General features: G+C 35.6%; 7 protein-coding genes and 1 pseudogene across 10 annotated transcripts; 3 read left to right on the forward strand and 5 right to left on the reverse strand.

Annotated features, from left to right (window-relative positions):
* Nucleotides 1-7803: 7803 nt before the first annotated feature.
* LOC148194983 (G-type lectin S-receptor-like serine/threonine-protein kinase At4g27290) lies at nt 7804-13704 on the reverse strand. 2 transcript variants are annotated; one of them, XM_088094973.1, is made up of 8 exons: nt 11864-13704; nt 11613-11747; nt 10682-10839; nt 10380-10590; nt 9997-10234; nt 9701-9851; nt 9578-9616; nt 7804-9496 (listed from the first exon to the last, which is right to left on the reverse strand). In XM_088094973.1, the coding sequence occupies exons 1-8, from the start codon at nt 13164-13166 to the stop codon at nt 9314-9316; spliced, it is 2418 nt and encodes an 805-aa protein (XP_087951099.1). In that variant the 5' UTR covers nt 13167-13704; the 3' UTR covers nt 7804-9313. The 2 variants fall into 2 exon arrangements, with proteins under 2 accessions (XP_087951099.1, XP_087951098.1); XM_088094972.1 differs by having other exon boundaries at nt 7804-9616; nt 11864-13701.
* On the forward strand, nt 13328-17764 carry LOC148194984 (uncharacterized). Its single transcript, XM_088095046.1, has 8 exons — nt 13328-13363; nt 14236-14923; nt 15077-15156; nt 15400-15486; nt 16136-16243; nt 17061-17114; nt 17316-17354; nt 17481-17764. The coding sequence occupies exons 1-8, from the start codon at nt 13328-13330 to the stop codon at nt 17703-17705; spliced, it is 1317 nt and encodes a 438-aa protein (XP_087951172.1). The 3' UTR covers nt 17706-17764.
* A 16724-nt stretch (nt 17765-34488) lies between these two features.
* LOC148194985 (embryonic abundant protein USP92 pseudogene) lies at nt 34489-35084 on the forward strand (annotated as a pseudogene).
* A 766-nt stretch (nt 35085-35850) lies between these two features.
* Nucleotides 35851-39880, reverse strand: LOC124842960 (G-type lectin S-receptor-like serine/threonine-protein kinase At4g27290). Of its 2 annotated transcripts, none has more exons than XM_047319581.2 (7): nt 38165-39880; nt 37915-38028; nt 37390-37544; nt 37084-37294; nt 36690-36927; nt 36444-36594; nt 35851-36357 (listed from the first exon to the last, which is right to left on the reverse strand). In XM_047319581.2, exons 1-7 carry the CDS (start codon nt 39444-39446, stop codon nt 36049-36051), a joined length of 2460 nt encoding a protein of 819 aa, XP_047175537.1. In that variant the 5' UTR covers nt 39447-39880; the 3' UTR covers nt 35851-36048. The 2 variants fall into 2 exon arrangements, with proteins under 2 accessions (XP_047175537.1, XP_087951100.1); XM_088094974.1 differs by having other exon boundaries at nt 37915-38067.
* A 929-nt stretch (nt 39881-40809) lies between these two features.
* Nucleotides 40810-41503, reverse strand: LOC124842961 (calcium-binding protein KRP1-like). Its single transcript, XM_047319583.2, has one exon. It carries the CDS (start codon nt 41266-41268, stop codon nt 40912-40914), a length of 357 nt encoding a protein of 118 aa, XP_047175539.1. The 5' UTR covers nt 41269-41503; the 3' UTR covers nt 40810-40911.
* A 9225-nt stretch (nt 41504-50728) lies between these two features.
* Nucleotides 50729-55009, forward strand: LOC124842964 (G-type lectin S-receptor-like serine/threonine-protein kinase At4g27290). The gene is made up of 7 exons (XM_088095561.1): nt 50729-52042; nt 52142-52285; nt 52741-52904; nt 53577-53787; nt 54071-54308; nt 54392-54533; nt 54609-55009. Exons 1-7 carry the CDS (start codon nt 50791-50793, stop codon nt 54912-54914), a joined length of 2457 nt encoding a protein of 818 aa, XP_087951687.1. The 5' UTR covers nt 50729-50790; the 3' UTR covers nt 54915-55009.
* Nucleotides 55010-58016: 3007 nt separating this feature from the next.
* LOC148194986 (G-type lectin S-receptor-like serine/threonine-protein kinase At4g27290) lies at nt 58017-61721 on the reverse strand. The gene is made up of 7 exons (XM_088094611.1): nt 60306-61721; nt 59834-59956; nt 59523-59680; nt 59238-59448; nt 58911-59148; nt 58669-58816; nt 58017-58447 (listed from the first exon to the last, which is right to left on the reverse strand). The coding sequence occupies exons 1-7, from the start codon at nt 61567-61569 to the stop codon at nt 58148-58150; spliced, it is 2442 nt and encodes an 813-aa protein (XP_087950737.1). The 5' UTR covers nt 61570-61721; the 3' UTR covers nt 58017-58147.
* Nucleotides 61722-65231: 3510 nt separating this feature from the next.
* Nucleotides 65232-68965, reverse strand: LOC124842963 (G-type lectin S-receptor-like serine/threonine-protein kinase At4g27290). 2 transcript variants are annotated; one of them, XM_088094609.1, is made up of 7 exons: nt 67471-68965; nt 67219-67344; nt 66648-66799; nt 66367-66577; nt 66048-66285; nt 65805-65955; nt 65232-65721 (listed from the first exon to the last, which is right to left on the reverse strand). In XM_088094609.1, the coding sequence occupies exons 1-7, from the start codon at nt 68741-68743 to the stop codon at nt 65431-65433; spliced, it is 2442 nt and encodes an 813-aa protein (XP_087950735.1). In that variant the 5' UTR covers nt 68744-68965; the 3' UTR covers nt 65232-65430. The 2 variants fall into 2 exon arrangements, with proteins under 2 accessions (XP_087950735.1, XP_087950734.1); XM_088094608.1 differs by having other exon boundaries at nt 65241-65721; nt 66648-66804; nt 67471-68936.
* Between the last annotated feature and the right edge of the window lie 1000 nt (nt 68966-69965).

The following is a 69965-nucleotide window of genomic DNA, read 5'->3' on the forward strand; positions in this document are numbered from 1 at the left end:
CAAAATTTCACGCTACTTTCTACATGCACCCTTCTTCCCCAGATTTCTGAAAATTCCATTCTCCCCTCCTTCTCTCTAAAAAGCTCTTACTTCTCTCTAAGGATTCTCATCGTTTCTTCCTCTGATGATCACTTAGGCACCATTTCCACTCTTCCGGTGTCAAGGGCTGTCGATTGAACCGATCGGTTTGTGAAGCTGAGCTCGTAAGTTCTTCTCTTCACTCAGCCGTGCGGTTTTCTGGACATGCAAACCAAGTTCTAGTTTCATGTGTTGACCACTCTTCTAAAAATGAGTAGTTCTGATAGTGTTTTGGTTTTTACTTGGTTTAGTTTTGGAGATTGTTGAGCGTTGAGGGTAGAAGGATTTGTAGAGGAGAACCAGTAATCATACCTGTGAGAGTTCGGTCACGTTAGAGGTAAGGAAAGCTTATATAATTTGATTTTATTTCTCGTTTTTGAATGTTGGCATGCTTGTTGATTGTTGGATGAAATATGAAGTATGAGTGTTACTATGTTTTGGTTGTATGAATGTATGAAGATAAATGCTGAGGAATGTATGAAGATAAATGCTGAGGAATGTATTCATAAGAGTATGAATTCTAAGTCTGTATTACTATGTGGAAATTGATGTTCGTCAGTGAAGGTCATTGACCGTTTGGTTTTTCTCGTGGACTCGGTTGGAACTGGATTCTTTCATTAGGATGGAATTCCCGTTGAGGACCGAGCGTATTCGTTTAATATTATTTATATAAAAGCGTTCAATCAAGGATATTCGTTCTTTAGTATTATGTTATAAATTTAAGTATATTAATATGAAATTGTATAATTCGTTCGTTCTTGAAGATTAGTTAAATGATATCTTATATTTATCAAGCCTTTATTCTATAAGCGTTCGTACTATGTAGAGCTAGGTCTTTCACCAAGCGCTCGTACTATGTAGTGCTAGGTCTTTCACCAAGCGCTCGTACTATTTAGTGCTAGGTCTTACACCAAGTGCTCGTTCTCCATGTGAACTAGTAATTAGGAGTAGGCTTTCTTCATCGAGACATCGGGTTTAACGTAAATTAGAAAGTGACATTAACATTAATGAAGAAGATGAATTCATATATGCATGAGAGTAAATTATGTGAAATCTAAAACCAACAACAATATCATCAACTTCATCCATTCATTCTTGCTTTTAGCCTCAATTGATCAAATTGCATTCATGTTTATTTTATTGCATTTGCATTCAAAAACCCCAAAATTTGTTCTTTAGAGTCTTAATTAGTTGAGTAATCACATAACTGTTTAGTGTCGTTAGTCTCTTGGGAAACGATACTTGGTCTTATCATTTATTATTACTTGATACGATTCGATACACTTGCCGAGGTCTTAACAAGTTTTTGACTCCGTTTTGGGGATTAAAAATTTGTTTATCAGTCATCATCATCATCCTCATCATCATCCATAGCTGGAGCTTCAACTGCTCTAGCTCCACTAGCCTAAGCTTGCTCCTCTGGCCATGCCACCCCATTGTTGAATTCATCCATGGTTCATTGATGTCCTGGGGGTGTATCATACATCCCAATGATCATCTCTATTGTGGCCACCTGCCCTTTGTGGATAGACTGCATCCTAGCATCATAAGAGTACATATATCTCATCTGAAACGGCTCTGCATCATGAGGTTGTGCAAGTGTCTGTGGTGGTCTTCTCCTTCTAGGAGGCTGGGTGGTGGTACTGCTTGAGCTGCCTCATCTCCGCCACAATACTACCTATAGTAGGTCTCATCAATTGCCTTCCTAGGCCTCTCAAACGGCGGTGTAGAAATATTCACTCCAGGTAGCTCACAGAGGTGTGTGATCAGAGAAGGATGCCCCAAAGGTGCCTTGTTGTTCATAGTATTTGCACACACCTGTATCTCATTGGCTATGACCTAGATAATGTTAATGCTCATCCCTCTCAGCATACAGTACAGAAAAAGAGCCTTGCTGACAATAATATGAGAGACATGCGAGCAAGGCTGGATGTTGGCATGAGAGAATGCCATCCAGCACTTTGCTAAAGGGGTCAGATCAACTCTCTTGATATTCACAACAACACCATTCATATTTCTCTGAACGTGCCCTCCAGGCACACAAAGCACGCTCTCCACTTCAACAAAGTTTGCTACTTCTTCCATTCTCAAAGAAAACTGAAACTGCTTACCAACCCATTCTTTATTTAAGAACCTGTTAATGGCATTAGGATCATACCGAATGATGTGTCCTCTAACATAGCTCATATATTCCTTAGTGGTATAATCACCCAACTGCCTTGCATTAGTGTAGAACTCTTTTACCACTACTATGTTAGCTGGTGTAGGATAAGTGGCTAGTCTTTCCCAATTCCTGTTCTCCAATTGCTGTCCAAACTGTGGAGCAAAATCAAGTATCAACCCAGCCTTCCTTTCCATCAATAGTCTTCTATCTTGGACAATAATGAAATGGCGCACATGTTTGCGGGAAAGGAACTTGCTGGAATAGGGCCACTTTGGTTCCTTCTCCTTCCTCTTTGATCCCAAGGTCTTGATTCTCTTGCCCGATGAGGAGGCCATCCCTACATCAAACACAATTCACAAAACCATAAGAAACATCATTAAGCATTAGTAAACCACAAGCAACTCCTTAAAATCATTCTTATCACCGCTGAGGGCAAACAGAACCCCTCAGCGCAACCTGTGCAGAGAACCAGCAAGCAAAACAAGCTCAAACACCATTCTGCAGGAATCGCGCTCAGGGGAAATTTCTGCTGAGCGATAATTCTGCAGATTTTTCAAAATTACCCAAAAATGCTTCTAATCTCCACCCACATGCATTCTTCCTAGTTCCAAACCCAAATCAAGCAATTTAATCGGTCCAAATAGTGATTAATTCATCTAATCATACATAAAAATCAAAATCCCTCAAGAATCATGCTTAGACAACCATATTCATACCAATTCATGCTTTCAAAAAACCTAGAATGTAAAATGCTTGTACTTACTTGGGTGAAGATGTTGAATATGTGTAGAATGCTCTAGGAATGTGCACAAATCAACGCCTAACAACAATGCTCTCACCAACCCCCAAACTTGGATGGAAACTTGATGCAAAAGTGGTTTAAAGAGGGATTTTATGAAGGGGAAGAAGGAAAAAGTGTAGAGAACTCTTTGGAGAGTGCTTAAGAGTGTGTGGGAAGAGGGAGATCTGAAAAGTGGCGGCCAAGACGCACCCTAGGGCATAAAAGAGACCTAATGGGCCAAATCCCGCTGAGCCCAATTAAAACAAGACCAGTCAGCAAAACTGCTGCATTCGCACTCAGCGATACGCGGCACAAAGTCTCCTTCTTCCTAGCTTGCCTTAGGTGTCCTTTACCAATGTCTCTCACTTACCCAATGCATTTAGTCTCTCACATAACTAAAACATTCAATCCCTATAATGCAAATAAATTAGAATGAAAACAAACAAACAAAGATAAATTCAATCAACTGGGTTGCCTCCCAGGTAGCGCTTGTTTAACGTCACGAGCCTGACTCAAAATCCTCCAACACTCATTAGTAGGTGGAAATCTTACCATCACCCTTCAGTAAGTGTACCTTCTGAGTATCCTTCAGTAAATACTCACCAACCTAGCATCCATCAGTAGATGCTAAACCCAAATATAACAATGTTCCAAAGTTTCAAATTACATCACCAAGATAAATAAATTCAAAGAAATTAATGTTCTCAAATCACTAGGATGCCTCCCAACAAGCGCTCTTTTAGCGTCACTAGTTTGACCCAATAAAGCTCATGTTTCTTCTTTAATGTTGGTGTTCCTCTTGCTTTCATCACACCAACTCATCAATTGCTTTCGGTCCACCTTTTTGACTCTCCTTGAATATGGAGCTTCAATCTCTATCACTCCATTCTCTTTGAAATCTTTCACAACCCACAACTTGTTCTTAAATCTTACCGGTGTACCAAGTTTGAATTGTGCATCCATCAAGTCATCATGAATCGTCCTTCCTTTGTCATCTTTTTCTTCTTCCCTAACCTGTGAAAAGAAACAATTTTTACCTTTGATGACCGGCTTTGCAGCTTTAGAGCTAGTCATGGTTGCATCCTTACATGCAGCTTTATGACTAGCCTCCTTCTCTTGAATCTGCTGCTCCACTTTGAAGACATTAAAGATCACATTTTCTTCTCGGTCTTGAAGCACTATCAACCCATCATCCACATTGATTATTACCTTTTCCGTTTTCATAAACGGTCTTCCAAGAATAATTGGGATCTTCTCATCTTCCTCCATCTCCATCACCACAAAATCCACTAGGAATTTAAGTTTGTCTATGCAAACCACCACATCTTCCACTACACCATAGGGTTTCTTGGAACATTCATCCGCCATGAGCAAAGTCACCTTGGTTGGATTGACTTCAAGATCACGAATCCTTTCAAGCATAGATAAGGGTATCAAATTAATGCTTGACCCTAAATCAATTAAGGCCTTCCTTATATTCTCCCTGTTTATCACTAGTTTCCTCCTCTAGATATCTCTTCTTTGCGAGGATTTGCTTCATGTGTTTTGTATAAGCATGAATTTGTTGCAGTGCTTCAGTCAAAGGTATCTTAATCTCCAATTGCTTGAAGATCTCTTTAAAATGCTTATATTGTCTCTCTTTATCAAATTTTTCACTCCCCTTAGGATAAGGAAGAACTCTCTCATTTTTCTCACAATTTTTCACTCCCCTCTTCTTTTCTTTCTCTTTTTTCTCATCCTCACCTTTTCTCTCTTCTTTTTCGTCTCTCTTTTCTAACTCAACTCTCTCTTTTTCATCCACCCTCTCATCACATATACTCACAATAGCTTTACACTTTTCCTTAGGGTTAACCTCAATATTAGCCCCAAAACTCCTGTCAGGCATATCCTCCAACTTCTTAGCCATTTGGCCAATCTGGATCTCCAGATTTCTAATTGCAGCTTCAGTGCTCTTGTGATTGGAGATAGTCACCTGAATAAATTGTTGAAGAGTTTCTTCAAGCTTTGTTGATCTCTCATTTAGTGTAGATACTTGTTGCCATAGTGATGGTTGCTGTTGTGGTCTATTAACTTGTCCTGCTTGTCCAGCTTGTCCATTTTGACCTTGACCCATGCTTGGGTGAGGTTTCCACCCTTGGTTGAAGTTCCCTTGGCGGTATTGGAATTGATTTTGAAATTGATTGGCCATAAAATTGACATCTTCTAGGGCCTCCACTAGAAAAGCACATTGACCATTGATATGGTCACCACCACACAATTCATAGGGTTGTTGTTTAACTTGTGAAATGTTCTTCAACTCCTTTAGCAACTAAGCGAGTGCCTTTGTCAAATTCTTCAATTGTTGAGTTATGATTTTATTTTGTGCAAGCAAGGCATCTTGAGATTGCAACTGTTGCATTGGAGTTCCTCTTTCACTATGCATCTTGTTGTCATTAGTAGCCATGTTGTCTATCAATTCAAAAGCTTTCTCTAGAGTCTTGCATTTAATATTACCTCCAACTAAGGCATATAGCATCAATTTGGTTTGTGAACCAAGACCTCCAAGGAATAGAATGACTATTGTTGCTTCGTCAAAGCCATGAGTGATCGTCTTTCTCAACAAGCTCTTGTATCTATCCCATGCTCGACCTAGTGTCTCCTCCTTGCCTTATCTAAAAGAAGAAATTTCTTGCTTCCCTTTGTTGATTTTGGACTGTGGAAAGTACTTGTTTAGAAACTTTGAAACCACGGCTTCCCATTCAGTAAAGCTATCCTCCGGGAACAAATTCAACCATAGCTTTGCATTGCCTCCCAATGAGAAAGGAAACAAACTAAGCTTTATAGTGTCATCTAACACACCATTGATCTTCACAGCGTGGCAAATCTCGTTGAATGTGGTCAGATGCTCATATGGACTTTCATGTGATAGTCCATTAAATTGGTTGCTCTTTACCAATTGTATCAACGCCGGTTTCACCTCCACGTTTGCAGCATTGACCCTCGTCCAATCCTTCAAGAAGAGGTTTCGTTGTTTTCTTGCTTCAGTCTGAATTGTATCTTGCATACACAAGAAAACAAAACCCCTAAAAACAATTGTTAGCACAAAAAGATAGAAAAGATAAAAAGATAAAAACATAAAAACATAAAAAATCAAGTCAAAGTTAATAATTAATCACACAAATAGAACAATTAAACCACAAGTTCCCAGCAACGACGCCAAAAACTTGTTAACACTCAACAAGTGTATCGAATTGTATCAGGTAATAATAAAGTGGTAAGACCAAATATCGTTTCCCAAAAGACTCACGGCCTAGACAGTTATGTGATTTCTTGATTAAATTAGACTTGTAAACAAAATCATTGTGTTTGAATTGCGGAAAATAAACATGAATGCAAGTTTTGATCAATTGGATTGAAAGAAGCAAAAAAGATTGATATAAAATATGAATGATTATGTTTTTGGGGTTTCCGACTTATCCTATCCACTCTATTATTCATGAATTCAACTTTCTTCATTAATGTTAATGTCACTTTCTAATTTACATTAAACCTGATGTCTTGGTGAAGAAAGCCTACTCCTAATCACTTGTTTACAATGTCTTGTCTCCTTAGCAATTATTCATGGATACATTCGCATAGAAGCTTAAAGGTAACCGATCCTCCTATTCCTATGTCTAGGTAATATTGCTTCCGGGAGAATTTCCCCAATTCTAGATTTACCTATATGTGTCCATATAGATAACATCAATGATCATGCAATTGAATGAGTTAAACAAAGCATGCATAGAGTAAAGAGGAAAAACCCTAACAATTAATGAAGCAAAGCATATAAAATATAGAACCAATTCAATACATGAGAGTTTCAAAGGATTACATCGGTTCCCCAACAACAATGGACGTTTAGTTCACCATAGACATGGTGAAACTAGATGAAAAACAATGAAAGAATGAAAGATAGAACCCTAGAATTTGAAGAAAGGAGCTTCCGCATCCAAAACCCGCCTCCAAGGGGTGAAGAAAGTGTGATTTGCCTCTTTCTGTCCAAAGATACCAACCCTAGGTCGACTAAACCCTTATATAGTTTATTAAAAATTACCGAAAATAGGCCCAAGCCCAATTAAATGGCGCTCAGCGACACTTTTGGCGCTCAGCGGTAAGTGCGACTCTTCAAGATGACGCTCAACTGAAGTTTTGGCCCTCAACGGTGACTACGGTACTTCAGAATGTCGCACAGCGGCAAAAGTTACGCTTAGCGGTGATTGCGACTCTTTTTTGTGCACTTTTACTTCCTTTCCTGAGTCCAACTCCTTACTACTTCAACTTCTTTCATCTAATTCATCTTAATTCCTGCCAAAACAAGGAAAACAAAGCATAAAACTCATCCAACTCTCTTATTTCCAAAACTTAAGTAAAAACATGATTCCAAGCTAGTTTCTAAGTCATAAAGGTTGTTTTTAATATCAAAATTAAGTATAAAAATAACGATTTTTCAACCGTTATCATTTATGCATTAATGTCAACGTCACTCACTAAATAACTTAAACTCGATCCCTCGGCGAAATAAGCATGTCCCTAATCACTAGTTCATGCAATTCCTAGCATTCCTAGCAATTAGATGTGAAGATCAAGAGCTTTAAAACGACCAAGACTCATACCCTCATCCTTGAGAAGTATTATTCTTGGAAGAATTCAACAAGAACCTGAATTGTAAGGAACCTCCTGGCACTCATGCAATTCATACATCATGCTATGAATGAGTTAAATAAAGCATGTAATAAGCACAGGTGAATTACTCTAACAATTAATGAAAAAACATGTGTTATTAAGAATCAATTCTAATACATGAGAGTTCACAAGGTTACATCATCCCCCAACAACAAATAGAGTTTAGTTCACCATAGACATGATGAAACTAGATGAATAATGGAAAACCATGAGATAGAAAAACCCTAAAAGTAGAGGATGGACGCTCCCGCATCCAAATCCGCCTTCAGAGAGTGGAAGAGTTTGTTGTTGTGCTGCTCCAGCCAGAGATACAAAACCTAGAACGTCTACGTTCTTTAAATAGAGCAAAGACAGAACATAAACAAAGCCTAAGCCCGTGTCTTTGACGCTCAAGCGCCCCACTTAGGGTTCCCGGGCGGTGAGCAGTGGTCCTTCACGCTTAAGCCTTCTAGATGACGCCCAAGCTTCATGCTTTCGGCGCTTAAGCGCCCAAAAAGGGGCGCCCGGGCGGTGAGCGACACTCTTCTGCGCCCAAGCCTCAGAGATGACGCCCAAGCATCGTGCATCTGGCGCTCAAGCGCCCAAAAAGGTCGCTCGGGCGATGAGCGGTACTCTTCTACACCCAAGCCTCAGAGATGACGCCCAAGCTTCGTGCTTCTAGCACTCAAGCGCCTAAAAAGGGGCGTCCGGGCGGTGAACGACACTCTTCTGCGCTCAAGCCTTCAAAGAAGGCGCCCAAGCTTCGAGCATCCCTCCCTTCTAGTGTTTTTCCAGTCCTTTCTAAGCTCCATCTCCTTTTCACTTAATCCCTGTTTTCCATATTATCTCATTTTCAACCAAAATAAGGAGAATTAGTCATAAAATCATTAAATTGAACCTCAACTCTCTTATTCACACAACTTAATAGGAAAACATGATTTCAAGCAAGTTTCTAAGCAGAAAAGGGTGCATTTAGTATCAAAATTACATCACAATAACGGTATTTTCAACCGTTATCATAACCACAAAATTAGAACTTTGCTTGTCCTCAAGCGAAACAGATTGTAACTCAGCTTTTCATAATAATGACTACAATGACTCAACATTTTTCAAAACTTTTTTTCTTCCAGGACAAGATATCACTTTTATCAGCTCAGCATACAAATGTCAGTCAAGATGTACAGATGCCTTAATTCAATCAAACTCAATGTGATGCTCATATACTTCAATAGATGATATCCTTAAGGATGATCAATCAACCAAGCAAAGATGCAGTCAGAAATTCAAAGAACTACTCCTTACCAAGGGAAGTGTTTCACTCAAGCACTCAAAAGTGTATCACTCAACTCACAAACCATGATTTGATTTCTTGGTTACTTTTGTGACCTTTTTATTGTTTTCTTGTGATGTCATATTTTCAGCTCATTAAGGGCTACCAAGCTTTCAGTGTTCCCATTCAATATTAGTATGTTTAGAAGAGAACTTCACTCAGAAGGAAGAAGGGAGAGAAAGAGTGAATATAGTCCATGACCTAGAGTTAATTTCTAATGATACAAAATGTTATGTATCTATACAAGTTAGATGATGAATGTGACAAGCAAATATTATCAACGGGCTTCTAATAAGGTAATGGTTATTTCGTTTGTTGAACTTTGTTGCTGCTTGCTTGTAGAGGAGTCTCCTTCACCTGAATATTTACCAAAGAATCCTGGTTGCTTTGGCTCAGGCAATTCAACCTCACTCACTAACATCAAGAGCACACTAGACATTCCAGGCCTATCATCTGGATTCTGTTGAACACACAAGAGACTAACATGAATGCAACGCAATATCTGTGATTGAAAAATGGACTTTTCTATGCTTTTATCAACCAGTTCTAGTGGTCTTCCTTTTTTCCAGAGTTCCCATGCCTGAAAGACATTAAAATTACTTGTCATAAAGGATACAGGCCTGTTTGATGCATGTGAGTTTGCAATTTGTCTCTAATTACTTACATGGCCTATGAGATTTTGGGTGTGGTTCTGATTGTAATACCCTCTGCTTCTCTTCCCAGATATAATCTCCATCAATAAAACTCCAAAGCTGAAAACATCAGATTTCACTGAAAATAGCCCATCAGTTGCATATTCTGGTGCCATGTAGCCACTGCAGAACATGTTTTACATGAAAACTGTTAATTCGTTACTCGAATGGAAACTCTTAACATTTATTCTGATGCAGTGAATCTCTTAACTAGGATAAAGTAGATGTCATGAATTCAGCTTGACTGGAAGAACATTTATTCACTTACTAAGTACCAACTATTCTCCCAGTGTTTCCTTCTTTCTGATCTCCACCAAATATTCTAGCCATGCCAAAATCTGAAATTTTGGGGTTCAACTCATTATCAAGTAAAACATTACTTGCTTTGAGATCTCTATGAATAATCCTTAGCCTGGAATCCTGATGAAGGTAGAGAAGGCCCTTGGTAATTCCACATATAATGTTGAAGCGCTTTGACCAGTCTAGTAACTCACTCTTTTCCTGATCTGCCAGATTTTTCCATCAGACAACAAAATCAATTTGATTATATGCTGTTAAAAGATATTCTAGTGTGAAAATTGTTTAGGGGATAATCTATCATGATATTAATCTGAACTACTTAAATATACAATTCCTTCCTTGGATCCATACCAAAAATAAATGAGTTCAGGCTGCCATTTATCATGTACTCATAAACCAACATTTTTTCCTCTTCTTCAAGGCAACATCCAAGAAGCTTTACAAGATTGCGGTGTTGGAGTTTTGCAATCAATTTTACTTCGTTCTTAAATTCAGTCAATCCTTGTCCTGAACTTTGTGAAAGTCTCTTCACAGCAATTTCCAGTCCATCTGCTAGTGTTCCCTGAAAATTTTAATTTTCAAATGATCATGAGATAGAAAATTTCATTCTATCTTCCAATTCTTTAGGTCATGATAATCTATAAGCAAATTACCCTGTATACAGATCCAAATCCACCTTCTCCAATTTTGTTCTTGAGTGTAAAGTTGTTAGTGGCTTTGGCTATAGTTGACAAGTCAAAAACTGGTAGGTCCATATCACCCACTTCCATTGCACTGTTTTGATATGATTTGATACTGAAGTCTGATCTCTCTGACAAAGTATAAGTGGGTGGTTTTAGATTGTGATAACTGACAAGCATTTCAGAAAGTGTCTTTCAATTTTTGAAAGAAATGAAATTTCATCTTTTCATACAATGAAGAAATTCTACATCCTAGTTTGAGTAATCCCACTTAATCCCCACTCTCCCCCCAAATGCCAAGAAATAAAAAGGAAATGAGAGAGCTAGTAACTCCAAGTGGGTGCAAGGAATTAGGAAAGCATGCGCAGAAAAGTGTTTCAATTTTAACTTAATTTGCAGAAGTTGGCATAAGTATTAGGAACACAACATATTCACAACATATTAGGCAGACAAAATTTAGAAAAAGGTCAGCGTAAATATGATGACAAAATTGAAAATCATATAAAAAAATATTTATACATTTATTGTCTTAATGTTTTACATTAAAAGTGACATCAATCTCGAATTGGACTTAAGTCATGTTATGTAATCTCTCCCTCATAAAACATTTCTGAAAAAAAAATCATTCCATGACTTCTCAACATTCGTATGTCTTTTTTACCTCTTATTTCAAATTGAATTCCTCAAACTTCTCGTTTAGCAAGAAAATATTGACCAAGGAAGGTGAACCAAATTGGTAATAGTGGAACCTGTACACTGTTTACTTTCTACGGCTTTTGATGTGGATCACTGCATGGCTGGGAAATAATATGTGCATACATCTAATGCAATACTACAACATTACTAGGAAATTCAGATACCGTTTTTCCCCTCATGAGAAGAGGAGCAGAAATGTGAATTTTACCTTTCACATTGGCGCGCGATTTCTTTCTATAACACAAGCCAAGTATTACTAGAATACCAGAAACTGTTGCCACGGCTAAAGAAACTGTCACTGCAGCCAAGACTCTTCCCTTCTTGTGGCTCTTACTGGTGTGTTCTAATTGAATGTGATCACAAATTTACAGAAGTTGGTATAAGTATTCCCAGATGAAAATCTAGCCTAGCTAAGAAATTTAGTTGAAGGACTAAAAGGTGGCAAAGTTTAGTTCCTACCTAATTCTGAAGCATCCACTCGAACATATACTTCCTGGCCTCCATCTGAAAACTGTCTCATATCAAGGAGATCACCAAACCACATGGCACAACCACTTCCTTGTCCACTGATATCTGAATTTGCATAAGCCATACAGGAACAGTTATCCAAGCACTTAGCTCTGCATTCCTCTAGCCCAATTGTCTGATCTAGCCAACTATGTGTAGTGTCAGGCGTTTTCATCTCAGGCAGTTTGATAAATTCATCCTTGTGTTTGTTCTCACAGCTTAATTCCTTATTGCGGACACATCCATGAGACCAATCCATTGAGTTCCATGCTTGAGGGTACTTAGGTTTGAACCCTTCCAAACATTGGCACACAGGTGAATCTGATATAACACAATTTGCATTAGCTCCACAAAGGGAATAACTGTCACATAAGTCCAGTGGCACTGAAGTGTAGACCTCCCATATTTGCTTTGATTCAATCCAGACATACCGTCTGCGAACATAGCTTGTTGCATTCAGCACCAACCTCGAGATCACAGAGGAGTTCTTGAGGCTATATGTGTAGTAAACTTCAGCTTCGTTGAAAACAAACCTGAAGTCATAAATGGGGTTGGCCCTAACATGTGGTGAACCACTTGAATGCAAGCCATTCCATGGTCCACTTCGGTAGAACTTTTCGTTACCCTTCATCATGTATGCTTCGGGATAGCTGTTGAGCACCATACCAAAAGAGAAGTCACTGGGAGATGGATCATCAGGACTCTTCCAAGCTGTTATCTTCCTATTGAGACCAGTTCTCAAGTCCCAACCAAACTTCATTTCTGGTAAGAAGGTATCAGTAGGGTAGTCAAAGCTCTGCCACAAGTAGGCCTCAATGTTTGCATCTTTCTCATCTCTTATCACAAGATTGCCAGAATCCAAGAGAAGGGCTACTGGGCTTTCTGCTTTTTTCAAAGAGGTTGTAGTCCAAACAACTTTGTCATCCTGTGTGAGGACAAGGTTCCCACTGCTGGTGTTCATCCTCAAGATGCCAGATGAATCATTGATCGGATTGAGCCTGTTTGCAACCCAAACCACAGTTTGAATAGGGATTTTCCTGTACCAAACCCCCAGGTAACGTTTCTGGGAATTTCCTGGGGTGAAGAATCCAAGTTCGAAGGTTCCATCTTTCGAAACCAAGGTGGTGTTATCAACATCATCACTTAGAGACAGGTCTTGAGAAATGGAGTCAAGTGCCAAGGAAATTTCACAAAGACAGAGAAGCATATGATAACACAGAAAAATGATTCTCATTAAAGACATTAGGTTCTTCATGTTTATAACATCTCAAGAACTATGCTCTTCAGCTACATAAATATACAGTGATTGATAAACCAAAGGAATAAAAAACCTGGATTGTAAATTGCTTAGGCTTTTGCAACGATGTTATTGGCACCCTATGAAAAAACTGAATTGAGTGAAATGTGAACACAGGAATGAACATGATGCATCACGGTATCTGGATGGAAAATGTTACTTCTTTATGTGATTTTCATTCCACAAATAAATAGAATTGATTGAGTAATAATAAATGCGACCTTAGAGGTTGGTTGTGGAAAAAGTTTACATTATGTTACTTTCATAGTGAAATCACGAAGTGGTGGTTTGTTAAGGGTGGTTGGGAAAAATTATAGAAGTAGGAAGCAGTAGACTTGAAGAAGCCGGTGCAATTTCTTTGAAACAACGTTGAACACTAACAGACACATTATTGGAGAACAGAAGAGTAAGAAATTCTGAATGAACAATTTGCAAAGGGCAGCTTCCGTTGAAACACTGCTTTAAGGAAAAGTCTACAAACTTAAGACTCCATAGCCAAAGTCCCTATCTCAAAGAGAAGACTTTTCTTCTGTGGCCCAAAACTTATAAGAAATATTTCTATCTGTATCTGTTAAAATGCTTTGTTGGGGCCTCTGTCTCACTTATTTGTTTTCTGTATACAAGTCAGTATCAGTCAATTGTATTTATATTTTTTTAATACATGAAAAGAAAAATAAAATAAAATAACTATTTGTACACTAGTGGAAAAATACCTTTCTATAACGAAGCTATTATAACGTATAAAAATTATCCGTCATACTAGGTTGACCGGTGGCAAGATGGTAATAAAAATAGGACATATTATAACGTAGTTTTGTAAATCAGTTATAATATGAAACGCGGTGACAAACTTGTAAATAAGTGTCAAACATATTATAACGTAGTTTTAAAAATCAGTTATAATATAAAATGCGGTGGTAAACTTGTAAATAAATTCAAAACCTATTATTGATGTATTATAACGGAGTTTTAGAAATCAATTATAATATCTCTTCCTCTTTAATTTTTCACATTTCCCTCTCGCTAGATTTCGTTCAAGTTCACTCTCATTCTTTTCTTCCGCTATTCGTCTCATCCCTCTCACTTGCATTTCTCGGCATCTCCGTCATCAGCCACATCATTTTCAGAACTTCAGCCACGTTGTGGAGCGTATTCCTTCGCTCGCTGTCACGCTTGGAGGTCTCATTTCATTTCCTCTCGCGCATTCGAGAGAGCACTTTCATTTCTCACATCAGAGAGCCTCACTCTCATTTCTCTCCATTTCGGTTTCCTGGCGTCTTCCTTCTCGAGAGACATCTCCTCGTCGCACGTCGTTCATCATCACGGCAAGGCTTCTTCACTCACAGAATCATCTCTATTTCCTCTATCCTTCATTTTTCACCGAATCATTCATAGAGCTAAACCCTCTGTTGGGGTTTCTTCTCCTTTTCACCATTTCCCTTCGATTCCACCGATTAAAACCTTGTTTTCACCATTAGAAACATTTTCCATCGATTCAACTTTGATTTACACCGATCAATCGGTCCAAAATAGGTTTCCTTCTTCTTCTAGGGTTTCTATCAAGTTTAATCCTTTGTTTCATGTTCTTCTTCGAGTTTTTGTCATATTTTCGCTACGTCTTCTCTTTGGAAGAAGCTTCGAGGATTCGCGTCGCACCTACAGTCATCTTCTCAGAGCTGCTCTTCCAACCGTAGTTATAGTTCACATTCTTCTCTGTAACACTTTTCCCCTCTTTACCCTGTTAATTTAGTTTTCATATTTATAGAAATTTTAATAAAACATGTTTGCTTTTATTATCATATTATGTAAAGTAATGAATGCTATTTTCACTGTTTTTATCTTTGTTTTAATTTTTCCATCATTTGCAGACCCCTACTTGAACACTGATGCGGGGACAATGTCTCCTTTCGAGCATGCGGAGGTTTTCGTCTTAGATGATAGCGGAGAGGTAAGCAAATGAAAATTTTCTACAACAAGATGACAGTCATTAGATTTTTTATTTCCTTCTAAATTCAATGGAAGGTTGAGGTTGTATGTTATGTTATACTTTCCCCTGCTCTTTTCATTTTCTCATTTTACTTCATAAGTGCAAGCTAAAACTTTTTGAGTCGTAGTAAAAGAGGATATCTGCAGTTTGTTTTCCTCTGAAGTTTTAGATTGCCATTTTCATTATTTTTTTTGTTTGTGGAAGCTTGAACTTGATCTTGGGAACTACGAACGATTTTTGGACATTAAATTAACTGGCGACAATAACATCACTACTAGAAAAATGTATCAGGTGAGCCAGATGTTTCTAATTGTTTTGTTTTGGATGTTTATAGTTTGTTATTGAGAAGGAGAGAAGAGGAGATTATGAAAGAGGAGAGGTCAAGCTCGGGCAGCCTTGGGGGAGTTTGTTGAGGTGGGGTGGCTTACTCGATCTTAGTATTTGTAAATTTTTTTGAAGTTTACCCAATTCGCATTGCTGATTGGAATTTATTTATTTATTTTTTAACCTGGGTATTTTAGTTAATCAATGCTTCATGTTAGGTATGTCCCATTGACACCCACCCTTAATGAAATGGATCTCTTCTGGTACAGAAAATGAAATGATCTTGAAATCTGGTTTTTACTTATGTTTGATTTGACTTATAAGGAGTAGAAACTTGATTTGGTTTAGGCATTAACACTTGGGTCAAATATGTATTGTTTAAGCAAAACTAGTGCAGTTGTCAAGACTTATGTAGAGCCATGTTAAGGAACTGTTTGACTAGTGATCTTATTATATATATAGTTGAAAAGAAGGTGATTGAAATTTTCAGTTACTTAAGTAAGATCTCACTTGAATCACTTTTTATTATAAATGATTTTCTTGCACACATAACACTTAAGTAAGATCTCACTTGAATCGCTTTATTATTTTTCTGAGTAAACACTTTCTTTTACAGGGTTTAGCATTATCTTCAATTGGTGAATATAAGAAAGCTGAGGATGCACATCTAAAATCACTTCAAATTGATAGAAATTTTCTTGAAGCATGGGCACACCTGACTCAGGTATCTATCAACCTTATTGTACTGATAGATTGTTGGAACATTTAGTTATTAACTTAGCTGAAAGCTTTTTCTGAAAATCCTGAGTCATCTGTGTGCATATTATTTTATGGTTTGAAATGTAATCTATTGTATCAATGGATTCTCTTTGGTCTCTAATAGTATCTTTCCTCACTTCTTTCATTCATAACATTTCTTTCCCGTATACTACTAACTCATTCTACTTGAATTAAAGTTTTCATTTAATGTCAGCCAAGTAACTTAGTTTACATTTGCATTTTTCCTTTAGTAACTTGTAGGTTTAACTCTACAAAACAGGTTTCGTCTTTCATGCCTTTTAATGGTGGCTTTTCTGTTTGATGACTTTGTTACTAACCCTGTTCTGAATGTGTGATGGTAGTTGATCAGGATCTATCAGTGTGTGATTTATAAAATTATCTATTAACTATGGGACAAAGTTTTTGGCCTTTCATTTTATGTTATAGGAAAAGCTTTTTTTAAATTATTTTGGCTGCTAGATTTAATATTATATTTCGATATCCATTCAATTATTCTAAATTAAGATATAACTTTTTCAATATTATATTTCTATATCCATTCAATTTTTTCCCATATTTAATTCTAAAGATTATGGGTTAGATGGAAATTGAAAACTAAAAATTAAAATGAATTATACTTAGCAAACAGTGGGAGAAAATAATATTCATATCCATATTTTTAATACTATATTCTAAGGCAACCACCAAGTTTCTTCTCACTTGGTGGTGGGATCGGCTATATTTTAAAGCAACTAATTTACAATGACTTTTCTTTCATGCAGGGGATATTGAGTCCATGCCTTTTATTGAAGCACTGCAGCTGGAACCGTATTTATGTAGTTTAATTTGTTAATTTCATGGTTTTGATGGTTTTCTTTTTTTCTTTTTTCTTTTAAAATTGAATTTCATACTTTTGCATTTTAAGTGGTTTAAGTTCATGCAATATCCTAAACCTTTTGCTTTGAATTTATCCTAAAGTGTTTGGATATAAAATATATTGCAACCCTCTGACGATTGATTAAAATATATTGCTGCAGGATCCTGAGGCATATAAAGTTGCATGGAATCTTTTAAAGGTATTCCTACTATTTAGACTAAACATATTTATTCCATTTTCAGATCTTTAATATTGATATATATGTTAAAATCTCATATAGTGATATATTATTTATTGGTTTTCTGTAATTGGACTTATTTTGCAGGGCGTTGATGGTGTTCTAGTTCCAAGAGGTTTTGGTGATGGAGGAATGCAAGGGAAAATTCTTGCGACTAAGTATGCCCGAGAACATAGTGTTCCATTTCTGGGCATTTGTTTGGGATGCAAATTGTTGTCAATGAGTAGAGATTTGTTCATGGGTAGACGATGTGAATCAACTACTACTGAATCATTTAACACAAGTGTATATGAATCATTTAAATATGTATAATATAAATGATGTATTAAATATTACACTATTTAATGTTTGAAATGAATTTTATTTTGTTAGTTTCATTAAATATTTTTATTTGAAGCTATATTAACTATAAATTGATGGAATAAGATGATAATACAAGTATATTATTATAATTTTTAAATGTAATAATTAATTTTTTTTTTTAAAAAAAACATATATTATAACGTACTAAACCATGTACGTCATGATACGTTGATCACATATTATAACGTACAAAAATATATACGTAATAATAAATCACATATTATAACGTACAAAAATTTTTACGTCATGTTACCTTCCACTTATTATAACGGACAAACGAAAATTTGTCATAATAAACTACGCATATTATGACGGATTTTAGAAACTACGTTATAATATGTTCAACATATTATAACGTAAATTTCTGCTACGTTATAAAATGCGCAGACTTACTATATCGCCCAGAACTATGTCCCCAGTAACTACGTTATAAAAGATCATTTTTGTACGTTATAAAATGTCATTTTTCCACTAGTGGTAAGAACATTTTTAAGCTTTTAAAATTGATTTTACAATTAAAAATTGATGAAGAAAATTTCATTGCATTAATTGTGTGAAGGACCAATGAACAGAAACCGTTGCAGTAAGTACGGTCATTGTTTTGGAAAAGTTCAACCTTTCTGTGTACTCTATAGTCAGTAGCAGAGAGATTTAAATCTATCTATTGCTTACTTCAGAGAGTGGACAAAAGAAGCATTGAAGGAACTCACAAGTCAAAAAAAAAAAAAAAAAAAAAAAAAGCATTAAAAAAAAAAAAATATTGCATATATCAAGATCAAAGGAGCACTTATACAAAATGAATAATTAAAAAAAAATATTCTTTAAAAAGGGTTTCTGGTTTTTATATTTTTTTCTTAAACCAAATTATTAAAATAATTAAATACTGTAAAAATGAAAAGTGAGTACATTGAATTACTCCTAAAGTAATGTAACTCGTAAAGTAATGTAATCCTACTTCATAATTTTATATTTTTCTTTTCTAAAAACATTGAGATATTTTCATTTTAATTATTGAGCATGAAAAGTTAATTTAAAATATATCGAAATTGTTACGAAACAATCAAGAGTAAAGACATGATGTCAGTGTAATGACTCGACCGTATAGAATTGTGAGATAAACGATGTTTTTTTGAAGCAAGGCAAAGCGACAAGTTGAGGGATTCGTAGAGTTTCAACGCAATTTGTTGATTTGAAGCGATTTAAAAAAAAGTTAAACTCCTTCTAAAATTCATGCGAGTTTTTCACTTAAATCCTCGTCTTATAATTTTATAAGTTTTGTCAAATTGATTTCACGAGATTAAGTTTTTTATCACATGTGAGATTGACGTGGATAAATTTTTGAGACGTGGGGATACTTTATACATGGCTTTTTATTAAATAATCATTTACGTGGTATTTTATAAAAGAAACATTTTAAACCTTTCTCCACATGCATCATCTGACTCCACCACGACCTCATCCACAAATCCCATCTCTCCCACATCGTTTCCTCCACCGCCAAGATCCTCGCCTCCTACAACGGCCTCCTCTACCTCTGCCACAACACCGCCCTATCCATCCTCAACCCGGCCACCCGTCAAATCAGACAAGGTCCCATCACAAACATTTTGGCCTTCAACTACGTCGGATTCGAGTTCAGCCCCCTCGTTGACGATTACAAGATCGTCTGAATCTCCATTGCGTCTTCCCCCGGACGACCAGGTGGTCATTCTCGAAAACGTTAGGGTTGATCGGGTCGAGGTCTATTCGTTAGCCTCCAGCTCTTGGAGGGAAATTGACGCCGCCAAGTTGCAACCTTTTTTGTGTATTGTCTCCGTGGCCATCACTGGAACTATATTGTGGCTTGCCACCATGACGTCTGCTTTTAACATCGATTCTGAATTTGTGGTTTCATTTGACATCGGAAGGGATTTGCTTACTTTGGTCATTCATGGTCATTATCATAATAATACATGCGATATTTCTGGAGGAGAGTTGGGTGAAGATGTACAGTGTGGGGCCATTTTCCAGGATTGTGTATCCTTTAAGCCTTTGGGGAAATTGTGTGCCGGGAAGAGTTGTCTGGACAGGAGAATGATTTGAGAACAGTTGAAACTGTTTTGGCTCTCTTCAATCCTCTTAGTCAAGAAACTCAAGAAACTCCCACGGATTGTAAAAACAAAATATGAGGAGGAGGAGGTTCTGGGAAACAGAAAACAAAATTGAAATTAAAAAAGGTTATCAAGATTGTGAGGAGGAGGAGGTTCTGGGATGTCATCTTGGGGTGCTGCTGTTGGGGTTGGTGTTTTAATCGAAGGCGTTAGTGCAGGTGATGGTTTTGGCGCTTTCTTTTTGTGTGCAGGTGATGATGCCTTTTTGGCTAATGCTGGTGTTGTTGGTGCTTCCGCAGGTGTTGGGGATACTTTTGGGGTAGGCAATAATGGCAGTGGTGGTAGCGAAATAGGGGCTATTTTTGGTGGTTTTGGTGGAGGGATTTTGGGGGGTTGAGGGTTTCGGACTTGATGCTGGTGTAATCTTTGGAATAGGTGGTTTCAATGGTGCTATTTTCGAGGGTATTATTTTTGGAACGGTGCCAATAACGTAACCAATCAAAAAAAAATTCCAAGTTTCTTTTCCTTCCATCACAATGGGTCCTGCTGGATCTGAACTACAAGGAGGCGCGATCTTGCAGAGGTGCTTACGATGGCGTCAATGGTTGCCACGGGGGTTCGTTGTTTCCTGATTGCAGGTTGTGCAATGACGACAGAGAAGAATCCCGGTGACGATGCGACAGGGGAGCAATAGCGTTGTGGCGATCTCGGTTGTGAGCAGCGACGATGCTAATGGAAGATGAACATGAATGCTACAAGCCACGTCTCCACGTCTCAAAAAAAATGTCCACGTCACCCTCACAGTCATAAAAAACTTAATCTCGTTAAGTTGATTTAACAGTAGGGGCCCAATTGAGTTAATTTTTCAATATAAATTACCAAATTGGTAAAACTTAAAAGACGAGGTTGTAACTAGTAAAACCCCACATTAATAGGGACCTACAAAGGGGTTTTAACCTAAAAAAAATGTTAAATTAATCCTTGTACAATTATCATTTTTACCTTACATAAAAGTGGAAATAAATAATTACAATAAGATAGAATCAATTCCAACCTTCATATGAAAGCCTTGTAACCGATTCCAACTAAGGATAAATCGATTAGGAAATCTATAATAATAATATTTGAAATGTCTTTGTTGCCCTATCACGAGTTGTTGAGCTATCTGAATTGTGTGTTGATTTTCTTTAGCACGCATAAGGATTCCTTACTCACAATTATTCCTCCGGTTACATAGAAGAGGACAAGATTTATGATTTGCATAGTGCCTAATTTGAAAACTTTTCACTTTTTGGTAGGTATGGTTGGTAGCATTTACTGGTTTATAATAAGTGTCATGCTTCATATATAAGGTTGTGAAAAGAGTGGTGTTGGAGTATGAATTGCCTATCGAGAGTGTTGAAAGAGAAACTTTGGAATATTCACCAGAGTTTTGAAGTACAACCTAGAGACTCTTGTTGTGACTTCTTTGATATGAGTGTTCATGATTCGGTGTTGTTGTTGTTGTGTGATTATTCTTTGATATAAGTTAGACAATTTCTAGTTGAAGACGAAACAAGGTTAATAACATCCATTCCATACACATGAAATTTTAACTTGTGCAGCTTGGGGTTTTAGTTTTGATGTTTAAGGTGAAGAGGTTGAAGATGAAAACTTTGAACATGGAGGTTGCAGGATTGTGGAGGTTGAAGAAGAAGTTGGAATCGATTCCAGTGCAAGGTAATCGATTCCACTTGCACCTGGAATTGATTCTAGAGAGCATGTATCCGATTTCAGGCCACAAGGATGCACATCGTAATCGATTCCAGCAGAGGAGTAATCAATTCCAACTCCTTGTATTCGATTCCAACTTCTTGTATTTGGTTCCAAGCTCCTTGTATTCAGTTCCAAGACCTTCAAAAGGTTACATGTAGCAGCGATGAACCTTGTAATGGTAGGTTTAACCAATTTTTGTGTATTGTAGATGTTACAAAAGGAAGGTAGAGGTGAACGTGGTTGTTTTGGTGGTGAACGTGTGAAGCAAACATTAGTGGTGAATCTATAGCTCTAATGGATGTGTTTCTCAAGGGTAGTGGACGTTCTGAACCTGGTGGAGGAGGAGGATTTGTTTTGAATCTGGAGGAGGAGGAGGATTTGAGGTTAGAGTTAGTGTTTGTCAATGAGGTGGAGGTTAGGTCTTAGTTTGTTTTGGTGAAGTTTATTTGTGATTATTTCTTGTATGATATGTTGTAATTTATGTAGGTCTTAAAGTTGTGTTTGTGGTTGGTGGAAGTTAATTGGTTCTGTATTTGGTTATGGGTGGTAATTTGACAGTTTGGTGTGGTGGTTCTAGCCAAAGATTTGGTGGTTGGTTGGTATCACCTCGTGGTTGTTTGTTGGCTTCGTTAGTCCCTTGTTGGAGGATATTTCGCGGATGGGAGGTTATGTATGACTTTCATTGTAGTTCTCTGAATTTGTGGTGCTTCTGGTGTGGTAGATCCTTGGTATTATGTTATATTCCTTGCTTCAAAAGTCTTCAAGAGGTATGTGTATTGCAGATCGGGTATATTGCAGCTAGACAACCCATGCATATAATAATATGGTCGACAATCTTCATCAATTTAGGTATATTGCAGTTACAAAAAATAACGTCAAAAATAGGTAGAAAGTATTGAAGGATAAGTGGCGCGAGGTTCATGACTTGTTGTGCTCACTTAGTGGATTTGCATGGAATGCAACATCTAGAAAATTTGAAGCGAAGGATGAAGTTTGTGATGACCCAATAGAATTTGATTTATTATTCAAATGTTAAGCAATTGGTTATTTATGACTTGGTTCTATCTTGCATTTCAAGAAAATCCTATTGCGGCTAGGTGGAGGGTTACTACCATTAGACATTACGATCTAATGGTCAAGCTTTAGGCCGTTAATTAGGCTATTGGGATTGAAGTGCAGACAGCTTGTCAAGCACGTCGTCTTTGGCAAGAAGTTTGTTTACAGGTTGATCTCAACGAGCAAATGAAATACATGCTCGAAGAACTTGTGTTTCAAGGGTACAATGGCCCAACTCCACCATCCCCTCCGCTTATGAACAAGTATAGTCTAGAGGCTACTCGGTTTGTGCCTTCCGTCCCATCTAGGGGCACATCATCTTCACGTGGTTCAAAGCACAAGGCACCTATGATTGACTTAATCGAGTCACAATTTGATAAGTTAACTACAAGGCTCGATGGATTCATGGATTTCATAGGATCCAATAACTCTCATTTTGAGAAAATATCATCCATGGTCAAGCATTAAGTGGTTGTCATTAAGAAAATGTCATTTTTGTTATGACATTTGTTGTTTTGATTTTTTTTTTTGAAGTTATTGTTCAATGGCGTCATCGTTGTAAAAAGGACCCATTGAAGTCGTAAGGGACAAAAAACAATGATTAAGACAAACACTCCTGCATAGAGAAGGCCATATATCGAAAAAATATTAGATCAACAACGTTTCTCTAGCGATAGTCATCAGATGGAGCACTATGCAACTGATTTTTATACAAGAAATCTTGTAGTGCCAAAGATTATGAATTTTTATTCATTTATTTGGTTGGAATCAAATTTTATAAATCTTTTTTTCTATAAACCTAACAATAATGTATCTAACAATCATTGTTTGGATTAATCTAGGTATCATGTTCATCGATCTTTTATTCAAGACTATGTGAACACATTGGTTTTGTTTGCAGAAATTGGTGGCAATCCATCAATTGTGAATTTTCAAACCGTTGTTGTTGGGTCGGCTTGTGGAAACACTCATGAGAACAAGAGTTTGGAATTATCCTATCATGGACATCCCATTTTAAATATAAAGTTTTCAAGTTTTGGCAATCCACAAGGTGAATGTGGAACATTTAAACAAGGTACTTGCGAAAGCATAAGTGATGCTTTGCCCATTGTAAAAGAGGTAAGTTTTTTATTCATTTTAATTTGTTTCTTTTTTGTTATGGTGTGCAAAAAATGATGATGCTTTAACTTGATATTCGTTCTGCAATTTTATAGGCATGTCTAGATGTTTCAGAAAGAACTTACGAACCTACAAATTGTGGAAATATGGTGAAGAGACTTGCTATGGAGGCAATTTGTTAAGATTTTTTATTTTGAATATTAGTTGTTAATAGTAGTTAAATATATTAGAATGAAACAATTTAGGTTTAAACCCTCCTTTGGTCCTCATATTTGTGTGCCAATCTCCAGTGGGTCATCATGTTTTTTCGGTCTCAATCGGGTCCTTAAACTTGTTAAAATGAGTCAATTAAGCTCTCTCCGTTAATTTTTCAGTAACGTCGTTTGCCTTTGCTGAGGTGTAATCTGTTTTAGTTGACGAGGCATTGTCTATTAAATTTCATTGGTGTTATGTTGTGTTAATAAATTGCCATGTGTGATGTGTTAGCCGTAAAAGTTAATATTTAGAGAGAACCCTGATTTCGAAAGTGTTTAACATCTCCGTTTTCGTTAGGAAGAGTTGTGGAAGCAGTGTTGAAGTGATGAAATGTCTGGTTGTTCTTCGTCTTGCAAATGCATGGGTTGGGGTTTTCAAAATAGCTCTAGTAATGGGAGCAGGTTGGGTGTAAAACCCAATGGCTTTTGTGGGCGGCCTGCAGTCTTCTGCGTTGCCAGAACCCCTAAAAACAAGGGCAAAAGATTTTGGGGTTGCCCTAACTTCAAGGTGAGTTTAATGGAAGCAGTTTTGTGAGTTATTGTATGGTTTTGATTTTCCAAAGGGTGAGAGTTTTGATTTCGGGGACGAGGGAGTGTGTTTTGTTATTCCACAGGTTGAGAGTGAAGATTTCGTTGGATGCAACTTTTTTGAGTGGTGCACTGAAGAAGTAATTGATTCTCAAAATGTGGTGAATTTAGAAGACAGTAGTGCAAGGAATGAAGAAGTGGGTAGAAGTTTGATGAAAAGATGGAACAAAGTGTGATGAAGATGGAAGAAAAAGATGGTGAAAAGCTGAGAATTGGGTGTTTGGAGAAAAGTGTAGTTATTTTGGAGAAAAGGATGAAGGTTTTAATGGGCATGGTGTTTGTTACATGTGTTTGTAATGTAATTGTGATATCAATGTTGATGAAACTTGGTTGATGAAAGTAGATGAAAGTAGGTTTATATGAATGTAATTTGATCTTTGGAAGGATGTTTGGAATGGAATGTTGTTGTCTGCCTGTTTTAAATATAAAGTTGACTTCTTAATACTGTCTTATTTGATTAATGTAATTTCATATGGGTTGTTGTTGTTAAAGGAAGTGCAAAGGTAACATCAGAAAGCAACTTTGTTAAACATCATGAATAAAAAGTGGATTTCATTATCATTTAACAAAAAAACCTTATATGAACTTTGTCTTACTTAGTGCATAAGATAACAAAACAAACCTGATATTAACATAACAAAAGAAACCTGATATCATTACTTCATCAATCTTACTCAGTCAATAACATGTGAAAATAAACCTGATATTACTTCATCAATCTTACTCAGTCAATAACATAAGAAAATAAACCTGATATTACTTCTTCAATAGAAATTACACCAAATTTGTCTTCATGAAGTACACATAGACCAAAACTAAATTTATACTAGATTGTCTTTGGTCTACCCCAGGTAGAAGATCTTGAATTGCTGGCAAAAGTCCCTACAATTTCAAATACTCATGTCAGCTGACTTATTTGTGATGTAGGTTGTAATTAACATTTGTTATGAGTGACTGACCTTTTGTTGGTCTGAAATAAATGTACATGCTCCACAAACAGCTTCCCCACCAAGGTCTGCAATGAGAAGCTCCAAGAACCAAGTCCAGGAGTCTTTGTTTTCTACCTCAACAACAGCATATGCAATGGGAAGAATTTGTTCATTTCCAACTCTTCCAACTGCTGTTAGTAACTCCCCTCCATACTTTCCATTCAAAAAGCATCCATCTAATCCAATGATGGGTCTACAACTAACGAAGCTATCTTTGCATGCTTTCAAGCATACATAAATGCTATTGAATATACAGTCTTCATTACTATTTTCAACCTTTATTTTGACTGTTGAACCTGGATTTGCTCTCAGAAGTTCATGACCATAATCATAGATTCTTCTATATTATTCCTTGAATGACCCCTCAACATTATCTTTTTCCATGGCTCTTGCCCTAAAAGCCATATTTCTAGAGATTCCTACATTCCATTTCCTACTTACTTTGTCCCTAAGTCCATCACCTTCATATTAGGGTTCTCTCTGACAGATTTTGCCATCCTTTGACTCAACCACTTAGAAGTCATCAACTTCACATTACAAACTGTACTACAGCTATGATCATCAATAACTTTTCTTAGTTGCCATGACTTGGCAGCTGACCTATAGGCACAATAAGCATACCATTTGCATTTACCCTGGCTCCCCAAACATTTTACAGCAACCCTCTTTTTTGTCATTCTTCATGAATTTCAAATTTCTTCCATTACTCAGTGCATAAGTCCTAATGGCCTCTGTAAATTCCTTTTCTCAGTGAAATAGGTTCCCACTTCCCATTTATAATCCGTCAAACTTTTAGGCATGCTAAATGTGGGAAACAAAGTTCTCCGAATGGAATCATCATCGTCCTCATTGTCTGGACCACTATCCAACTCATCTGACACCCACTCAGTGTTAGACAAGCCACGAACATCATGCATGGAATCATTATCAGTTGTCCTTGATGACTCACCTATTGGACTGTCAGGTTGTTCTTCCCTCACATTTCGTTTCAAACTACTAATGTCACACTCAATGGTGACATCAACTAGACTTTCTTCACTCACAGACTCATCTACATCTTCATCCTCACCATGTTCACTCACAGACTCATCCTCACCATCATCTCCAACCTCTTCATGCTCATCATCATCCTCACCCTCATCATCACCCACATGATCATCCTCAATCTCATCCTCTTTTACATCTTGTAGCTCAAAATCATTTACATCATGTACCTCAACCTCCTCTACATCATGTACTTCACCATCCTCCACATGTTCAATTTGTTTTGCAACTTCACAGTCACCCTCCTCCAATTTTGTTCCAACTTGAGCCTCAACCTCACCCTCATAGTGACCCTCCTCCATTTTTGTTCCAACTTCAGGTTGAACATCAGCCTGGCCCTCACCCTCAACCTCATCCTCACAGTGACCCTCCTCCATTTCTATTCCAACTTCAGGCTGAACATCAGCCTCACCCTCACCCTCAACCTCATCCTCACAGTGACCCTTAACATCACCATGAACCTCACCCTCAGGCTCACCCTCCACTTCTCTTGCAACACAACTTCATCAGGCTCACCCTTCACCTCTCTTGCAACATCAACTTCATCATTAACATCACCATCAATCCAATCAATCATTTCTATTATCTCTGGTTCCATGGTATTATGAACCACGTACAAATGAACTTCATCATTTAACCTTGCTATATTTAGCATATGCATAGCACCCCTATCATCAGTCAATAATTCTAACCTATTTGGCACCACTGACTGACCTCCTAAACTGTACCAAAGTTCTTTTATGTCTATATAACCTAAGTCTTTCACTGAAGCTAATATTCCAAAATAGCACCATAGGTCTGGATCACAAGACCATTCTGTTATCTCGCCATCAAATTTAAAATTTCCATTCTCATCACTAACAAAATGGCCACAATGATGGACCACAACTTTAATATGTTCAGCCATGCAATATTATAATTCAACCACAAGCTTTTAACACATGTACATTGGGGGGGAAATATTATTATTTCTCACTATTTACTAACTCAGCAAATAGTCAGACATCAACGACATAGGGGAACAAACTAACATCCCTACAAAGAAAACAATCAGACAGAAAAGGTCGCCACAACTTCTAAACAATTCATAAAGACACTTTTGGGACCACAACACTCTATGCATTTCAACAAACAGTGACATACCAATCTCGGGACCCATCACAGAATAACAGTACCAAATCAACTATAACCTAAACGCACAAACATACCACTATCGGGACCACAGCGAAACAAATTCGGGACCACAACAAACCATAAACAAAGCAACATAACTACATATTCGTAAAGGCCAAAAGCGGAAAACATAGGATACTAACCTTAACTGGCATCCACTTTCAATTCCGTTCCTCCACCACAACGTGATTCTCTTCGTCTTTGCAAATATTTTACAAAGTCCTAATTCTCACACTCACTCACTGCAGCAAAATCTCTAACTCATGAAATCCCTAATTCCCATTTCAGTTTTTCTGTTTAACTTAAAAAAAAAAGCCAATCAACAACAAAATCCCTCATTCCCTGCCACATATATTTATTTTTTTTCATTTTTTTCAAATAACTATTATCCACGTATTTAAATATTTTAAACTGAGTTCATTATCTATGCACCACGTAATCAAAGGCAAACGGCGTTACTGAAAAATTAACGGAGAGGGCTTAATTGACTCATTTTAACATGTTTAAGGACCCGATTAAGACCGAAAAAACATGATGACCCACTTGAGATTGACACACAAATATGAAGACCAAATGAAGGTTTAAACCAACCATTTATTATGTCTATGTTTAAATTTGAAGCTTTCAAGATTTGCTTAATATTAATGAAATCCCCTTTTATATATATTTACTCATTTTAGTACGATGATGGTTGATTTCAAATTATGGCTACATGAATGATTTATCATTAAAAAAATGGTCGAGGGAAATTATACATTCTCTAAAAGGTTATTATTTAAAAAAAAGTGAGTAATTTTACTAATTGATTTAATTAATTTTTCCATTTTATGAAGTGTTTTGTTTGGTTTCACTTTTTTAAAATGTTGGCCGTATACAACCTATTCCTATACAGGTAGAGATAGGGACAGAGGAAGTTACATGGCCCAAATTTATGGTTTAAAGTGTTTTTTATTAAATATGTTAGATTAAATGTTTTATGTTTTAGATAATCCAATAGCTTTTGTCTTTTAAAAAAAAATCAAATACTTAATATTAATGAAATAATTAAATTACTTAATCTTTATTCCTATAAAATTAGTAGTTAATATTAAGGTTTAATCATTTTCGATATCCCTATTTTTGTAGGATCGTCTCAAACAGGTCCTCATATTTTAAAGTCTCTTGGTTAGGTCCTTAATTGTTAAAATTTGAATCAAATTAAACCTTGCCGTTAAATTAGGTAGACGGCGTCAAAAAAATTGCTTCGTGGCTTAGTGACTTGACTGAGTGTTGTTGATGTGGCACATATTGGTTATCTAAGTTGGCTTTTTTTTATTTATTCATTTAAAAAAATTAACTTTAATCAAAACGCAACGTTTTGTGTACAAAAATGTATTTTTTAATTGAGTGAAGAACGTTTTAATTATTTGGGGGAATTTGGAAAATTAAAAGGTGATGGACGAGCACCCGAGGAGATGACGAATGAGCGTGTCGCGAGCTCCTTCGAAGCTTCCTCCAGAGATGAACGCAGCGGAAAGTAGACGAAGCTCTAGATTGAGAGCTTACTCGAAGGAAACCGAGAGAATCGAAATCGATTACAGAAAACCCTAAAATCTTGAACAAACCCTAGAAAAGAGGGAAAACTCAAATTGGACCGATTAAACGGTTCAAACGCAAGATTGATCGGTTCAAAAGCGTTTAAACGGTGCAAATGGAGGTTTAATCGGTAGAAATCAAAGAACAAATGGTAAAAAGGGTTTCAATCGGCTAAATGGAGAGAAATGGTTTGAGAAGGAAGAAACCCTAATGTGTGGTTGGAGATTGAAAAAGAAGAACGAAGATGTGATTCTGTGATGAAAAAGAAGTGAGAAAATATGAGAGGATGAAACTTACAGAGAAGATGAAAATCTGAAGACGTGGCTTGCGAGATGGAGAAATGCTCTCGCGAGAGAGAATCAGTGAGAAATGAAATGTTCCTCGTGGCAGTGAAATGAAGAGGTGGTGATGTTGTGTGCGAGACAAAGGAGGACGCGTGGCGAAGAGATGTTGACGCCACTATGCTGAAGCCGATGGGAGTAACGGTGATGGTGTGTGATGAGAGAGAAGCACGATGGAATGGAAAATGAAAGTGAGAGAGGTGCTTGGAAGGTGGCTAGAGGGAGTCTTTGGACTCTCTAGTCTATGACTTTCAAGAGAGAATAGTTTTTGATTCAGAAAACTTAATTCTCATTAATCTCAAAAGTGCATGATACAGTGGTGGAGACAGGTATTTATAGTAACCCATGCTCCTTACAAGCTAACCTATAAAAAAGGTAAAAATACTAAAGAAGGACTACGTCGGGAAGGATTACATCATACCCTCCCTCTTAAAAAAAGATTTGTCCTCAAATCTGGCATCGCCTTATGAAGAAGCTTCACACAGTTTTGGGAGCAAAGCCATGAAGTGGCCTTATTACTTTAGATCTACTTTTCTTCCTCCTGGATCAAACACGAATCTGCAATACACATCAAATATATCTTTGGTTAATATTAATCCAAGAAAAGAATTTTCTTTAAAAACAAGAGAATAAGAACTTTAATACTTTGATTTGTAATCTTTGAAAATTTTAGAAGTCCAAATTCAATTTTGTCTTTAGTTAATTGTTTTCTTAAAGATAACAATAACTCAAGATTTGAATTGTCATATTTTGAAAATGTTTTCATAGAATATATAATGACAATTGGTTTGAAAGAGAAGTCAATATTTAAAGAATTAACCATGATTGGAAAAGAAGTAAAGATTTGAAAACCTTCCCTTTTAGGTTCCATAGTCTTGGAAAGAATAGAATTTGTCATCAGCAACAATTTCTCCTTTTCTGTCTTCTCTCTTTCTTGCCTTTCTCTCTTTTCTTCTTTTCTCTCTTTTCTTTTCTTTCTTCTTCTTTTCTTTTCTCTTCTTCTCTTCTTCTCTCTTCTTCTCTTCTTAATTCCTCTCTTCTTCTCTCTTCTTTTTTCTCGTTTTCTTTTCTCTCTCTCTTCTCTTCTTCTTTCCTTTCTTCCTCTTCCTTTCTCTCAATCTCTCTTTCTCTTTTCTTATTCTTGAGCTCTTTAAGTCTTGCCCCAAATTCTAATTCTCTACGAAGAAACCCATGATCATTTAAATGCTCAAGAAATAATTTTCCAGCATCAATGCAATCCCTAATTAGTTCTAGGTTTCTTTTAATGCTTGAAGGCACAAACTTTCTTCTCATACAAGCTTTTAAATCATGCCAATCACGTATGGAGGATTTTCTACCTTTCCTAACATGATATTGTCTTTCATCCCACCACTCACTTGCATGCTCTTCTAACTTAGAGAGATATATGCTAAGGACATAATATTCACTCTCTCCATAAAACCAAGGATTTATTTTATCAATTTCTTTTTCCCAAGCTAGGTATGTTAATGCACCTATGTCTTTACCAAAGGATGGAAGATTCCTAGCTTGTTTAAACATTTCATCAACATTATCTAACCTAGAAGACCTAAATGAACTATAAGAAGACATCTTTGTTTTTAAAAGTTTTATTTGTGTGAAAGGTGTACAAGATTCACACTTAGACAAGTCCCAAGTAAGAGAGGTGAGTCATGAAGACTGCTTAAGTACCAAGTCTTACCTTGCCAGAAATGTCTTAGGTTACTACTAGTTACCCTTTAAACAAAAATCACCTTTAAAATCAAAAAACACAACTCACAAACAATCACAAACAAATAAGCACAAATTAAAAGACTAGACTCTCGGACTCTAATGTGATAAGGCTTAGAGTTTAATCCCTTTTAGCCTAAATCACCCCTAAACGTGAAACACAAAGCAAATCAATATTTAAAGTCTACTCCTATGGTGAGGCTTGTTGCTTTGGCTAACAAGACACACTCACCTGTCTAGCTATGCTAAAATTAAAGCAAGTAAAGTTGCCAAGAGTTTGAAAGAGCACCAAGGACTCTTCCAAAGAACTTGGACTTTATAAAAGGCCCTTTTACAAAACAAAAGCTAATGCTAAGAGTGGCTAACACGAGCCTATTACAAACAAAATTGAAACTAAAAGAAAACTATAGCCTATCAGCCTATTACACATCAAATGGAACAAACTATGCACGCTGCTACGGTCTGGTCCTAGTTCAGCTACAATCCACTTTTGATGCCAAGGCCTTGTGCTAAAATACGTACACTGATGTTGCTGTTTCAAGCAGCTTTGGCCCCCTTTTCTAGCTTCTGGATTCCACTCTCTTTGGATCTTATTCACCATTCCTGCAAAACAGTATATAACATGTGGATTAGGGAACCTGATGCAAACAAATTACAAGAAGAGATACACAACAATTTAAAGTCTTCCCTTTAGTTCAGAAGACAGCTGCTAGCCTGCTCCAACTACACTTTTGCTCAATTTTGTTGCTTCTTGACAGCTTCTGGAATCGACGCTTTTGAATCTCCTGGCCAGTCTCATCTTCCCTTTCTTTTGGCTGCACAAACTTTCCAATCTTTCTAGTGAAATTCTGCTGCTTCTCAATTAAACTCGTACACAAATTGAATTCCAATGAAAGCAACTCTGCACAAATAATTCACACCAATTCAACAGATCATGAAATCCAACAATGAACAATTTAAATCCAAAACAGTTTAAACAGTCAGAAGCAATTAAACTAGATAACTCCCTTTAGTTCAAAGCTTCCACATTAAGTGCTTAGGTTGTTGTTTTCTCAGTAAATTTCTGCTCAAGCTAAACTCTCAAGTATCAGCTCTGCACACATCAAAATCAAACCAGATTCTATTAGACACATGCAAATGGTCATTATACCAGATTCAAAGGGATGTAATTCTAAGCTGAAACCAAACTGATTAAATAACCATCCAGACTAATCAAAACCTGACCAATCCAATGCAATGCAGAAACAATTCCAATTCAAAATGGCTAATCCTAGTCTACAAAAACTATCATACCAGATCAACCTTCAAATAATGCTAAGCAATAACAAGCTATAACAGGAATAGTTCAGCCAAAACAGAAGCAATTTAAGGTGAAAGAAACTCCCTTCAGTTCAGATGGCTGCTACTGGTTGCTCAAGCTATACTCATGCTCATTCTAAACTAATCTCAACTTCTATTGGACACCCTGCACTGGTTCATTTCTGCATACAAAATCAAACCCAAATCCAGCAAATACAAATAGGAATGGACATTAACCAGATGCAATGGGTGTAATTCAAAGTTGAACTAAACTGATTTAAACAACCATTCAATTCTAATTTAAAATCTGATAAATCCAATGGGTAAAAAGAATGATGTGCTTAATTCAACCAGGAAGTTAGAATTGGAAATTAAGTGCTTTAGTCACTTCTTAAAAAATGTAATGATGCTTTGGCAGTTAAAACAAGTTCATGCACAAGCCTAATTACTCCAAGCAAATCAATTCATGCATAAATCTGTCCATGAAATCCTAACTAGGTGGCATGCAAGGGTATGCAATCAATCAATTTGACAAAAACTGAAAGTTGCATGTGATTAATACCAGGAAACTATTTTCTATATGCATTTGGAAAAATGATCTCAACAAAGAAAGAGTGGTGGTGCTAATAAGGACTCAACATATTTCAACAATTGTAAGCAAACCATGAAATCAGTAATCACATTCAAACATATAATATCTCAATGATTTCAGCAAACAGTTTATAAGCCAAAATGAATGCAATGTCAGTTTAAGCAAATCACAACTGCTCCAATCTAATTGATCCAATTTCTTTTCCTGCACAATGAACAATCACAAAAACAGTTAGATTAACAATGAATTCTCTATTTCAAAGTGCCAAGGAATTAGGCCAAGTCAGCCTTACAAAGCTCACAACACTCAGGCTTCTCCTTTGAAATTTAAAACACATAAATGAAAAGGTTTGGAAAGGAGATTCTCCCTTGGCAGTTCAAGGCTTGAGAATCTTTCAGACTACCACCACCTAAGATGCTACCAAGGACACAAACCTTCTTTCAAATTCCAGAAACCAAAGTGTAAAAACTTCTCAATCAAGAATGGCTAGGCTAAGGCAAAGTGATATGCAGAACAGAGTAGGACAGCCACAAGACAATGACAGCAGATCTATTGCTTAAGACAACTCTAGATCAGATGAATAAAGCAATTAAAGCTCAAATTAAAGATTGGCATAATAGATATCACATGCATTGCAGACAAAACTAGATAACCAACAAAGACAAGCAAGAAACAAAGCTATCAAGAAGGGAAGCACTCAAAAATGAACCTAAGAATTGCTCTAGAGGGAATTAAGAAAGCAAGAAAAACAAGCAAGTTAGAACAAAAACAATTAAGTGACTCCAGTACTTAATTTTACAAAAGCATTTGATAAAATGCCCCAACAAAATTAGTTCATAACTAATAATGTTTTCAGTTTCTGATTTGGAGCTTGTCTTAGTTGGATTGCACAAGGTCTGAACGCTTTTTAAACTTGTATAGATATTCTTTTTCACTTGTTTTGATTTCATGCAACAGACCCTAGCTCTTACTACAATCCAACTGAATCATAAATGCACAAATCAAAATGTCAGTACTGCACTATACTTGCTTCATAAAAAAAATTGACTTAAAATGGTGGTTTCAAAAGGTGAAAAACGCACAAAGGCCTGATATAACTCGAATTAAACTATCTCAACATATTTAAAATAAAGAAGGATATACTTTTGATGAGCTATGCATCAAGAGAGAATCTATAGAGGGAGAACACAAGTTTTTTGCAAAATCTTTGGGAACATTAATCGTTTTTGCCATTTCAAAGGGAAAAAACAAGTACTGTCAAGTTCCTTTGTGAATAAGCAAGAGAAATACACTGTGGAAGGAGTGCAAAATCTTGGAGACAAAGCAGTGATGTGTCATGGGCTCAATTTCCAAACGGTGGTGTTTTACTGTCATGAAGTCTGCGGAACATCAGCTTTCATGGTTTCACTTGTGGCTGCTGATGGAACCCAAACTCAGGCACTTGCTATTTGCCACTCAGATACTTCAGGCATGAATCATCAAATGCTTCATCAAATTATGGGAGTTGATCCTGGAACTAACCCTGTTTGCCATTTCCTTGGCACCAAAGAAATTTTATGGGTACCCAATTTAGCTGTGGACACTGCCTATCAGAAAGAAGTTGTTCTTTAGTCCATCTTCGATCCGCACCAGGAGTTTGAGTTTGTCTTTGTCTGTAAAGTTTAGTATTGTGTGTATGTTTGTTCTACCTATGTGTACCTTAAACCTCGTCATTATGCTATCAATGCAGCTGTTGATGATGATGGTTGGATGCAATAAATATGGTGTTCTATGAATTTCATTAGTATGCCATTTAATGTCTAGTTAATTATAACTTCCTGTACTATGTCCATTAATGATAAGATGCCACAGGTACATACATAAGATTTGGTTAAGAATATGCATATTGGAGGGCACATAACCATTGGAAGAAAAATATTTAATTTTCCATTTAATCAATGTGTAATATTTAATAAACTTCACACGACCGATAAAATACTTACTGCGAACCATGTATTCTACTTTTAATTCAATTTCACCATTAAATATTGATGAAGCTTAAGTCTTTTAATTCAATTCATTAAAACGTTATCTGTTTTATGATCTTTATGCATAATTCCCATTGTTGCATATTGTGAAGATAGAATCTTTAGAGTAACTCCACTTGTAATTTAAAAGATTTAGAAATCTACTTTGACTAAAAATCTGTCAAATTCATCAAATGTTGTTATTTTCACCAAGTTTCTTGTCATTTAAGTTTTCAGTGACGCCAAACAAATTACTTTTACAAGCCGGTTTTATAGGAAGTGTTAATTAGTCATTTGAATCCACGTTCTTATCCATTCTTACTAGTTTTTCTTACATTTTTTTTCTTTAAAAAGGTTATGCTAGCCATCATTATATACTTTGGCATCTTAGATACGTTGATATTCCAATATACATCTATCATTTACTATCAGATGAAAAAGATTATTAAAAGAACAAAATAAACCAGAAGGTCAAACCAAACCCATGAACAAAAATTACAACCAAACTTCCTAAAAAGGCTAAAATTTTCTAGAGATAGGAAGTTGATATCTGTCATGAAAAAAATATCTGAATTGATAACAGATTAAGTGTTCCATTAAAAATATTTCCTATTATCCAAGTATAAATTAGTCAATTTATTAGCATAATTACTGTCTTCCCTAAAAATGAGGCAAATAGTGCACTAGCGAGGCTCTAACATGGTAAGACTTATATCATTGGTAGAAGAAAACAGGTGCTTGGTAGAGGACTCTGCTCCAAGAAAAATTTTCTCCTTCTCCATAAGGAAACCAGGCTCCTTAGGTTGAGGTAGGGAACTCTCACTGCTCAGCATCACTACCACAGTGGACATACTTGGCCTATCCTCAGGAAACTGTTGAACACATAAAAGACTGATATGGATACAACGCAATGCTCCTGACAGAACAGATGAATTCTCCATGCATGAATCAAGTAAGTCCAGAGGTCTTCTTTCTTTCCAAAATCTCCATGCCTAAACAGTGTAACAGACATGTCATTACCAATATTTATTGCTTGTAAAGAAAAAAAGAAACATGTCCTTTTTAGTTTCACACTTACTTGTCCAATAAGGTTAATACTATTATTTGAATGTGAAAAACCTCTGTTCTTCTTTCCACTTACTATCTCTAGCATTAGTACACCAAAGCTGAAGACATCAGATTTCACCGAGAATAGACCATAAATGGCATATTCGGGTGCCATGTAACCACTGAACAAAATCATTAAAAGTATGGTTTAGAAGTTCAGAACAACACTGTGTAGTGGTAGATGCAGATTGCAAATTATGTTGAGATATTGACTTACTATGTTCCAACCACCCTTTTTGTATTTCCTTCAATCTGATCTCCCCCAAAAGTTCTAGCCATGCCAAAATCAGATATTTTTGGGTTGAACTCATGATCAAGTAGAACATTACTTGCTTTGAGATCTCTGTGTATAATTCTCAATCTGGAATCTTGATGAAGATACAGAAGTCCTCGCGCAACTCCACAAATAATATTGAAGCGTTTAGACCAATCTAAAATTTTAGCCTTTGCCTGATCTGCCAGATTAATAACATTGCTAACTCATTCACTGGAAACTTAAAGAAATATTTGAAAATATAACAGGAAAGAGTTTTGTGAAAGAGAAACTGGAGGAGGAAAAATTCTAGAAGAAAATGAAAATTAAATTGAAAAAGAAGTCGAGAGATTAGAACCAAATATAAAGGAGTCAAGGCTTTTGTTGGGCATGTATTCATAGATAAGCATCTTCTCCTCTCCTTCAATGCAACAACCAACAAGCTTAACTAGGTTCCGATGCTGCAGTTTGGCTATCAATATGACCTCATTCTTAAATTCATTAAACCCTTGTCCAGAACTTTGTGAGAGTCTTTTCACAGCAATTTCCTGCCCATCTGCTAGGGTACCCTATAGTGTCACACACATAGGCCACATATTAATATAGTTAATAAGATGAATTCTGGGATTTTATGTTGAATCAGGGAAGTATACTGCATAATTACCATATATACTGTCCCAAATCCACCTTCTCCAAGCTTATTGTTAATTGAGAAGCCATTAGTTGCTTTGGTGATTGCAGCTTGATCAAAGAAAGGAAGCTCAAGCTCTTCCTCATCTTTATTATTATCTACTATCAAGGAATTACTTGATTCACAAGCTGTAAAGATAATATTCCGTTAAATTCAGAACCGGCAAATTATCCATATTTTTTTACTCCACTGATAGAATTGAAAATATATGTTTCTTTCTGTGTTGTGAGGGGATGTTTAAACTCTTGTAGGCTCTTGCATATGAAGGTTTAGTAGAGTTTGACTAGCCAAACCTGTTGTGCATTGTGATTTGGTTGTAAATATAATCAAAGAGGTGAAGAAAATGTCATGCATGGCTTTAATACCCGGGCCACCAAATAATAATAATAGTATATAAAATTTTAAATGCATTAATTAAAATATATAAGAAAAATTGATATTCTTGTTGTGTATATGACTGGCAAGTCCTTGAAATAAATACAAGAGTAAGGAAGCTACCTCTGAACTTTTTCATTCTCTTTCCAAATTGGTACAAAAGCAGAATGGCTGCAACGACTGCGACTGTTGTGAGGACTACTGCCACCACCTTCATGCTATAGTTTTTTTTCTCACCTTCATGATTTATATAGAATTGAGAGACCAGAGTAAATTCTGAATCATTGAAAACTATTAAAATTGTGACAAAAGCAGAGCAAGTTCAGTAAAGTAAATATACTATATCCTGTGAGAGATTGAGTCAAGACCTTACCTGATTCTAAAATTTTAGTTCTAATATATAAATCCCAACCACCAGCAGAAAATTCTCTGATATCCCTGAGATCACCAAACCACATCAAACAGCCCTTACCTCCTTCTCTAACATCTGTATTTGCATAAGCTTTACAGGAACAATTCTCCAAGCATTTATCCCTGCACTCAGTGAGACTCATACTCTCATTGACCCAAGAATTTGAAGTATCTGGAGCTTTCAGCTGACTGACTTTAACAAACCCATGTTTCCTCCTTTGCTCACAGTTCCATTCTTCAGAGAGAAAACATCCTTGAGTCCAGTCCATCATGTCCCACTGCCTCGGAAATCTTGGTTTAAATCCACTTAAACACTGGCACACTGGAGAATCACCAATTACGCAATTCCCATTTTGTCCACAGATATTGTAGGAATCACAGTTATCTCTCGGTACAGATGCATAAATCCTCCAAGCTTGAGCATCTTCAATCCATATGTACCTTTGGCGAGTGGAAATAGATTGGTTCATAACAATCCTTGAAATGATAGACTCATTCGTGAGGCTGTAGGTGTAGTACACCTCATTTTCGTTGGAAACAAACTTGAACTTAAAAACTGGATTTGCCTTCAATTCTGGGGCACCACTGAATCCAAGACCATTCCAATGACCACCACGGTAAAACACCTTTGACCCCTTCCACATCATCACTTGAGGAAATCCTTCGAGAGAGATACCCCAACTGAAATCACCTGGTGATGGATCATCCCAATTCTTCCAAGCAGATACACGCCGCTCAAGGCCGGTTCTTAAGTCCCATCCCAGCTTCATTCCTGGTAAAAGTGTATCAGAAGGGTAATCAAAGCTTTGCCACAAGTAGCTTTCAGGATCTTGGTCTCCTTCATCTCTCACTACCAAATTTCCAGAATTTAACAGCTGGACAATGGGATTCTGAACCTTCTTTGTGGAGTTTGCTGACCAAGCCACAACCCCATTATGGTTGACAAGCTCAAGATTTCCCTCACTGTTAATATGCAACACACTTGAGTTGCCTTTTACTGGCTTGGCTCTGTTGGCAACCCACACAACAGTCTTCACAGGTATTGACTTGTACCATATCCCCAAGTAAAGATCTGCAGCACGTCCTGGACGGAAGAAACCCAATTCAAAAGTACCCTCTTCAGAAACCAATGTATTGCCTACAGAAAGTGATTTAAATTGGGATATAGAGTCATTTGCAGTGGAGGTGCAGAAAAAGAACAGTAGAATCATAGTAAGAACAAACATTAGAACAACTTTTTTCATCGCTTGACACTCTCGAAGCTCTGTGCTTTCACTGAACCAGAGTTTTTCTGTGTCCGGACAGCAAAGAGGAGAATAAGAGTTACACCATGAAGCTCACGGTTTTAACGTTGGATTTCTGTAACTGCTGGCGTTGAGTGAAAAAAAAAAGAACATGAAATCGGTAACGGCTGATACTAAATTCCTCAATTTCTGGCATGGCCAAACTTCTTTTTTTCCTATTAGTGATTAGGTTTATAAGTTTCTTAGCTGGAGAAAACGTCTCTCAAAAATATAGTATTACGTTGAAACCGAAACAAACGTGAATACAAACACATTTTCTGAAGTTTGTGTCAAATTTTTCTTTGGACAAGTTTGACCTGTATTAGGTAGACATGAATATAAGGTTACCTCTTTTGTTGGTCCTCGTGTCTCATCAATGTCGAATGTCTAAGGTTGTTTTATGCTGATATTAGATATTACAATGAATGAACAAACGTTTTGTATTCAACTCTCTTTTTTGTATTTGAGTTATAATAATTGATAGCTTTTTGAAGAGTTGAATTAGGAGAAAAGTTACTTATAGACTGATTAAGTTGTAGTTGGAACGAAAACTTAAAATATGTGGGACTGATACCATTAAGTACCAGGTAATGAATTAGTCTTTTGGGTAAAAGAGCTCCTAAAATTGTAGCGAAGCAGTAGTGGATGTTCCTTAAAACCTTGCAAGTCGGTAACCTTGTAGTGTAACTAGCTTAAGGTGAAAATCAGTATCCATGACACAGAAATTTGACACTTTTTCCTCTTTCCTAGATTCGTGATATTGTCTCTATGCTTCCTTGCATTCATGCTTGAAGGCGAAAGCAATAGTTCCTTCAAGAAAGCAACGGCTTATCAGGTAAACACATCTGTGCAACTTCCAGAAGCTAATGCATGAAACATGCTCCAAAAACTTGTCAAGTCTATGCCCTCAAACTTGTGGTCAAGCAAGGGTCTATTTGATTAGCTAGAGTTCACACACTCTCTTTTGATTCCTCTGCACCATACATAGTTTTGAAAACGATATTTCACCTAAAGTTGAATATTGAGTAATGACGAGTGGAAAAAGACTTGCATCTTGGTGCTTTAATTCATCCAAGTCTTCACGACTTTATTATCTTTTCTAAGCCAATTAAGTTTAACCCTTTTTAGGCAGCCGACAATTTGGACTAATTCACAACTCGTTCAGAATTAGAGTCTGTTCAAGGCAGGGATAAGACGGCAGAATTCAATCATCAATTTTTCAGAACAAAAAATAAAAAAAAGATTGATTTTTTTTAAAGAAGCATAAGAGAGGTTAACCAGCATCTGTGCATAATAATTGAAAAACTGATAAATATACGGGAAGTATCAAATGAAGCACTTCTGCCATTTCATTTTCCTTTCATTTCCTTACAAAAGTATATGGGAAATTGCCCAAAATGAAAAATGAATTAAAAGGGGAAAAAAATTAGAAGTAATCTTTGAGTTCTTGTTGAAGGACCTGCTCCAACCACAACTTTGAGCCTTCCATGAGTTCAGGACTGAGTCTGAACATCAAAACACAGAACTCCAACTGATTGAGCGCCCCATCACCGTCAAAGTCACCTTCTACAAGCATCGAGCGAAGATCCTCATCACTGAGGCCCTGAAGGCCAAGAAGGGCAGAATTTCTCTTGAGGCTGTCAAAGGTGATAACCCCTTTTTCTGAATCCTTCAAAAGATTGAAGCCATTGCATAGTTCATCGATTAGGCCGTCCCCACCAAGCTTGTTGGCCATCACAGGCAAACAATCTTGGAACTGGGTTTGGGAGTTTTGTGCTGCCATAGCGGTGAATTGGAGTTGGGTGAGTAAAAAGAGAGAACAAAGATCAATGATGAAAGAGAGAAACAATGGAAATTGATGAATTGATGAGATAATGAGGATGATGAAGGGAACATGATAGTATATAAAGATGAAGAAGGGAAGAGAGAGGAATGTGGAATGGGATCTTCCGAGAAGGAGAAGGCATAGATAGATACATCGAAGACAACTAAGCAACAGAGAGGAACAAACTCGGTCAGACACACACAAACACACACGGTTTACTTTGGAGTGGACTTTCGTGGAAGTTAATAGAAGGATAGAACCGTCCACTACAAATAGTACTTCTACTATTATTATAGAAAAATAATGCACTTTCATAATTTCATGGTCTCACTTTTTTTTGCATATAAATGTTATCAAGACTTAATTGATTAATAGAAAATCTTTCATTTGAATACATTTTTTAAATTACAAAATAATTATTAAATAACAGTTTATATTTATTAAAATTAGGAGGTTTTAATAAACTTTATAACTGTTTTAAACTTAAATGTAAATGAATTTTCTAATTCATTTTTATTAAGATTGTTAGTTAATTTAATTTTTTTATTTTAAGAAATATATTCTTCAAATTGGGAAATTATTTTATACTAGATATGTTTAAATTCGAGTTTAAATTTATTTTTAAATAATAATATTAAATAAAATTGAGCTAGCTATTTTTTTTATATTAACTTTAGCATGAGTATTTTTATATATTGGTGTCTAGAAGAAAGAAACCACTCAAGTAATAGAAAGAGTTTTCTAAGTTTTTTTTTCTTGTTAACCAGTGATTTTAGGTAGCTAGCTAAGAAATTAAAAATTAAATAGAAACACACTAAAAATCATAAAAAAAAATTCATTCTATATACTTTAATGGTTTAACAAAAATGATTTTAAAAGTTTTAACTCATATTCTGGCAGTGGCTCTTGTTAGCATTTACTTCTTTTTCTCCTTTTAAGTTCTGGTCTCCTTTGACTGTTGACTGCGGCTGCGTCAACGAAGGAAATTTTTACGATATACGAGTTTAAGGTCTACGTCATGTCATACGATATATTTGTTTTAATTATTTAATGTTTTTTAAATTAAATATGTAATAAATTATAAGATTTTGATGGAAGTATTTAAAATATACGTATTTTTATTACGTCACTGTGATCCATAATATTTTTATATTTTTTCTGATATTTTAATTTATTTTTCATAAAATGACAATGCATTATGTTAGATTGATAAGACAAAACTAATAAATATTCCAGTTTATATGGAACTCTTTAAACTTAATATATATAGATTTTTTTTATTCAGTATAAATTAAAAGTAAATATATATATATATATATATATATATATATATATATATATATTAAGTAATAAAAAAAACCAATTATGTATAAAATATTTAAATTTTATTTAATTTTAAATTATCATTTATCCAAGTATAATGTATTTCATACAATATTGGATAACAAATATATTAAGCCTGAGCCCAAATGGTGTGCAAATAGAAAAGGCCCAGTGGGCGGCCCATGTCACTGCTGAAGGTGTAATATTCAGACAAACTGTGCAGACGTGTCATAATCATCTCCCACGCGAATGAATAGAGAGAGAACGGAGCATCTCCAGAAGCTTCTCTCTGTGGTCGAAGCAGATCAACAATGGCGCGGTGAAAGTGGCCTTTGGAGGCCTCGGATGGAGACGCCAGAGAAGAGAAAAGAGGAGGGCTCAAGGAGACAAGTAAGTAAAACGTGAACTTTATTTCTTCTGATTTGTTTCTTACAATTGCAAATGTATCTCTCTTTTTCTCTTCTGTAAAACACAAAGCAGAACTCTATTTATAGAGTTCTGATCTAACAGAAAACAGAAACAATAATGAAAGCAATAAATCCCTAAACTAAAACCATTGAACAGAGACCAAAAAGGGTTTTGGTCCATTCTGTAGTGATGAAACTACAGATTTCTTAATAGCCTCCCCTCAAACTGGATGGTGTATGGTTTCCAATCCAAGTTTGGGAACAATAGATCTGTATTTGACGCGGTGAGGAAACTTCGTGAAGATGTCTGCAAGCTGCTCGTCGGATCGCACTGGAAGAAGAGTGAGAAGACCTTCCTGAAGTTTTTCACGAACAACATGGCAGTCAAGCTCAATGTGTTTGGTGCGTTCGTGAAAGCTCTGATTGTGAGCTATGTGTCTCGCAGATTTATTGTCACAATATAGAGCAGGAGTCCCTGATTCCTTGATTTGAAAGTCACGTAGCAAATAGCAGAGCCACTGTATTTCACATACAGTGGCTGCTAATGCTCTGTATTCTGCCTCTGTAGATGATCGGGAAACGGTCTTCTGCTTCTTAGACTTCCATGAAACAAGAGATGATCCTAGGAAAATACAGAATCCCGTTGTGGATCTTCTAGTTTTGGGACAAGTGGCCCAATCAGAGTCACTAAAAGCTTTGAGCTGCATAGGAGAGTTAGATGAGAAAAACAGTCCTTCAGATGGCTTGGTTTTAATGTACCTTAGTATGTGTTGGATGGCACGGTAGTGGTGATCAGTGGGTGACTGCATAAATTGGCTGAGTAGGTTGACAGAGAAACATAGATCAGGTCTAGTGTTGGTGAGATAGAGGAGTTTTCCTATTAGTCTTCTATATGGTCCTGGATCTTCCAAATAGCTGTCCTCCTTGTATAATGAGGTTGTATCACTGAGAAAAGGAGTAGAGGATGGCTTGCACCCTAACATCCCTGTCTCTTCTAGTATGTCCAAAGCATATTTTCTTTGGCACAAATGAATGCCTTTCTTTGACCTGGCAACTTCCAAACCCAGAAAATATTTGAGCTCACCAAGGTTCTTTATTCGAAACTCTTTGTGTAAGAGTTCTTTCATGCAGTTAATTTCTGCCATAGAGTTCCCTGTCAAAACAATATCATCTACATATACAAGTAGGGCAGTAAAACTGGTAGGTGTTGTTCTAATGAATAAAGAATGGTCAGATTTGGATTGTACATAATCAACTTTTATTAAGAAAGATGACAGTTTTTCAAACCACTGTCTACTGGCCTGCTTCAAGCCATATAAAGACTTTCTCAGTCTACAAACCTGTCCTTTACCGTGAGTCATCAAACCTGGAGGAAGCTCCATGTATACCTCTTCATTGAGGTCTCCATGTAGGAAAGCATTGTCAACATCAAGTTGGTGTAGGAACCAGTTGTTTGAAGCTGCTAGGGCAATGAGCAATCTTACTGTGGTTAGTTTGGCAACAGGGGAAAAAGTATCAAGATAGTCTATCCCTTCCTGTTGTGTGTAGCCTTTTGCTACAAGTCTAGCCTTGAACCTCTCAATGCTTCCATCAGCTTTGTATTTTGTTTTATACACCCATTTGCAGCCTATGGCAATCTTCCCTGGAGGGAGTTGAGTGAGGACCCACGTATCATTATCCTGTAGGGCTTTAATTTCTCTCTGCATTGCTTCTACCCATTCATTCATACCTCTTGCCTCACTGTAGGATTTAGGTTCCTTGCTAGCAGTGACAGCCATGGTATACTTTGTGTGTTTCCCTGAAAGGTTATCACAGCATAGTAGGTTGGATATCGGATAAGGTGTTTTGAGATTATTTTTCAGAGATAGGGATTGATTGACCTGATGGACATAATCCTTAAGATAGTCAGGAGCTTTTCTGGGTCTGTTTGACCTTCTTTGCAGCTGGGCATTTTGATTGTCTCCTGCACTGTCACTGTTATCCTCACTAACAGTGGACTGCTCTGCATTTTCTCCTCCAGAATTATCAGGCTCGACATGTATGTCAGTGTCCTGGTGATATTGATCCCTTGGGAGATCATTAAGTGTGCTGGTGTGATCCCTTCCAGTGGGTGAATCAGTACTCTTGTCTTGCAGATTCGTATAAGGGAAAACATTCTCATGGAAAACCACATTTCTACTTATAAAAAGCTCTTTGGAGTTGATGTCAAGAACAAGGTATCCCTTGATACCAGGTTTATAGCCTAGAAAGATAGCTTTTCTAGCTCTTGGGTCAAGTTTGTTTCTGTTCTGTTCAAGAGTAGAGACAAAACACAAGCATCCAAAGATTTTGAGATTTAAGTAGGAAGGGGACAAGTTATAAAGAAGTTCATAGGGAGTTTTGTTGTTCAGAATGGGAGTGGGTAACCTATTTATAATGTAGACAGCGTGACTGACAGCATATGACCAGTAGGAATTAGGTATATTAGATTGAAAAAGGAGGCCACGGGTAACATTTAATATGTGTTGATGTTTCCTCTCAACAACAGAGTTTTGTTCAGGGGTCTCAACACAACTCTTTTGATGATTAATACCATGCAGCTTATAGAAATCAACACAATTAAATTCTGGGCCGTTATCAGATCTAATGGTTTTAATTCCCTTGTTGAACTGAGTTTTAATCTTGATTACAAAATCCTGAAGCAAACCCCTAGTTTGGCCTTTATTATTCATTAAAAAAATCCATGTGTGCCTACTATAGTCATCAACTATGGTGAGGAAATACCTATGGCCGTGAATAGAAGCAGTACCAAAAGGGCCCCATATATCACAGTGAACAATATCAAAACAGTTTGCAGTAACAGTAGTACTTTGCAGAAAAGGTAACTTTCGTTGTTTTGCATAATGACAAGTGTCACAAACAGTATTAGCACCCAGTTTGACATAAGGAAAAACATCACATATCTGTTTTAGAACTTTGTCCCCTGGGTGACCCAGTCTACAGTGCCACAGTTTTACATTAGTACTATTAAACGAAAAAGCAGTCTTGGTTGTACATTTATGATCAGGTTTAGAGATGTCTTGCAGATAATAGAGCCCTCCCCAACAACTAGCATATCCAATCATCCTCAATGTATGGTTCTCCTTTATCTGGCAAGTCTTGGATGAAAAAGTTAGACTACAATTCAGGTCTTTAATAAGACTTTGAACTGAGATTAAATTGAAATGAAATTCAGGAATATATAGAACATTGTAAATGACAAGATCCTTAGATAATTGTATGGTACCAGCATGTTTAGCAGTTAAGACAGTGTTATTAGGTAATCTAACAGATATGGGTTTAATTTTGTAGAAAGTAATAAAATTCATTTTGTCATGTGTCACGTGGTCAGTGGCACCAGTATCAATAATCCATGAGGTATTACCTTGTTTATCTGCACTGTCAGCCCTCTGAATTTGATTAATCTTGTGGGCTGGCTCGTCATCTCTGTCTATCAGTTTAAGCAACCTCTGCATCTGTTCTGCAGTGAGTGAGTTAAAAATGTTGTGGTTATTGTTGGGCTGTGCTCTCTGATTTCCATCTGGTTCAGTGGTGCTCTGGCAAGCATTGGCTGAGCTCCACTCATTCTTTTTGTCTTGATTGCCCTCTGCTTTCTTGTACCAAGGTGGGTACCCATGTTTAGAGTAGCATTCATCAACTGTATGGTTCATCTTGTTGCAGTAGGAGCATTGTTTGCCATGGTTAGGATTTCTACCTCTTCCTCTTCCTTGACCACGCTGTCCTGGTCCCCTTCCTTGCCCTTTCCACTGGCTGTTTCTGTCAGCAGTGTTAATCAGGACCTTAGCATCAGTTGTCCCATGTTTCTCTTGTCTTTCCTGTTGCATGATAAGTGAGAAGACTCGGTTGATGTTTGGAAGGGGGTCCATTAGTAGAATTTGCGTTCTAACAGTGTTGTAAGAGTCATTCAATCCTTTTAGAAAGCATATTACATGTTCCATTTCTCTGTATTTCAAGAAAACCTTTGAAAGAGCACAGCTGCATGGAATCTTGCATGTGCAAATGGGTATTGGTCTTAGGGACTCTAATTCTTCCCACAGAATCTTCAAATTTGTAAAGAATTGATTGACTCCCCTTTCCCCTTGTTTAATGGAGTGTATATCTTGGAGGAGGTCTGAAATCTTGAAATGATCACCTTTAGAAAACCTTTCTTTCAATTCATCCCATAGTTCTTTAGCTTCTTCCACATATATGACACTCTCGGCAATTTGTGGAGAAAGAGTCTTGGTTATCCAAGATAATATCATCATGTTGCACCTTTCCCATGCATCATACAAGATGTCAGTTTTCTGGGGTTTCTTTATGGACCCATCAATAAATTTCACTTTGTTCTTGGAAAGCAGTGCTCTTCTCATGCTTCTGCTCCAAGATGAGTAGTTGTTTTCGCTCAAAACTTGTGTGATGAGGGTGAGTCCAGGATTCTCACCCGGGTGTAGATAGTAAGGGCTGGATGGGTTGTTAAACTCAACCTGTTCCATGAGGCTTAAGGCTGTGCAGATCAGTCCAAGAATCAGTCAAGAAAGACAGTAGGCGGAGCGGAAGCAGAGCAGGCACTAGACCTGCTCTGATACCATATTAAGCCTGAGCCCAAATGGTGTGCAAATAGAAAAGGCCCAGTGGGCGGCCCATGTCACTGCTGAAGGTGTAATATTCAGACAAACTGTGCAGACGTGTCATAATCATCTCCCACGCGAATGAATAGAGAGAGAACGGAGCATCTCCAGAAGCTTCTCTCTGTGGTCGAAGCAGATCAACAATGGCGCGGTGAAAGTGGCCTTTGGAGGCCTCGGATGGAGACGCCAGAGAAGAGAAAAGAGGAGGGCTCAAGGAGACAAGTAAGTAAAACGTGAACTTTATTTCTTCTGATTTGTTTCTTACAATTGCAAATGTATCTCTCTTTTTCTCTTCTGTAAAACACAAAGCAGAACTCTATTTATAGAGTTCTGATCTAACAGAAAACAGAAACAATAATGAAAGCAATAAATCCCTAAACTAAAACCATTGAACAGAGACCAAAAAGGGTTTTGGTCCATTCTGTAGTGATGAAACTACAGATTTCTTAATAAAATATGAGTCTTATGTGGTGTTTAAATTGATGAAATTAGTAAACATCTTTTATTGTTTTTTATTATGATCATTATTAAAGTAACTAATTATGGAGGATGTTAAATTTCTCATTATCTACTTTCGTGTATTCAAATTAAATATATTCACCATCTGATTGGATTGTGACATGTATACGCTTCTTGTATTTTTTGAACTTTCGTAGTTATGTGGCAATACGTGGCAATCTCGATTATGACTGCAATCAAATATTAATATGTTGGATATTTCATTTTTAAACACAGAGTTGATAAGCCTAAGATCTTCCTATAAAATATTATATGATGAAAGTGCATGACTCTTATATATCTTATTAGTAGTGCTTTTGTCATTCATTATCCCCAAACATCCTTCTTAACTCATTATGTCCTTGCACTCTTCCTACTTTTTAAGAATCCTACTAGAACACCGTTGAAAGGTTTTATGTCTCTTTGGAAATTCTAAGACTGACAAAGACATCCAAAAAATAATATTTAACCAATTTCTTGATGAACCAAAACCTTATGAATATATCTTGTATTCTATGACGTCGAATTTCAATATGCTTTGACTTTAAATAAAAGATTAAGTGTTGAGATAAATTACATTTTGACTATCATAATTCATAACATATTTTCTTGTAACATTCTTAATTTTTACAGAAATTTTCACATCCAAAGTATTTCCTTTTTATAACAATAACATATTTTGCCTCCATTAAATACAAAAAAAATACATTTTTGTATTTTGGAATGCCTAAGACTACTCTCTAAAAAAAGTCATCAAATAATCACAATATTTTGTCTTTGTGGGTCTAAGAAGGAATCAATAAACTCTTGGGTCTAAGAAGGAAGAGTGAGTCCAATGGGATTGACAACACTCTCTACCCAAAACCTTAAAGCAATGAGTTAATGGGTCTTTCATCTTTATAAGTGTTCTACTTTCTCATTTTTATCCAATATGGAACTTGGACTTACACTTGAATTCCCAACATGAACATAGAGTTTGGATAAACAAAAAACTCTAAAAGTATATATGAGATACTTGAGTATTCACTTTATAGCTTTTCCATTAGCTTTTTCAAAATTTGTAAAGAAACCATTAACAATACCATGAGCATGGTGTGACCTTATAACATACACCACATTCTATAAATTGCGGATGAATATGAAACTTTTTGTATCTTTTCTTTCTCTTTTTTCATTTCAAGGATATTACTTTAAGCTCAACTTGAAGTGACCTACAAGTGAAGTGCTAATCGACTTTGAATTGTTCATATTAAATTTTTATAATACTTTTTAACGTATTTTGGTTGGGAAAGTCACAAAATTTTTCATTCTTTCTTGTCATGAACAATTCTCATGTCAATAATTTGTTTTTGTAGGACCCCAAATCCTTCATAGGACTTGTTTAATTTTCTTTTGAGACTTTGAATCTCATTTATATCATGACCAACAATTGACATGTTGTTAACATGAGTAAAAGAATAATAAATTTTTTATTAGAATATTTTCACAAAATCACATTGATCATGGGATGTTTTGTGATACCTATAACCTTTCATGTGAGTTTGACTCATTATTTTTTAATCTCTTTGATAAATCTTTCTCAAAATACCCCAGCAGTGGTAATAGAGTCAAAGGATCATTTTAGTGATTAGGCTAAAATGAATATAATATGGTCTCTCATATTAAAAGTTTTCAGGGTTTTAGACAAACATGTTTGGTTGTGCAATGATACAAGAATGAGTTATTATTCAGATATTCGTGGATAGAAATTTTTCAGCTCGAAAATGTATGAATATGAAAGAGACTCATATTTGATGGAAAGATTATTAAGAATTTAATTGAGTCAAGTCTAAAATTGAATAAAAATGTGAAAGTTGACAACTAAATAAAAAAAGAAGAATCACAAATTTATTGTCTTAAAAGTATTGAATTGAAGGTGGTATGATCCTTTACGTGAGTTAGATTGGTGTTTCATTATCATTGAATCTTCCTTCTAAATCCCTCTCAAATTACCTATCAATACAGGTATAATTTGCTAGCTTGATAAATTCTAATAATGCGCCTAAACATCATCATGGTTGGGGGTTTAAAAAGTTGTTTAGCTTGCATTGAATGCATCGGTTATTGTTGGTGAAGGTAGTCCAAATTCAACCTTTTCTGCATGGTTTTCACACTGTTGTTTGGCTGGACGCATCAATAACTGTAATGTTGGCAGATAAGATGATTAACATTATGATGATTTCCTTTGCAATGGCCACCAAACATTAAGTCTCTCTTCATTCCGTACATTGTGTCTATTCATTCATTAATTGAAGAGTCAGCATACATGTGCCACAACTTTATGTATAGTATATGCATAAATAGATACCAACCACTTTTTGTACACATCACCAAAAACATGTCTAAGTTGCTTTCAGTTCGAAGAATGCCAGTTTGCTGTGTGGAACCAGCTTGTTTTGAGATCATTGACTTTATGGAGCACACCTGCCTCATTAACGAACCACACAAGTTGAAAAATCAACTCATTAAGGGAGTGCTTCAGGTTTTGTACCTCACTTTGTTGATATATTAAAAGCATTGCGATTACTGGAACAGAAATATTGAAGAAAAGGATAAGCACCTGAATGGAAAGAGTTACCTTGCTTCTGTTCTGCCTTGCTTTGCTGAATAGTATAGCAGCTACTACTGTGAGAGAAAGTATTAATGTATTGCAATCTATCAGTGATGGCCAAGTCATTGTTTCACCTGGCAAAACCTATGCACTGGGATTCTTCAGTCCAGGCAATTCCAAGAACCGTTATGTGGGAATTTGGTATAATGAGATCCCAACACAGACTGTAGTATGGGTTGCCAACAGAGACAGCCCTCTTAATGACTCATCAGGAGTTTTGAAGCTCAATGAAACCGGAGTTCTTGTTCTTCTCAACCACAACAAGAGTGTCATCTGGTCTTCCAACACAACAGGCTCAGCACGACATCCGGTGGCAAAACTTTTGGATACTGGAAATCTCATTGTGCAGAATGGAAACGGCAATGATGAGGCAAAGGATTTACTGTGGCAAAGTTTTGATTATCCAGGGGACACACTCTTGCCAGGACAGAAGTTTGGAAGAAATTTAGTTACAGGTCTGAATCGATACATGTCATCATGGAATAGCTCTGAGGATCCATCTCATGGTGTATATAATTATCAACTTGATATCACTGGATATCCACAGTTTGTTTTGAGAGAAGGAACTACTAAAAGATATCGTTTTGGATCATGGAATGGTGTTCAGTTCAGTGGGGCACCTCTGTTGAAACAAAGTGATTATACTAGATTTACTTTTCTTTCGAACGACGAGGAGTTGTATTTCATGTTTAAGCATACCAACAAGTCATTTTTACATAGGATGGTGCTAACAACAGAGGGACGTATTCTGGGGACCTTTTGGGATAGTGAACGAAAAGATTGGAGCTTGCATGCACGAATTCCGGTGGATGACTGTGATTACTACGGAAAATGTGGAGCCTATGCTTCCTGCAATATAGACAACATTCCTCCATGTCAATGCTTGGATGGATTTGTGCCCAAAACGGCTGACTTGTATGGTGGTTGTGTCAGGAGAACTTCACTGAGTTGTCATGAAGATGAGTTTTTGCCGGTTCCAGGGTTGAAATTACCAGACACAGAGAGATCCTGGTTTTCCAGAAATATGAGCCTTGAGGATTGTAAGACATTTTGCAGGAACAACTGCTCCTGTAAAGCTTATGCAGCATTGGATATGAGTAAAGGGCCCAATGGGTGTTTACTCTGGTTTAATGATCTGGTTGACATAAGAAAATTGACCGATGTTGATGAAGACGTATACGTAAGGATGGCTAGTTCAGAATTTGGTATGATATTGTCTCTCAATTGTGGAACATCCCTTCTTGTTTCTTTCTTTTGTTATCATCTTGTCACTCTTACCGTTTTGGAATATCTCTTTCTTACAGAAGCTACTGAAGGAAAGCAATTGCATAAATCCAACATCCGGAAGTACAAGAGTGTTTTCATAATTTGTGTGTTGTTTATTGGAATTTTAATACTATGTTTAACCTTCATCACCCGTTATAAACGGTTGAAGACACGGCAGAAAGGTGGTTAAGTAGTTCCTATTTATGATTTTAAATTACGTGTCTTGATTCTTCTATATGTTCTTTTTACTGCAAACTTAGGCTGCTTTATCCACAAATTTGAAACACCTCTATAGGTGATGATGTAAGCTCTGAGTCAGTGCATGCAGGCATATTTTACTTAGTTACCTTATAGATTTTAACTGTCTTTGAGTTTATCTTTCTCCCTTGAGATTTGGTTAACTGGTATTAATCTCAACAAGAATAACTCATTATTCACAATCATTAAAGCACTTTAATGCTAGTCAATAAAGTGAGTCATGTTGTCAATAGCTGCATAAAAAAATTGTTTAAACTAAGTTTGCTTTTCTCTGTTTTAAACTTGGGTGAGGCAGATTAAGGTACAAAGAGTACAGAAGACAGCATATTCTACAATTCGACTTCTTTATTCCTTACACATTCCAATTACTATATTGCAGGAAAGATGGGAGGTAATCTAGAACCAGACGTGAATGTAATAAATGAGCACGAGAGTAAAGATCTAGAGTTACCCATGTTTGAGTTGTCTACAATTACTTCTGCAACCAACAACTTTTCACCTGACAACAAACTAGGAGAAGGTGGCTTTGGATCAGTTTATAAGGTAATTAATTGATAAAATGTCTTCACGAGCATAGAATGCATGATATTTAATAATTGTTTACATTTTGTGCAGTGTTGTACCACTATATGGTCAAATAATGGTTAGAGATGATAATTATAAGAGACGGGACTTTTAGCAATGTCTTTTTCTGGAAGAAATCTAGGAACTATTTGTTTTAAGAAAGTATTTTCTGTTTTCCATTTTTTATTACAATAAAACATGTTTCTTTATTTTGCTTTATTTATTGTTCTCAAAACTATTTTATAGGAAATCTTGACAGCAGACATATTTTTTTTTCTATTTGTTATGCAAATATATTTGAAAACAGATAACAGATTCAAAGCAGTATTATATTTTATACATTAAAAATGAAAATAAAAAACAAAGACAAAAGTATTCAGACTAGTAGACCTTGCAGAGCTTAGCTGATCTGCTGATGACTATACTTCGGATTCTATGCCTCTTTTTCCTTTATTAATTCCCTGCTTGTTATATATCACATTTCATATATCACGTCATTGAACTTTGTAATCAATTCTCTATATTAGAAAAACGAAATTAAATGTTGGAACACATGAACTGAACTATTAAAGTTATATAAATTTTTCTGTAACACGTTTTAGTAAAATGAAGTCTATTCATAGCTTAATCTGTCGTTGTCACAAATTCCAGGGCATCCTGGCCGATGGAGGAGAAATAGCTGTGAAGAGGCTCTCTATGAATTCCAAACAAGGACTTCCAGAGTTCAAAAATGAAGTTATGCATATTGCAAAGCTTCAGCACAGGAATTTAGTGAGGCTACTAGGGTACTGCCTTCAAGCAGGAGAAAGATTGCTTGTATATGAATTTATGCCCAACAAAAGCTTGGATTCCTTCATATTTGGTTTGTTTCAAGAGAAACCTTTTTTTATTGTTTCATTCATTTGGGGTTATATATTCATTTGTTTAATTGGATTCTCTTAGCTTGAAAATTATTGCAATTAAACAGATAATACAAGAAAATCATGCTAGAAAGGAAATAAATTTTCCAATCCAGTTATTTATCATGGCATGAGGAAGAGATATTAATTTATTTTGCACTTAAGTTTATCATTCCATAATCTATCTATATAGAAACTACTGAAACTGATCTACCACTATCTAAAGCTTGGTCACATTTTTCTCAGATGAAAACAAGAGCATGTTACTAGATTGGCCAAGGCGCATGCTGATTATCAACGGGGTTGCACGGGGTCTTCTTTATCTTCATCAAGATTCAAGGCATAGAATAGTTCATAGAGACCTCAAAGCGGCGAATGTTTTGTTAGATAGCGAAATGAACCCAAAAATCTCGGACTTTGGACTGGCTAGAAGCTTTGGAGGAAATGAAATCGAAGCAACCACAAAACATGTAGTTGGAACCTAGTAAGTGTCTGATTACACCAATGTAGTATGAGTATGATCGCTTGGCACTGTCTTACAATGACTTTTGGTGCATGTGATTGTAGTGGCTATCTTCCTCCAGAGTACATAATTGATGGAGCTTATTCAACAAAGTCAGATGTTTTCAGCTTTGGTGTGCTGATATTGGAGATAGTGAGTGGGAAGAGAAATAAAGGATTCTGTCATCAAGATAATCTACTGGCACATGTAAGAATGAACTTGAAATCTAACCACCTTTGAGATGTTTCTGCTGATAACCAAATGGTTTGAAAACTTATGCAGGTGTGGAGGCTGTTTACTGAAGGCAAATGTTCTGAAGTAGTTGATGCAGCAATAACTGAGTCAGTCCATTTGTCTGAAGCTCTAAGAACAATTCATGTGGGACTACTGTGCGTGCAACTAAATCCTGAAGATAGGCCAAACATGTCATCTGTGGTTATGATGCTAAGCGGTGAATCTGCACTGCCTCAGCCAAACTTGCCTGGATTCTTTACAAGTACAAGCATGGCTGGTGATAGTTCATCATCAAGCAGTCATAAACAATACACAAATAATGACTTGTCACTTAGCATAATGTCTGCTAGATAGTTGCATTTCAAACATGTTTTGGATTGGTTTAATACGTGATTGTGGACGAGTACTGACTAATGCAAACTGCTTCTAATATATGTATAGTTCCTCTATCTGACACAAGTCATTACAAAATATTTCAAATTGAACATAACTAATGTTACCAACAACTCAAATAAATATATTCTAAATTATCAATTAATCTTGATAAAAAAAACTTATTTGTATGGATGTTATCACAAACAAAATATATGACAGGTTGTTCTAGCCAAAAGGTAAAAATCCAATCAGCTAGAGCATTTACAGATTTGATTTTCCCAACTTTTGCTTCCAAAGTCCTCTTTATCTTCATTCACCTGTCTCTTGAGTTTTCTCTCCTTTAACACTCTCTTTACTCCTCTTTTCAGTCTTTAATGTCCCATCTTTACTACCTGACCTTTTAGTTCCTTCAGTAACCACTAGGTCAACGATAATCAAAACCTTTCCCTCCTATAAAACATCCAATCGATATTAGGTCCATCACTTTGTGCCTATCATGACACAGCCTCCGGCCTTTAGCTCTTGTAAGACTAAGAAAATGTATGACCAACTTATCTTGATTAGTTTTGGGTCTACCATTTTGAGCTTATCATCACACAACCCCTTAGCCTTAGCAAGACATTTTTAATTATCGACTTAAATGTCATATCTCCTATTATAAGCCCAAATAATGTTGGGCTTCTAAAAAGAACTGCTAAGTTGCATGGTGACCTTAATATCACCTTTCATTGTTTGTAACGTTCTAGAATATGAAATGTAAAAACATTCCCGCCTATGGCTTAATGTTCTTTCAAAGATGGATTTGAGGTTGTTGTTGACCAAGCAAAAGTATTGTTTCTTGATATAAACTTTTCAGCTTCCCTAAAAGAAGTTGTTGATGACCAGATTGTGAATGGTCAACTTTGAACGATGTTTTGTTCTTTTTACTTGCTTTGTCAGAACAAAATTAATGTATTTTCGTTGTTGCACTGCTTTTGGAAAATCTTCGGATGTATCATCTATGTCATCTCGTGCGAATTGCAATAATGTTGTTTGTTGTCTTGATTTCTATTTCCAAAAATGGTTTAGAGCATAAAAAATGCATGAGGTAAACATCTCATCTTGTACCCAAAAAACTGTAAATCACTTCTAAGTAAGCGAAACTTGAGAATTTATTCACTCCATCGATAATTACTCTCATCAGATCTGCAAACTAGTATTTTCCCTATTTTAAGAGCTTATTTGCTCCCTCGTATCTTGCCCCTTTTTTATTCCATAAGAGACTGGATGAATCTTATCAGATTCTTTTTATTCTTTAGGAGACTGGTTGCTTTCATAGAATTTTTTCCTTTTTTTTATTCCTTAAGAGATTGGTTGCTCCCTGCACTGTATTTAGAAATTATAGGTGTTTACATTAAACGTTTATCTACTTTTTTGAAACATTAGGATATTGCCCTTTTCTTTCATGGTTCATGCATAATACTCAAATAGGCTGCATTTCAAACTTAATATTGGAGTAGTTTAATGTGGGCGTATACCTATGATGAACAGATACAATACGTCAATTGGATACGGACATGTATCTAATATACATGTTGAAAAATGTAAAAAAATTCTTAAAAACATGATAAATATATGATTATTATTATTATGTGAATACAAATCAAATGTATTAAACATTATCAAGAAAATAAAAAATTATAAATATAAGTAAAGTATCTAAAGTATCGGACACGGATATGTGATACAAAATGAAGTATCATAGGTGTGTGCTGAGTTAAAGAATTGTGTTTCATATGTAGGTATTTGTTTCTGAGACCAAACACACACTAAACTCGAAAGAAGAAAAGTAAAACATGATATTGAAAAGAAACAGATAAAAATGCAAATTTATTCTCTGATTTTCTGAATTTGGTAGTCACCTTATCCATGAGCTTGACAAAAAGTTAAAAATAATCACTGAATATGTATAGGGTCTGTCATTCACTATAGACCAAACATTAACACGTGTTTATTAACTAAAAGTCTTACATCGCATGTTAAATGCCTTCATGGTACATGTGAATTTTTCATACTGCATCAGCAAGGACAATTTGAACATAATTGAATTCTCAAAGCATGGGAAACTGGTATTGTTGTCTAATCAGTTCTGTAACCTCTGCCTTTCAGAAAATTCCTAGAGTTTCCAAAATGTGTGATCTATTGGGTTATTGGGCTCCCTTCCTATGTGGAAAATAGGCTCAAATAATGTGGATCATTAGGTCTCACTAGGTTAAATAGAGATGAGTCAGATTAGTAGAGCACATTAGAGTTATTTGAAGAGAGGCAAAAACCAAGTGAGAGAAAAAGGAAGAGAGAAAGCTATTCCCGCATAACCCTTAATCTGCACTAGTGTTTTCGTGGCTGTGAAGTTGTTGATCGAGCTGATTTTTGGACAATAGGTTCCAGACATATGGTTCTTCATCCTAACCGTTTGGATCATCAATCGGAGGTCTAGATTGGGAGAAATCAGTCCCGCACCAACAACCCTGTTTTGGAGAATTTTCATCTTCTTTGTTCTCATTTGTAAGCTTTTGTGCTTATTTAAATTGGCTTATTGAACACATCAGATGGTATTATTATTGGATTGGAGACTCTTTTGTACCCTATTATTGATCATAGTGGATTTTTCTTTAGTGGAGACAACTCGTGGTTTTTTGCATTGAGGGGTTTTCCACGTTAAAAATTTGTTGGTGTCTCTGTGCTTTTGGATTTCATTTTTGTTCTATTTGTTTGGTGCTCCTCGCTCACAAGAAGGGGGATTGATTTTCCGCTGCATTATTACTCTTTGCCAAGTTGTTATATTTTTTTGGCCCTTTCCCCGTCATGATCCCCTCTCTCTAGATTATGTATGTCTTCCCTCCGCACATGATGCCTTTACATAGCAAAAGTTCATGACTTTGCTTAGATAGTGGCTTAAATTATCACACCTCTTCAAGAGTGAAGACGCATTCGCCAAGCCTTGGAAGCTTTTCAATTACTTGCATCAAGATTTGGAAATTTTGGATTGATGTTCCCAGCAATTCCATGTCGGATTGTCATGCAAGTGAAAAAACTTTTCCCTGTCTCTAAGTGGCCTACAGCACAGGACACAGAAATATGTATTTCATCTGGTGAAACTGTAGCATATATCTTATGTTGACTGATGTTGCCTCATTTACATTGAATTCTATAACTTCATATATATAAATAAACTATCTTGCCTCCAACAATGAAATAGAAATCTCATTGTTTGATTGCAGTTTACTATTTCCTGATGAAGAGCCAGATTGATGGGGATAAAAAGCAGGTTCCCTTGGCCTGGGCAATGGTTTCTCACCATTCAGCATAAGAACTATTAATGACATTTCTGGTCTATCCTCTGCTCTGTCTTGTACACATAGAAGCCCAATGTGAATACATCTCAATACATCAGCTTCAGCTAGAGCTACTGATTCGCCTAGTGATTCATCTATCAACTCCATTGGTTTTTCTTCACACCAAAGTCTCCATGCCTATGATCATCAAATTAAAATTGTCAATTTTGAGTTCACAGTGTGTTCTTACTTACGTTTTGTATGCTTTTCAATGCTCAAAATCATGATCAATAACGAAAAAAACGCAGAAGCTACAGATAATAGCTTCTCTTTGAAGTGGATAAAAATGAAGGAGATGGGTTTTCAAACATGCTCTGAAGACTATGCCAATATAAATGGTATGAGTGGACTAGACTTACATGTCCAAGAAGGTCATGATCATGATCGTCAGAATATTCCCTATTCTTTTTTCCACAAACTATCTCCAGTAATATAACACCAAAACTGTAGACATCAGATTTCACTGAGAAATTCCCACGGGCTGCATATTCTGGAGAAATATAACCACTGTAATACAGAAAATGAAATGGAGCTCAGAAAGGGAGAAGAGGGAAATTTTATGAAGATAAAGTAACAAATCAAGTTATTTATGCATGCATACTAAGTTCCCACTATTCTCTTTGTTTGGCCTTCAACTTCATCTCCTCCAAATGATGTAGCGAGACCAAAGTCTGATATTTTTGGATTCATGTTTTCATCTAGAAGAATATTGCTGGTCTTGAGATCTCTATGGATAATTCTTAATCTAGAATCTTCATGAAGATAGAGAAGCCCTCTGGCAATCCCACGAATAATTTGGAAGCGCTGAGCCCAATCTAGCAAACATTTTCTAGCTTCATCTGAAAAAATTTCAACTAGTTAGCATGAAGATGGTTTGGTGATCATGGCAAGATAAGACCAAGTGTTGGGACAAGATAAAATTTATGACCAAAAATAAAGTAGTTCAAGCTTTTGTTAGTCATGAATTCATATATCAAGATCCTCTCATCATCTTGAATGCAACACCCAAGAAGCTTCACAAGGTTCCGGTGCTGAAGATTAGCAATTAGCACAACTTCGTTTATGAACTCTTTCGGTCCTTGTCCTGAATTATTGCAAAGCCGCTTCACAGCTATATCTTGGCCATTTGCCAAAGTACCCTGACAATCATTTCATAAGAAAGTTATGCACAGAAGATAAATCTAATTGTAAGATATAAGTTCAATCAAACTACCTTGTAAACTGGTCCAAATCCACCTTCTCCCAATATGTTAGTAACGCAAAAGTCATTAGTTGCATTAGCTATGGTTGAAAACTTAAATATTGGAATGTCAATGTCTTCCTTCTGTGTCTTAACAGAGTGATTTTTCCAGCTAACACTTTTGTTGTTTCCTGTGAAGATAGAAGAATGTATGTATATAAATTACTTGCATTATAGGTTCTATCGGAAGAGGAAAATCTAAAGGTTACCAAACCTTAAAATTTTGTAAGAAAAAAATATTTTCAATTGTAAAATAACTATTAATTCTACCATGGTATAAGTACCTGGCTTCTCAAGCCTTTTTCTCCGAAGTATGGCCACTGCCAATAATATCATGACCACAATAAACACTGCAGAACCTGCAAGAATTCCTGCAAGCTGCTTCTTGCGTAAGCCTTTTTCATGACCTGAGAAAATAAAAGCACTGTTAGCCAACACACCAAATTTTGAGCAATTTAGGAATCCCAAAACATAAGGCATCTAAAGCACGTATTCACAATGAAAGTTGATGGCAGTTAGATGCTTCCTGATCACAATTTTGTTATGCTAAGTAGTATTATACAATGTCCTCTAATGATCATCACTTCTTATATGTTATGTTATCTACTTGCAATAAGGATGAACTGTCAGGCAACAAACATAATGTGCAGCATAGTAAGAACAGGAATTTATAGACATGTATTTCGCACAGTTAAACCAAGTTCTGCAACAAACGAATGTTCTGTTATATGTTAGATGGAAATAAAGTATTAGCACCTAGATCTGAAGCTGCCAATCTTATGAAAAGATCTTGTCCTCCGGTGGTTAGTTTTCTCACGTCCACAATGTTATTAAACCAAAGCAAGCATCCACTTCCACCATTTCTGATATCTAAATTTGCATATGCTGTGCAGGAGCAGTTTTCCAGACAGAAATTCTTACATTCCTCAAGGTTCATGCTTCTGTCAAACCATGAGGTTGATGTGTCCGGCAACTTCGTTCCCTGATACTTCTGAAAGCCATCACTGTTGCCACAATCTAAATTAACTCTCCTAACACACCCATCTGACCAGTTTTGTGCATTCCATTTTTCTTCGGATCTGGGAATGAAACCCTGAAGGCACTCACACGTTGGAGAGCTATTTACATCACAATTAGAATTCACCCCACAAACGGCATAATTATCACACTGGTCTGCGGGGCCTGAGTAGAAAAGCTGCCAACTATTTGTCAAATCAGACAAAACAAAACGTTGTATTTGACCTGTTAACGTGATCATGTACCTCGAAACAATTGACTTGTTCAGTAGTTCATATCCATAAGAGACTTCCTTCTCAGTTATAACAAAAGAGAAATTAAAGATTTTGTACAATGTTGCAGAAGGAATTCCAGATAAAATATTGCCATTCCATGAACCTGGCCTATACAACAATGCCCCTCCCTTCGTAATCACCACTTGAGGAAAACCACGAGTATCTATGTGATATGAATACACACCTCTACCAGGATCTTCTGTGTCTCTCCAAGATGTCAGAGATGTAAAACTGCCATTTCCCATGCTACTTCGAAGTCGCATCCCTGGCAACAAAGTGTCCCCAGGAAGATCAAAACTCTGCCATAGAAGATTCTCTGGGTTGCTTTCTTCTCTCACAACAAGATTTCCAGTCTCCAAAAGCTGCACAACAGGATTCTTTGCAGCTGTTGATGTATTGGAAGACCAGAATGTGGCCCCTGAACCATTCAAAATGAAAAGATTTCCCACATGAGTTACATTCAAAACTCCTGAGGAGTTTTGAACTGGAGTATCTCTATTGGCTATCCACACAACTGTTCTTGGAGAAATATCCTTGTACCATATACCAAAGTATTGACTACTTTGATCCCCAAAGTTGAAGAACCCTGCTTCAAAAGTCCCTTCTGCTGAAACTAGAGTCTCATTATCCTTCACTGATTGGCCAGGACCAATGGTTTCAAGGGTGCTCAAACCTGGTATGAAATGCAACACAAGAGACCACAAAACCATTGCCTTTAAGCTTTCCATTCATTTCTTCTTGGATTAGAGTTAACTCTAAATTTCTCCACTACTTTCCAAAATCTTCAAAGATTAGCTACATAACTGGATACTCTTTCCTCCGTTCCATGTCTATACAAAACTTTATTATATTATTATTTTAATGTATCACTGACTATTCAACTTATCTCACAGCGTTCTTCTGAGAGAAAGGCAGGTGGACTTTAATTGCAAAATATACCAACATTTTGAATTTTTCTATTATATATTATTTTTCTTTTTATATATTCAACTTCGCCCTTGAAATCACAACATATAATTTTATAAAGTTATTATCAGACGGCACTGTCACCCTTGTACTTGAGATTTATCATTACTATCCGCGTTCTGATTAACATTGTCTAAACCAAATGTTGGGTTGATTAATAATTAAATAAATTAAATAACTTTTTTTGCAGAAAACTAAAGCTTGGTGACTTAAACAATTTCATAATCTAAATATGAAAATAAACTTCTAACTTCGAAATGTAATTCATATTTTTCAGGGCAACGAATACTTCTAAGCATGCTTGTCTGCTACAAGATTGTTCTGGTATAATTTTTTGTTGAATTGGAAAAGCAAGACAATATGTTTAGAAGAAAATAAAAAATAAAAAGGATCTTTTACAGACTTATTTATTGAAGGATTAATTTTATTTTTTGAAATAGCTTTTTTTTCTATTTTTCTTAAAAATGTTTGTGAAAATATTTATAAAATCAAGCATTGTCTAAAGCTAAAGGAATGTTTGTTATTTTATGATAGTTTGACAGCTAGAAGTTATTTCAAATGCTATATTTTAACATGCACAAGTCAACAACTTCCGTATATTGTAAACTTTTTTTTTTTATATATATATATATACGTAATGAGCAATTACAGGGTATATAATATATTGCCAAAATTGAGTTATTATAACTATGTAAAGTCAAACCAAACTAATTAAATATTAAGATTATTTTATTATTAAGAAACTTAAGTGTATCATTTCTTGGATAATATTATTTTTACAGAATACACGTATTTTCTTATTCAAGCTAACTAGATAACTCATGCTTTCCGAGGATAAAATTATGTATATTTTGAAGATATAACTATGTTAAAAATAATCATTATGATGAATTATTAGATTTAATAATCAGTTTTTGTTTTTGTTTTGAAATCTAATTTTCCTTACCAAATTGTATTTTGACACAGACTGAGCTGAAATTAATCTTTGCCCAATTTTGGAAACACACGTTTAGATCCAATTTGAAAATAAAGATAAAAATTGAAGATCTATAAATTCACAGCTTTTATTTTTCTTTTAAATATTATCTTTTGAGGTATTTTCTTCAATCTCATCATTATTATTACCATCACTAATAACACCATTATTCTCATTATTACTTTAATCCAACTACGTAGCACCAAAAATTATTACCATCACTATTATAAATATTGTATTTTTAAATATTTTAAAAGAAACGTAAAAAATAGAAAATTATATAACAGAAAAATATTTTTTCTGCTAACTAAAAATCTAACATCTTTTATTTTCTAAATCATTGAGAAAATATTTCATTATATTTTTTATGGAAATGTCCTTCAAATTTCGTATACTTCATATAAGTAAGAGGTAGAGTATAGTTTAAAACTTCTAGAGTGGCAACTTGCAAATAAAATTAATTGACTTTATTCGCAATTACTATTAATCATGTTGGAAAGAAAGAGACTTCGAAGACTATTATTTTGTCTTCAATAAATACTATATATGTAGTATATTGATTTAACGTTGTTTTAATCTTTAAAATTTAAAATGAAAATGATTTTAGTTCAGAAATTTAAAAAGTTTATTTTAATAAATTAAATTTTCAAAATAGAATTTTAACTTCTTAAATTTCTATTTTTAACTTATAATTAATTTAAATGATCAGCTTAGTCCATCAAATTTGAAGAATTAAAAAAGTTTAAAAAATATAAAGAACCAAAATTAAATGTGTTTTGAATGTCAACAGAATAAAAAATAATAAACCGTTGAGTATTTATTTGATGTCCCAAGGGACTCCATTATTGAATATTGAATTAGAAGAAATTGACCAGCTTTCAACGCCCAACCAACCCCTCATTAATTTGAAAGTTAAGTGTCTGCAAATTTTATATTCTAACTTCAAATTAAAAATAAAATTAAAGAAGTGGAAATGTTTGAGACCCAATTAATAATTTTTATAAATTTTCATCGTGAAAGAGAAAAACTAAATTATGTGTTATTAAACTTTCGTCAAAGTACATAAAACAAAAGAAAATATATGTCTAGACTAGAAAAGTGTAAATAGTTAAGATAAATTGGAGTGGATGGCTATTCTGTTGCTAAAGCTTCCATCGAAGATAATTTAGTAATTAATATGTTAATTAAACGTAATTTTTTTTAATACATATTACTTTAAATCATTTTCTAATACATATTTTATTTTTGAAAATACTTTATTAAATTCATATTAGGAGTTTAACATATTAGTTTATATTTTTTGGGTAAAGACTACAAGTATAGTTTCTTAAAGATATTCATACAATTATGTTTTCGTGTTTTTTTCAATTATAGAAAATTAGAAATCACCCCGAAAACGGGGTTAGAATAAATTTCCTAACGAGAGTTTGCTGAAGAGAAAATATACTGAGTTGTAATATTTATGATACAGTGAATTCTTCCCTACATACATATTTTTTTGTTCCTTTATTTATCTTCTCCTCTCTAATACTTAAGTTTGTTGTCGATTCTGTTTGTGTGATAAAAGCTCTGCAATAAATGTTTGAGTTAATTCTTTCAATAATATTTTATAGAATATAAATGTCAATAGTTTTTAAAAAGTTTATTAAGTCAAATGATTTTTACTTTTGTGAGAGTGTCTTAAGTTAGTCTCAGCTTTTAAAAAAAATCAATTATACATTAACATTTTATTAATTTATTTAAAAAAAAAATTACTAATGGAATTATGCCACATGTTAATATATGTTTTTTTTTGTCAAATGTTATTATTTTTATTTTAATTTAGTTATATATATATATATATATATATATATATATTTATTAAATTTAATTCCAATTTTTTTAAAATAGAATAATATTGTCTCTCTAGATAAAATTTATTATTTGTATAAATATTATACTGATATTTTTATTAAAAATACTATTTAAACATATTACACTATTATATATTATTAATTCAATTTTTGTTAACTTATGTTTCTTTTATAAGATTAAATCTAATTAAATATAAATATTTTTACAAAAAAAAATAAGAATTTAAAATTAATATATTATTAATTCATGTTTTTTTATAAGAATAAATTAATTAATATCATTTTTATATCAATAATAAATGTGGTGTTATTGACCAAATTTATTATTTGTATAAATGTTATACTAAAATTTATATTAAAATTTAGTAGTTAAAATCATTATTAATAAAACATGGGTTAATAATATTCAATAATGTAATATGTTAAAAAAACATTTTTAATAAAATATCAATATAACATTTATACTTATAATAAATTTTGTGAAGATGAATAGTATTGCTCCATTTTGAAAAAAATTGAGATTAAATTAAATTAAAGAAACATATAATAACCAAATTGAAATCAAACACTAAAACTTTTTAAAAAAGGAGAGCAATTTGACAATTTTCATCAAAGTGGAAACATGTGAATAATTAAGCCTTTTTAAAATCTATCTCTTCCTAGTGCACTTATATAAATATTACCAATAAAGAACAATAGTCTATGCAATCACATTCAAAACTTAAGACATTAATAATACTGAAAACTGTACAAACAGTCAACACATGGTGATCAGTTAAATTAATTTAGGTTTACTATCTTGCCTCTAAACTGATGGACATATCATTTGAGCTGAATTCACACTTGGTGGATGAAGAAAAATCTTCATGGTGTGGATAAAATGCAGGCTGCTTGGGCTTGGGCAATGGGCTCTCACCATTCAGCATCAGAACCACACTTGACATGTTGGGCCTATCCTCTGGTCTTTCTTGCACGCACAAGAGCCCCACATGAACAATTTTCAACACTTCACTTTCAATGACTGAATCACCTAGTGATTCATCAACCAGCTCCAAAGGCCTCCCTTCACTCCACAATCTCCAAGCCTGAACAAAAATTAAATACAACCTTTGAGGTTAAGTATATAGAAATTAAACTCTTGTTAGAATAGTAATAAATTTATGCTTACATGCCCTATAAGGTTAAGTTGGTTCAGTGGATCAAGAAATTTTGTGTTCTTCCTCCCACTAACAATCTCTAGCACAATAACACCAAAGCTGAAGACATCTGATTTCACTGAAAAATATCCATACACTGCATATTCAGGAGGCATGTAACCACTGCAAGACAAAGTAGAACAGATTCAGATAAAAGAAAAAGTATACAACATTCATGGTATCTAGTTCAACTATCAAAGCATAAACAAGCTTACTGAGTTCCTACAACCCTTTTTGTATTGGCTTTAGTGTGATCACCAACAAGCATTCTTGCTAGTCCAAAGTCTGATATCTTTGGATTCATATTATTATCAAGAAGAATATTGCTTGCTTTGATATCTCTGTGAATGATCCTTAGTCTAGAATCATGATGAAGATATAGAAGACCTTTAGCTATGCCACTTATAATTTGGAAGCGTTTGCTCCAATCCAATAATTTCTTTCTTGTGTTATCTGCATGTCGTTGCCTAATTTAAGTTAAAATGATTTTGGCAGAAATGAGAGTACAAAAAAATCTGAGTAAAAGCCTCAAACCAAAAATGTAAAGATCCAAGCTCCTGTTAGGCATGAATTCATAGATTAAGATTCTCTCCTCCTCTTGAACACAACATCCTAGAATCTTTACAAGATTCCGGTGCTGAAGATTGGCAATCAACACCACTTCATTTCTGAATTCATCTAATCCTTGTCCAGAATTTTTGGAAAGTCTCTTAACAGCTATTTCTTGTCCATTTGCCAGAACACCCTGATAATTAAATGTGGACAAATATTCAAAATATATTAAGTGTAACATTGGTGGGATATTCTGATGTTACCTTGTAAACTGGTCCAAATCCACCTTCTCCCAATATGTTATTGACAGAGAAATTACGAGTGGCATTATCAATGGTTGATAAATCAAGGGTTGGTAAGTCAATGTCTTTCTTCCCATGTTTATAGTGTGAGGCATCTGGTCCACTGTATTTGTCTTTCCTGATATGGCAGCAGCAAATTGTAAGCAAATGACAGCCTATTATTGTTTTATGGTTGAAATATACTTTGGTCTCTTATTTTAGTTTTTACTTTTTTGCATTTTGGTCTCTTAAAATGTGTTAGTCCAAATTGGTTTTTATATCAGTTCACCATACTAACATGGTCAACTTGATAGTATGGCAAAGTGTGAAAGATGACACATCAAGAAATTTAGTGCAATAAGACAAAGGGAAAAACAAATTTAGTTTGACAAAAACACTTCCAAGACTAAAGTGGCACTTTTTAAACTTAAAGACCTTGAAACTAAATAAATGAGATGAAGGACCAAACTGTAGGTTAGCCCTGTTTTACTTTGGTGGTTGCCAATTCGTGTAGTGAACATTACATAAAAACTCACCTAATCTAAAAGTTTACCTTGTTTCTCAAGTTTTCTCCGTATGTATAGAACTGATCCTAATGTTATGACTATAATGAACGCAACGAGTACTGCCAAAACCACCACAAGCTTCTTGTTAATGTGCCTTTTATGCCAAGTGTTCTCTGTTAGAACAAAAGGAATATTAGAAAACACATTAAGCAGTAAAGGTAAGAACATTAAATGCAATGGTCGCACAAACCTGAGTGTCATGCATTATTTTTCTGTTTCAATTGAAAACTTACTAGTACCTATATCTGAAGCAGCCATTCGTATGTAAATCTCTTGTCCTTGGGAGAGATGTTTTCCCATATCCACAATGTTACCAAACCAAAGAAGGCAGCCACTCCCACCACCTCTGACATCTAAGTTTGTGTATGCTGTGCAAGAGCAGTTTTGCAAGCACACCCTCTCACATTCATCAAGACTCATTCTTGCGTCATACCAGGAGGAAGATGTGTCTGGCAATCTCATTCCCTCGTACTTAACAAAACCATCTTCATTGTCACAACTCAGACTCATTCTCCGAACACACCCACCAGACCAATCCAATGATCTCCACTTTTCTGTGAACTTAGGGATAAAACCATCCAAGCATTCACATATGGGGTAGCTATTTACATTGCAAACAGAATTTACACCACACAAGGCATAGTTTTCACACTGTTCCCTGGGGCCAGAGGCAAAAAGCTCCCAACTCTTTGTTCTCTCTGACCATGTGAAACGTTGATCGCTACCTGCTTGGTTGATCACAAACCTTGTAACAACAGAACGTTCCAAGAGTTCATACTCATAATACACTTCCTCCTTGGTTAACACAAAATAGTAATTGAAGAAATTGGGCAACAGTTTCCAAGGAACTCCTGAGAATTGATAACCATTCCACGAACCTGCTCTGTACAACCAAGTCCCTCCCTTTGTAGTCACTCTCTGAGGAAAACCATGAGGATCAATATACAATGAAAATTCCCCCACAGCAGGATCTTCCGTGTTCCTCCATGATGTCAGAGAACTAAGTGCACCTGTCACAAAACTGCTTCTGAGTTTCATTCCAGGAAGTAAAGTGTCACCAGGATAATCAAAGCTTTGCCACAAAATCTTTTCTGGGGCATTACTACCACCATCTTTCACAACAAGGTTGCCAGAGTCCAAGAGCTCCACAGTTGGCTTCTGAACAGTGGTTGATGCATTGGATGACCAAACATTTGCACCAGTGCCATCAAGTACAGCAAGATTCCCCCAATCACTGACTTTCAAAACCCCAGTGGAGTTATCCAATGGGGTGTTTCTGTTGGCCACCCATACAAATGTTCTAGGTGATATATTCTTGTAACATATGCAAAAGTAATATCTCTGAGAACTTCCAATGCTAAAGAATCCTGCTTCAAAGGTTCCAGATGCTGAAACCAGGGTTTCATTACTATGCAAGGGCTTATTTGGAGTGATACTGCTCAGTGCAGTGATGTTGGGTATGAAGGAAGAAAGTAAGAGAGAGCACCACACTATCACCTCATAGAAATCCATATAATTTATTCTATAACTTACGTATTGTATATGCAACTACTTATTCAACTTATATTGGACTAGAGCTTGCTAAAGCGTAAATTTTGAAAGAAGATTGTGACTTCAACTCCACATATGAACGCGAGAGTCTTCATCCACATTAGAAAATAAGAAAAAGTATCTTTATTTTTAGTGGTTGGAGCGACCTGCACTAAAAATTTGACTTTTGATCATCCTCTGGTTTCTGGTGTGGATGTAACACTCTTTAACTGCTCCAACTCAACTGGGGTCATTGAACAATTTCGTCAAGCAAAAGAATTAGACTTATCGAAAGTGTGGCATGGTTTGAGATGCTTTTTTTGCAGAAACATGTTTGACACTTCAAAACGCTTTCCCAATATTCATAACAAATTAAGAATTTTCTGGGACCTAGAAGAAATCGTTGGTGGTAATAACGTACCACTATGTAATAAAATAATGTCTCAGCTCTAAAGAATGATATCTCAGTAATTGCATACTCAGGGTCCAACTCATGATTGTTATATAATTATATAATACTAGTATTTGAAATGAAATAAATACCTTTATATGGTGAAGTGTTGAGGTATAAGCCAGTAATAGATATCCACCACATGCATACCTAGAAGCATAAAAGAGATTACAGTTAAATTTTGCAAGCATGACAACAACATTCAAGCACAAACTCAAAGCATTAGTTAATCATATAATTCAAAATATCTGGGTTCTAAATCTCCATTTCGGATAGTCTTTCAGGTGAAGCCATAACAGAATTCTTTGTCAGGAAATCCATTTAACAGGCTAATTACAAAACTTGGCCCTTTACATAACTTATCTATTTTATTACAAACATCGGATACCTAAAGCCACTTGATAAAGACTGACTGTAGTTTTATATGCCATATTGCCTCCAACCATGTAATGGATATTTCATAAATATGGTCTTTTATTGTTTCAAAAGATTTCGTCTCAGATGAACCTAATTAAGTCGAAAGGTATTAAAATTAGATCATAGAGTGATTAAGTTGCAACATGTTGAATAGAAATCATCTTAACGTTAGTGACACAAAAGGAATAAAGCAAAGGAAAATGAATGATGAAAATTGAGAAATTTTTTAGGTTAGGTTTAATACCTCTTTTGGTCCCTAGAAAGGGGCCAATGTTCAATGTCGTCCCACCTTTTTTTAGAAGTTCAATGTGATCCCATCTTTTGTAAAAAGTGTGC

Source organism: Vigna umbellata, chromosome 7 (genome assembly GCF_029865625.1).
Source record: "Vigna umbellata cultivar VRB3 chromosome 7, Vumbellata_1.0, whole genome shotgun sequence".
Lineage (NCBI taxonomy): Eukaryota > Viridiplantae > Streptophyta > Magnoliopsida > Fabales > Fabaceae > Vigna > Vigna umbellata.

Bases quoted from the DNA above. Each gene is read 5' to 3' on its own strand.
- LOC148194983 (XM_088094972.1), bottom strand. From the start codon at position 13,166: ATGAAGAACCTAATGTCTTTAATGAGAATCATTTTTCTGTGTTATCAT. The intron at 10,235-10,379 runs GTATGGATCCAA...AAAATCTGGCAG, and splicing joins CCTGAACTCATTTATTTTTG to ATCAGGAAAAGAGTGAGTTA. The intron at 9,852-9,996 runs GTAAGTGAATAA...CATGTTCTGCAG, and splicing joins GGGAGAATAGTTGGTACTTA to TGGCTACATGGCACCAGAAT.
- LOC148194984 (XM_088095046.1), top strand. From the start codon at position 13,328: ATGAACATGATGCATCACGGTATCTGGATGGAAAAT. The intron at 14,924-15,076 runs GTAACACTTTTC...CATCATTTGCAG, and splicing joins TATAGTTCACATTCTTCTCT to ACCCCTACTTGAACACTGAT. The intron at 16,244-17,060 runs GTATCTATCAAC...TCTTTCATGCAG, and splicing joins CATGGGCACACCTGACTCAG to GGGATATTGAGTCCATGCCT.
- LOC124842960 (XM_088094974.1), bottom strand. From the start codon at position 39,446: ATGAAAAAAGTTGTTCTAATGTTTGTTCTTACTATGATTCTACTGTTC. The intron at 38,068-38,164 runs GTAAGGTCTTGA...TCAATGATTCAG, and splicing joins AACTAAAATTTTAGAATCAG to AATTTACTCTGGTCTCTCAA. The intron at 37,295-37,389 runs GTAATTATGCAG...GTGACACTATAG, and splicing joins GATTTGGGACAGTATATATG to GGTACCCTAGCAGATGGGCA.
- LOC124842961 (XM_047319583.2), bottom strand. From the start codon at position 41,268: ATGGCAGCACAAAACTCCCAAACCCAGTTCCAAGATTGTTTGCCTGTG.
- LOC124842964 (XM_088095561.1), top strand. From the start codon at position 50,791: ATGGAAAGAGTTACCTTGCTTCTGTTCTGCCTTGCTTTGCTGAATAGT. The intron at 53,788-54,070 runs GTTTGTTTCAAG...CATTTTTCTCAG, and splicing joins CTTGGATTCCTTCATATTTG to ATGAAAACAAGAGCATGTTA. The intron at 54,534-54,608 runs GTAAGAATGAAC...AAACTTATGCAG, and splicing joins AAGATAATCTACTGGCACAT to GTGTGGAGGCTGTTTACTGA.
- LOC148194986 (XM_088094611.1), bottom strand. From the start codon at position 61,569: ATGGAAAGCTTAAAGGCAATGGTTTTGTGGTCTCTTGTGTTGCATTTC. The intron at 59,681-59,833 runs GTACTTATACCA...CTATCTTCACAG, and splicing joins AAAAAGGCTTGAGAAGCCAG to GAAACAACAAAAGTGTTAGC. The intron at 58,817-58,910 runs GTATGCATGCAT...TCTGTATTACAG, and splicing joins AAGAGAATAGTGGGAACTTA to TGGTTATATTTCTCCAGAAT.
- LOC124842963 (XM_088094609.1), bottom strand. From the start codon at position 68,743: ATGGATTTCTATGAGGTGATAGTGTGGTGCTCTCTCTTACTTTCTTCC. The intron at 66,578-66,647 runs GTAACATCAGAA...TTTAATTATCAG, and splicing joins GATTTGGACCAGTTTACAAG to GGTGTTCTGGCAAATGGACA. The intron at 66,286-66,366 runs GTTTGAGGCTTT...AACGACATGCAG, and splicing joins CTTGGATCTTTACATTTTTG to ATAACACAAGAAAGAAATTA.